This window comes from Bombus vosnesenskii, unplaced genomic scaffold (assembly GCF_011952255.1).
Source record: "Bombus vosnesenskii isolate JDL3184/JDL3185 unplaced genomic scaffold, Bvos_JDL3184-5_v1.1 scf7180000013361, whole genome shotgun sequence".
NCBI lineage: Eukaryota > Metazoa > Arthropoda > Insecta > Hymenoptera > Apidae > Bombus > Bombus vosnesenskii.
The window spans coordinates 36888-97835 of NW_022882994.1; the positions used below are offsets into that span (position 1 = coordinate 36888).

Consider the following 60948-nt stretch of genomic DNA (forward strand, 5'->3'; position numbering starts at 1 on the left):
CGTGCGTATTATACGAAACTTTCGAGGTTTCATTGATACTGCAATGACTATGTAATGATTTTTATCCACGTTTATAGCTCTGTGGACTTAGCTAAAGAAATGGGCGCTAAATAGAGATTTGTTTCATCTTCTAAATATTATAACGAATATCTTGCCTTATATAATTTACGTATTTTTGTACGTTATACGTGTTGCGACGCACAACTTACTAACAACCAGTCGGATGGCAACTGATCGGTTGTTTATCGCGAGCCTTGAACGTTATTAGCGTCCAAGGTGGAGGAATACGATAAAGGTAAAGAGCGAGGTTTAATTCACCTTATTTATTACATTCAATACTCGCATTACACTGATTTAAGTTGCTATGTTACACGTTCTACTCTGAATCCACTGTCCGTAAGTGTACTGATTGTCCTGTTAAATATACTGTTCACTGAGTGAGTACTGGTAAGTGTTGACTCTTAGAATACTGATGCAAGAGTCTGTCCTGTCCGTAGGTTACGGAATATGCTGTTCGCTGGTACGTGTTGACTCTTCGAATACTGCTGCAAGAGTGAGTCTTGGGGCTGTTGCTGTTGTAGCGGAAGGTTCGTCGTGGGGGTGTCCCAGGTCTGTTCCTACCTGGTCCTTGGGTAAAGCCGTATGTTTCTGAATGGGCTGGCTGCCTTAGTGACGGTTCGCGCGGGTGACCTTACACTTGGGGAAACCCGCATGTCCCGTCTTCCTGAGATATCGCATAAAAATATAGGTGTTTTATGGTAGGTCCTAAAGTATTTGGACTGTACAATAGGCCCACTATTTATGATGGGTCCGCATTACGGTATCCTTGACGGTCGTCCTGCTCGAGGCTCGCGTCCGGTGGTCATACCGTAGCGGTAATTACCAGGCGACCCCTCCAAATCTCGAACAATACGCATTGTGTGCATTTTTGCACCTTTAAATTGCCCATAAATACATAAAAATGTGCAGTCCGGTATGATTATATTGGAAAAGTTCGAAAGATATTTAGCGAAATAATGAGAATATAAAATATACAACATGACGATGTACACAGTGCAAATTGTGAAGGACATGAGCTGTAATGAATGCAAAGGGGAAAACAGAAATTGTTATCATGCATATATGTACGTGTACACCGCATTAATTAATAATTAATTAAGTTCGTTATTACGATTCGCTCGTGTCATTCGATTTTAATAGAGAAGTGAAAAATATTGAAAATTTTGAGCGATCAGCATTCGATGATTGGGAACTATGTATGGCATTCGTGAAATGGACTGGATCGATGGTTCCAGAGAACAGATCGACCCTATTATTTCTTGGCCAGTTCAAAAAGAATCGTGCGTGATTAAGACCTCGTGGAATGAGGAAGAAAATTGATTTCGAGAGATAATCTTTTGGATGGCGATGGATTTAGCAATGGAAAGGGGTCCAGGTCTGAGGAAAAGGAAGCGAAAGAAGAGGAATAGCTCGTTCGTGAGATTGTCAGAGGTGTTATCTGTGGCGTTAAGTAGCCATCTCTCTGGTAGGGTTGGATACTAAGAATGGCGAGAACTCGAAGATAAGAAGGGTTCGTTTTCTTGACAGCGATATCAGGGTAATTAGCGAAGATCGTGGTATTCTTGGATAAAAAGAATGATCAGTTTGATGCAATAAGACTTGCGAGATTTGTAAGATTTGTGAGAGTTGTTAGTAGATGGCAGATAAAATATTGGAGAATAATGGCTGCGACTTTTGCGATGAAGATCGATCGTATGGGGACGTTCACAGATGAAAAAATCTGCAGATTTCTATATTTTAGAATTTTCAATGTTCTAGGAATTTCGAGATAGTGCGAGAATTATTTTGATTCAAGATTGTTCAATCGAAAATTAGTTATCTACATAATAAGCTTATCATAAGCTTATAATGAGCTTATAATACAATGACGCGACACTAAATTTTGTGATACTGAAGTAATTTGCAATATTCGAACCAGCTCCTTCTAAATGGTCTCGGAATTATTATTATTTAAGATCACTAGATGGAAAATTCGGATGATTTATTTGCGTAATTCTATAAAAGAGCTCGTGTTCCATTAGATGGCGCAAAGCCGGTGACATTAGACGACTCGTACTACGTATTACGTATTAGCGATGTTACGAGTTACCCTACAGCCTCTGAGATGTTTCCTCCATGCACATTCTCATTCTGAGACACGTGCACATCATGTCAGCTCAACGCATTAGGAATTATGTACATGCTTTGTCGCCCATACTCTACGTATACATGCATATGCACGCTTGTCACCTTGTAATCCCTCTCTCACATTCTTCACGTCAAAGTTTGTTGCAACACAGTTCAGCCGTATTTAACACTTCAAGAATCAGTTTAAGTTAAATGACAATTAAGAAGTTTGCAAACATGAACCTTTGTGTGGTTTCCTTTTCCTTTATACAAAGGGGAAGGAGATGGCACAACATATGTATACTGTCCTCAACTTTATACCGTTGTATTATGTCACCGTCCAAAGTAGCACTATTCTTGAGAATATAAAGATATAAATATTCGCGAATATGTTCTTCTTCTTTAAACATTATCTTTTTAATATAATATCTATGTGTCTAAAATATTATAGTACAGGTATCCCTCGCATAACACGGTATTCTTACACACGGATTCCATCAAATACGATACATTTGTTAGTTTAGTTCAATAAATCTTGTGAGATATTAATACATATGTGTCAAAAGAAACAAAAATACAATAACTATATGTACATATTATTTTCATTAGATATTTTAAAATTCTCTCTTATTCTCTACTATTATACTATATACTACTCGATAACGAAATAATAATATAGTAACAATTTAATTACACACTCACATTTGCTCTCTGCAAATGAAATTTCGAACAAATGGGCCATGCATTCTTTATTCATACTATAACCTCAAATATTCTGCATTCGCACGTTCAAAAGTCTCGCCTCGTCTAATCTCTCCCACACAACACAACCAATCAATTCACTTACTTAACACGAACTTAATTAATCAAGGCACGGAATTAAGAATTCTATAAAGCCACCATAACTCGATTTTAACGTCAACCGAATGACTAAAATGAAAAACGCGACTCGACGTTCGAAGATCGTTCGTCGATGGCTGGAGCACGCGAGCACGATTCGTTCGCATTAATTTTTCGCTCGAGGCGGCGCTCGTGCGCCGATTACGCGATTATTAATTGCGATTATTTATCGTTTGTCGGGATCGATGCACACGTATAACACAAAATATCTTTCCACAAATCTGACCCGTGTCATGCGACGAAAAAAGGTGTTTGCCGTCTTCGAAGAAACGAGAATATATATAGAAGGGACGATTAAGAACATATGATTTAGAAGAAAAGACTCGAAGACCGTTCGAAAGGTGAAATGCAAGTTACATCATATATATTAATATATAACAATATAAGGACTGCTCGACTCGGTAAGTTTAATGCGACTCTATTTATTTGCAATCGTTTAGTGACGTTAAAGTTTGAGGTTTTTAGAGCGTCCTCTTCGAAGATACATACATTTTCTATTAATGTTGCGTTATTGTATGTAGATCTACTCATGAAATGAGTAAAAGTAGAGTATGTATTCAAATCACTGAAAAAAGTATAATTTTATTAACACAGTTATTTAAACTAGCAATCTCAAACATGACATTGGATTATCCATTTAATAACAACTATCTATATATCTAATTCTCTTAATAGTATTAAGTTATTAACTTAACCTCTAAACACTATGTATGTATGTACATATATTATTATATCCTAAGGATGAAAATAAGCAGAAGCAGAATGTACATTTAAATAATTGCAAAATAGAATTTTATTAATATATATAACCACATGAAGCAACCAGTTAAAATACGCTACTGAATAATTCATTTGATTATAACTTTGGTAATATTGTTCATAAATCATGTATTACGTTGAATATTATCCTAATATCTGAAATGTACTTGATCCCTATCTGCAAACAATAATATTGGAAGTATGAATATCAACGTGTAATATCATGAATATCAAGCTTTACCACTCTAATCATGATAATTCTCTTACTTCAGTATCGTTACCTATATTAATGGAAACAATAATGTACCGTTAATTGTACACTGTATCGATGTGAACATAGCTGCTGGTGGAGAAATAGCTAAGTCGTAAATTATGTATATCGAATAATAGGTACCGATTAATATCGTCCATGTATTTCCTACAAAATTTCTTGATTGCATTCATAACTCATAAGAAAAATTATATTCCCTCTAATATAAGCCATTCTTAATGATTTAATGTAAATTACCAATTGATGGTTGATAATTACCAATTGAAAGGAAAAGAATTATATCGTCTCGTAAATTCCTCTAAAAGATTTATAAAGAAATCGTATATTAAATTGTAATTAAAAATAGTCTGTTAGAAAATGTACGATATTGTGATAATGTACGAATAAAAAGAGCTTACACAAAATTTTCTGCTTAACTGACTTTACGATCTCGCTATATCTCCAGCATTTATAAACACCAATTCGTGCATGGGCTAATCCACGTGAAATAACACCATAAAGAAGACAAGTTTTTTATAACGAATCTACCCGTAATACTTTGCCACGTGCGTGTCATCGCTAGCATCGTATTCGTAGGTACATTTTCAACGCGTATGTCGTCCGCGCGAAATTACACGCTCGCACGCGAGTAGATGCGTGTACCGCCTACCTTTCAACCAGGACAGAACATTACAAAACAATCCCGCGGTTCTCAATTTCATTCTGTCGTTTTTTCGTCGCCGCTTTATCTTTTTTTGCACATTCGCGAGAGAAACCGTACAAAATCGGTTCGCGTGTCGCAGGTTGCCGACCCCGCAACACTCTCGTGTTCCGACGTATTAACCCCGAAACTCGCATAGAATGACACTCGCCAGCTCAATTACCCAGCTGTTTTCTCGCGACAACAGCTTCGATCGCGCAACCATAAGTCGACATCGAAATTTAGAAAAAACTAGAACCTCGAATTTTTATTCAGATAGTATGATGTTATTTTCCATAAAACCATTAAACACATCATAATTCCGAAAATTACAAATTTGCTAGCCTTCCATAAATTTGGGTTTCGAGTCTTTATTTATTATATTATTTTAAACCGAAGTATATTTGATAGATACATATTAAATTGTACCAATACCAACGATTTTATACCGAAACTTGTAAGCTGCAAGTGTAACACTCCTCAAATCAATAGTCTGCACCTGCAGAATATAATTTCCAATAATTTTCATACGATAAACGTAACTAACTGTTTAAGAAAGGATAAGGAGATAACAAGAGCTAAGAAACTTCATTACTGTCCGATCGATCAGCATGTTCGGCTTGAATACGTAAATTATGATAGCCCAAAGTTGACGTCGCGAGTTGAGCTCGAAAGAAAGGTGCTCATACGCAGTCGAACGTCCCAGTGGAGCTCAGAGTATGTCAGGAATATATATGATGTCGTCCGTGATGATGACGTCAGAAAAATATCCCTCAGTTGCACTTTGTCAGGTTGATAAAACTTTTAGAAGGTCTATACTTAGGATGAACATTTCTTTAAAAATTAAGGTAACATTTCTTAAAAAAGATTGGCTAGATTATAAATGATCGAAGATCAGTGATTGAAAATTTTTCATTCTATATCGTGCAATAGGTATACACCTTATCAAAGTAAGAAATACTTTAAGTATTAATTAAGTATTAATTAAATACCTTAGTACCTAAATGGACCTTCTAATTTCTAATACTAATCTTATGAAACGAACAGGGGGAAATCAACGAAGGACAAGGATGTAGTAACAAAAACGTTTTAAAGCATTTTTTCCCTGTCGCTTGTTGGAGATTCTTTATTCGGCGAATTTCAATTTATAAGACGGGGTAATGCTTTCTAATGCAGCTGGAGGAATGTTGCATTATGCATACGGCTGGCATTAACTTCGTTATCCAATTCAAAGCGTTTCTTTCTTCTGCAGGCGGTTACTGGAGTAACGTATTAGGGTTTAGGAAAATTGTATCTGGGAGAAAGAGGGATCTCGCGTAGAGGAATGGACAAAAAATATGAGGATAGTAGTCCAAGTTTAAGGAAAGGAGACGATCTACGACTACGAGCGTACTCTCTCCGCTACTTTCGCCGAATAATTAGTATGTATTTATTAGAGCATATGTGGCATTGTGTTAGCATAAATTTACAAGTTTCGCTCCATTTATTCCTCTAATGTACAGCTTCTCATCACCTGAGCCAACCCCTTATTTCGCGGCTGGATATTCGGTATGCTGAGCTCTCAGTTTAATGAATTGAATATTCTTCAAAGTGTTAAGCGAGCATCTGTTTCGAAGTTTGAAGAGACGACGGAAACTTTTCGGCGAGGACAGATAGAGATAGAATTGCTGATATGCGTATTTCCACGAGGGTAGAATCGATAATAATGGAATTTTAGGAGATTTAGGAAGAGTAGCACCTGAGCTTTTGAAGATTGATTATATTAATGATCGAGTTCTCGAATAATGTTTTGTCTCTTTGTTAATTGCATCTACAGTCACTCATATGGTTTTTTAATTTAATAGGCTTATAATCAGTTAGATGCTCGATCATTCCAATGATTCCATACTTGTAATAATTAAGAATATTTAACAAGAATTTAACAAGAAAAATTAAGAGAAAAGTAGTAATTTTCAATATATTATTTGAGGAGGAAGTCTTCTTTCAAACCTTTTTTAAAAAGGCGAATAAGAATAAACTATCTGGAATAAAATTCTGCTCCCATACGCATCTTTTAAGAAGAAACCTAATTCATGACTAAGAACCATGAGAGTCAAATTTTCGTTCCTAACAATAGGTGCGCGAGAAAAATGTAATAGCGACGGTTTAACATTTCGCGAAAGGGAAGCTAAACCTCATCAGGCCGTTAAGCACTTTCCCAAAATGGAAACGATCAAAATAACCAGGTAATGGTGTCCCTTAACCTCTAACCGGTTTAACCTGCATGTAAAATGCATTGAATGGCTGAACTGCAACGGTCGGTATGTGTCGGTGAATGGGCTGGTGTTTCGTACGAATATTCGTAGGAGGACGTAGGCGCTCGTAATAGCTGCTAAATTACGACCCTATCCTCGAAAAATGGACAGGATCGTTTAAACGGAACTTCTGTTATCGTGAATTCGCAGAATCGCGATTATATCGCCTAAGTTTTCCACGATGCGCTATGATAAACGAAATAGAGGATAAAATGAAAACGCTCGGAGACACTAATCATCTGAAAACACTGGGACGAATGCAGTAGGATGGAACAATATATCCATTAATCAGCCTACATCCCCGTAACTTGAGAATGAGATTAACCGATTGTCCCAAGCGGCATTAAAGGAACTTAAATATTTAAATTAATTCATCGAACCGATAGTTCTTCATTTTTTTTTTTTTTTTTTTTATTCACATGAGTCTAGTGAAGCACCCACGCGTTTTCGAAACATCGCGGCTCGAAATTATGCTGGAAATTATATTAACGCGAGATTGACGCAATTAAAATGCAAAACGCATTTCGTGAGCTCTAAATGAGATACAAATAAAAACGATTGCAGGCGAAAAGGTGGCGGTGACAGATAGTACCGTTTCATGGGAGGGGAACGGTGCTAAAGAAAGCTGCAAAAAAGAAATTGCATTCATGATTCGGTCGCTGTTGGCGAATATATATTTCCACGAAGCTTTTCGTCGGGCTCTGGACCGCTTAAGAAATTAAAAAAGAAAAAGGGAAAAAGAAGTAAAAAGGATGGGGAAAGGAGGAAAAGGCATACGTCATGAATATTCATTCGTTAATGCGGCATGCGTAATGATGAGAAAGTTGTTCACCATTGCTGTGCTTTCCGCGAGGAGATATGCGCCTGGTGTATACGTGCCCACTTCACGCGCGTTCGGCTGAAGTGCCACTATAAACTGATATACGAGCGTCATAGTCATGCTTGCTTGCGGACCGGATATTAAAAAATGCCTTTAACGCGAAATTCATCCTTTCGATATGGCGACAACGCGAATTTCCTTCGTGTGGTGTTTGTTTGACTAGCTGCGTCCAGAGCTAAGGGTTGGTTACGTCAAGAGTAAGTTGATACATTGAGAAAGTGGATTAAAATCGTGCAGACGAAGTGAAAGATTCGATGGTGAGGATCAAAGAACTCAGAAATTCATATATATCATGTACCAAAGACTCAAATCAGTGAAAGCTTACGCGTTAACGACGAGGAAAATTTGAAAATTTTTACACAACCAACGATAAATTGATAAGATCCAACAATACAGTCATTAATGATAGAAAAATTCAGGAAATTAGAAACTTCATTGTGAGATGAATATAAATCACGCAGATTCGTGTGAACATTTTCATCGTAAAATCGATGAACGAGCTTCAGATTCCAAGTAGGCGATATTTGTGGAATAAAAACGATGGAAAAACGAAATCGTTTCAAAACGACAGATACCATCAATCGTAACCCGTTTCATGGTGGTCTTGCGGATGTTGCTGAAATATTCTTGATTTCTTTTATCCGCTTATCGATGTGAATCGAGGCACAAATCCCAATATTTACCATACCAGCGTTCCACATTGAAAGTTAACCGCCTTCTCGCGCTCGCCAGCATCTTCCTGCCAACTTTCGTTATCCAAATTTCCGCATAAGAATCGACTTATCCCCCAGTCGATATCGGAAAAATCCTTGAAAAATCCGACTTCCCGAGATAAACAGATACTCGATGCGCACAACACGATCCTCACCGCAAGCATCGTTCTCCGGTCGAAACGACTCGCGTTACGGATAGTTATGGTTGATCGAGTCGCATCATACACGAAACGAGACACGGAAAGTGATCGGTTTCCGATCGATTACCCCGTAAACGAAACGGTTGATCAACGACGTTAATTATGGGAATAGGATCAACGATCGATCGCGTTCAATCGCTCGTATTTCGTGAGCTTGCTTGTCGCTACGTTGGGTTTGGTACACGGCGGCGATGCGAGTTCGCCGTTGTGACGCTTTGCAATTTGATAGTTTTGGTATAAATGCATGAACATTTGCTCCAGCACAGAGTCTATTAGACATGTTTAATGATGTGATACATACGAGAGTATTACTATTGAAAATATATAGAAGCAATGGAAAGTTATAACGACTAAGAATCGTTCGAATGCATCGAGTACCTGAGTCTTGCTCGGATTACTCAAGATACCTTGATTAAGATACTTTAGGACTTAAATTACAAATTTAAATTTCAATAAAAATTTAAGTTTCAATACAAATTGAGAATCTCAAGCGTTTTCTTTGACTGGATAAAAACAGGAGTTACTTGCTAGATAACGTAATATTATTTCTAATTACGTGCTTGTCGATATCGATCCCCTAAACCAAATTGATTTCAGATACGCATTTCCCGTTAAGCTAAAGTACCGTGAAAAGCCAATTAATTAAATTCGACTAATTAAAATGAATTTGATTTTAAATAGGATTTGAATTTTGGGATTCCAACATTAAAATTTAATATATATTTAATATGTTTCTAATTCAATATAAAACTGTTACATGCTGATTGAGTTTTCGAAAACTAGCTTTCTATAAAACGATGACATTTTCTGGCTCTGTAAATATCTATAAAAGCAACTGCAAACGCAAATACTTACATCAAACTCAGAGAACTTGAGTAATCTGAACAAGATTCAACGCGAGTTCGCGCGAATCGGTCGACGCGAATTGAACGACCATTCACGTGACGTTGTTCTTTGTACTTTTTGTTTCAATCTATCTTTCTTTTGCTTTTTCTAACCTGTTCCGCCGCAACGATTACTTGATTTTGTAGCTGACCCGATGGAACGAAAATGGGCAACGAGCTTCCGCTTCGAGACCACGCCTTTGATTCCTTCTTGCGCATTTCTTCTCGCACGACATTCGCGTTCGTATGATCAATCTCCAGCGAGCTCTCGGATCCGGAATCCATGGCCAAAATAATTCCAACAACAGAGAGAGCTACTCGAACGTCTCGAAACCGGAAGTAGAATGATACAGATTTTTGATAAAAGACATTCTGTTGTTTCTATGGAATTTTTAGATATGTGAATGGTATGACCGTTTTTGAAATTATTGAACACTAGAATAGGACTGATAAGATAAAACATTGTTATAAAATTGGTATATGAGAATAAATAAACGTACAGGAATATTAGATGAAATTGTATTTTAAGATCGAATGTAAGTGGTTCTTTTCTGATATTTTTTCCACATTAACCCATTCGTTGACATTTTATTTAAAAATACTGAGAATACGAAAATTTGTTGTCAGTTTTATACGTACACTTTGAATGCATTTTCTTTCGTTCTGCAAAAAAAAAAAGAAACATTTTAAACGTATCGCTTTCTTTTACATTTCCACTCGGCGTAATAATAGCTAGTACGAAAGTGATGGTTTTGCGTTCAAAATTCGTGCTGAAATTTCTAAAAAAAATAATTTTGTTCCGGGACACTTTTGCTGCGTAACTTCGTTTCAGAATACTTTTTTCCTGCGAATCTAGAATTAAAAGAAACGTTCGAATGGTCCCATTTAAATGCACCGCTTGTGCCTGCGGGTACCAAAATACCAAAACCGTAAAAACACAATTTTTGGGCTAAGCGAGAAGTGGCGATAGTGTGCAGTCGAATTTTTGACCTGATAAAAGTGACAGAGCATGTAAATTCGTTCGCGCATTCGAATAAAACAAACCAGTGGAACTGTCGTTTCCGTTTCGCTAAAACATTCCTCACTTTCCTGTAATTTATGACTCAAATTTCGGAGTAATGTTTCCACGCATTTCGAAATAGTTTCGCCACAATTTTCGCGTGTATTTTATCGTTTGTGTTTTCTTGCCACAATTCGACTAATGTTATTAGCGAAGTTCATCGAATTATAAAGTGTAAGTTGTTAGCAATTATTAAATCCTTTTATGACAATGAAAGAAATGAGAACAACATTACAAGTGATATTTTGCAAAATTACTAGTTATTTGACTATCTTGTTTGACGTACAGTCGTAAAAAAATAGTCTATATAATTAAAAAGCGAGATACTTGAATGATGCAGTGGTATTATTCTTTGTCATCGGTATCATTGACATTATGTATATGAGTTTTTAAATCAACTACAAACCAAATTTCGTACTGCATTTCGAAAGTTAATCTCGTTTAAGATCGTAATCGAAAATTAGGACAGTTACTTGTTTTATTCGGGTATAAATTACAAACCCAACTCATTCTTTATTCGAGAAATGACAAGTTGGAATCGTTATGTGAAAGCACAGTTGAACGATTCGTAGATAACGTTATTCAGCAGCAAGGAGAACAAAATGGAAGCCACGCGGTTTCGCGTTTCATCCAATTATCGACTCTCGTCGACATTGCATGTTTTCTTCAGTTTACGTTACCAGAGATTGCGCCTGATCGTTACTAAATACCTTTACAAAGACTTCCGTCTGCTATGCGCTCTTTGCAGTTACCTTTACCGTGAAATTTGCAACTTGAAAAGTTTTGCGAACTTTTTATTCGATAAAGCAAAAAGAGGAACTATTCGAGAAATTACGATTTACGAACTCATCTGACGAAGTTTAGTTATTTACGTTGTAAATTGCTCACAGCTCTCGCAGCTTCGACTTTACTTTCAGTTTATTAAGTTTCTCGGGTTCTCTTCCGCATAAAGACTTAAGTTTTCTGGACGATACTCAACAGCCGTTCTTCCTCGCATGTATTAAAAATTTTGAATCAAGTTTCTAACATTGTTGATGGAAGCCGGAAGTCTTCCGTTGGAGCGAAGTAAAAAATTCCTGTTTCTAAAAAAGTTAAAATGAAGTTACGCGAGTTGATGTTACGCGGTCCACGTTTCAGAAAAAGTTTCACAATATATTTTTTGCGTTGCTGACAAGTTTAGAAGAAAAATAAGCATAGATTGTGTGAAACTTCGCGCGAAAAACCGGAAATCGATCGGCTGTGACGATTTTGGCGACGTCTACCGGCACATTTTCGAGCTAAGTTTTTCTTACGCTGCTAATATCAACATTCGATACGGTTTCTTTTATAAGAGAAACAGACACGTATTTTCTTCGTAAAAGACAAACTGCACGAATGCAACATGGGACGATAACTATGCCTTGTAGTTTTGAGAAATAAAGTGTACACCTTCTGTGACCTCAACATATTTTATTTTACTTCACATACGATTATAATCTTTTCAATGGAAATAATTTCGCTTAGAACATCTCTCGAATCTCATGGAATTTTAATCAACGTATTGCAGCAATTAATTTAGTACGAAACAAAAAGTTCGAAAATCATTTTTACAATAATAAACAATCAATAATACCACATAAATGAAGATTAGAACATTAAAGTTAATGATCTGAAAGACACGATTTTGGATCACTATAAAAGAAATGAAATTAAATCCTTTTCCATTTGTGCTCGTATGCTTAAATGGAGGGGAGTGTGAAATGAAAAGCCAGAAATCACAGAATCTCAGAGAAATAACAGATAAGGTGGATGTTCTCTGAGAGTCTACAGTTGCCTGGGCTTCTCACGTCCCCTGCTTAAGTACAATAGATATAATATATTTCATGTAATAACGTAAACAAGATGTTTTTGTACAAATATCCCTTATATAAATATGGTGCTTGTCTGACGGCTAGGCACAAATTTCGTGACTTGCGTGTCTCAATCATTTTTTCTTTCGCCTTTTTTTTTGATATTTTTCTATTTTTTCTTTTTTTTTTTTTTTTGACTAGACACAGCCCCACCGTAAGTATATTTTAGGCTAGCAAAGTCGACTGATCAGTAAACGAAAATAATCACGTAATTACAGAGACGGACGATGGACATACGCACAAGACATTGATTAGGGACGATCATCCAACATTAATATCGTTTCAATTTGCATTCTTTTTTTTCATCTTTTTTATCTGTTATCTTTTCTGAAAAATATGGTCTTCGCGACGTTCGTCATAGGCAATCTAAAGTCCAATGCGGATGAATGTGCTTACAAGGATAAAAACTCGAGTGTCAAGGTACTTTCGATTAGTTCTTTCTTATGCGCTAAATGTTTCGCTGTTTCAATTTCTTAGAATCATCGTCCCGTCCAGAAAAGGTTTAATTGAGAGCAGAAAGGCTCCTTTATCGTTTTATCCCTACAACCTCGACAAAATTCTTTTCTATCTAAAATTGTTTCGTTGGCTATGAGAAAGTTTCCGCATCTATCGCCGTAGTTCATCGACCAAACATGGACCGTTCGTTTCAAATCGATCAATACCCTCAAACTTCACACGAGATGTGGTCCGAAATCTTGATTAGGAACACCAATAATTTCTCAAAAACGGACGTTCGCTTCACAGCATCCGATATTATCCTCCGAACAAGACGAAGGCTACGGATTTCTTAACCAATACGATACAAATACCCTGAATCCGGAAGCTAAAGTTTAAAGCGATGAATATCGAAAGGTACCAGCTCTTTTCGTCAAATATTTTCTCTCGAGATCGATAACTTTGTAATAAGAATATCCTCTTGTAATAATATAATATATTATAATATAATATAATATAGTAATATAAAGGATAATATATAATATTATCCTTAGAAATAAGAATAAGTAGAATATTACGATTAAGTACAATGACAATAGAACAAATCAAATCCTAGTAATAATTTTCTGAAAAGTCCTCTCTGTAGGACCTCCGAACACAATGTCTTACAAAAACATTTCCGCCTGTCATAGTAAAGAGATATCTTTATTACAAAATTAATTTGTTAAAAGGAGAAGATACTGATCGAAAAGCAGCTTTCTAGATTCGCATTTCGAGATCCATCTACACGATCGTCTGTCGTTGCCTTTCTTATCGAGTGTTATCTGTCGTATTCGTATCCAGGGTTGGTGAACACCGTCGCCTTCAACGTGATGGAGGGCGGTTGTGACAACGAACTGTTCCTAGCTACCCAATTGCTTATAATTTCATTCCTTCTGTGCCTCCATAGTTTATGGAGAATGAGAGAGACTTTGGTGTGGTACGCTGAACAAATTGATCCCCTGGCAAGTGCATCTTTGGGGCATTGACGACACTTGAGCAAATTTCTTCTGTTCTGTTGATTTCGATACCTAGCTTTCATATCTATCAAGGTGATAGCCCTGGATGGACACTTCTTTACAGAACTGGATGTCGTTTCTTCTAGTTTCTTGTCCTGGTTCTCCCCCTCAGAACAAGTTGAGTCCTCGTCATCGAACTCCTGGACCCCTGTCACCTTTCTGGGCTGTCTCTGCTTCCTCGGTCGCCTCTCGTGCGGTTTGCTCTGGATGTTTCTTAGCCAAGGAAACTCATACGGCTCCGTGGCTGACTGTCCCTTGCTCGCTTCGGGAACGGCTCGGTAGCTGTGCGCAAAATCACGATTAAGTAAAGTAGAAGTAGAGTCACGACTGGAACAACCGGTGCACGGTTCGTCGTGTACATGACGGTTGTCGTGTTGCTCGACGTTCGACGAGTATACGGCGTAAAACGAAACGAGGTCGCGTCTCAGTATCTCGGTTTCATGGTGATCGACGATCTGGTTGGCGTCGTGTTGACGATGACGACGACGATGGTCGTGGTCGCGGCCGTGCTCGTGCCAGCTCGACCGCCTCTCCTCCTCCAAGGTCGGGTACGCCATTGTCGCTGCAGTTGCAGGGGAGTTTACCATCTCGTGGCTGCAACCACCGCGGCACTGTTCCATAAGTTACGTTCGCGTCATTTTTCTACCAACGAACGAGCGCTCGTCGACCGTGCGACGAGAAGGCAAGAAACATTTTTCTTTTCTTTTTTGGTTTTTTTTGTTGTTGCTTTGTTTATTTATTTTTTAAAGAAGAAAAGTATAAGAGACAGTGACAACGAGAGAAGAACAGACAACGAAAGTGAAGCACGGGAACGTGCACGACACCGCGTGTCCTGGCGACACCGAAAGCAAACAAACGAAGCGTGCACACGGCGCGAAAGAAAAAAACTAAAAAATGACGCTGCAACGTAACAGAAAATGGAGAGGTAGGAGGGCGGGCGAAATGGTGAAGAGCAGTTTCAGTGGCAGATTGTAATCTTTTTGTTCAAAATCGATCTATAAATTTTACAAACGACTTTTGTTTAGCAGACAGTAGTTGTTGAGAGATGGTCTACCCTTTTGAAATTCGTAGGAATTTATGTTGCAGAACGATTCAATCTACCACTGAATAACGTCGACCTGGTACAATGGGCGAATATAGAACGTAATATAAAAAAAAAGCAAGCGCAGGAATGGCACTCGCAACTTACGAGCACACACGACGTCGCTAATGTTCGTTTAGGTATTTATTAGTAAAAGTACTTTAAAGCGTTAAACGACGAACTTTAATTTGCTACAAATTCGATTTCCACTGTCAGAATATGTATTGGGTAGATTAAACGAATTACTTGATATCTAGTTCTCAACTGAGCACTCTGGCACAATTGAATTAATATATTATTAGTGACATTATACGAGTCACAAATTATCTGACTATCCTATTTGATAAAAGATTATAAGACTGTAAAGGAGATCTACAATTTTTAGCTTGGAAATTTGGATTGATTATTGTGCGAGAAGTATCCTGATATCTTTGGTCATGGGTAACTACGGCGATCTATCTTTAATTTGGACCACGTAGTTCAACAAAAAACTCTGTACGAATGACTGGAAAACCGAATCGATAAAGTCCATAATGTAAAAATGTATATTTAATATCAAAATGTACGTATTTTATGTTTTATCAATTTAAAAAAGGTGGTGTATAATTAGGTTTCTGTATACTTCAATTATTCTCGTTATATAAAACATAGAATTCAATGCAAAATTCAATCTTCCCAAAATTAAATAACATAACCCAAACTAAAATAAATTACTATCTATAGACTAATAATACCGATCTTGCAAATAATAATATAGCTGATAATACCGAAATTACAAATTCCAACAGTGGACATCAAATCTACATTTCTCTCTAAAGATTCAAATATTAGCTAATAGAAACTGGCGTAAAATCTCGTTGTAAAGATTCATGCTATTCGACATACAGATTCCCGATTAAAAAACATCAAAAACTAGCATGTTTTGTCTGTCGTACGGGACAAACGAGCAAACGAATTCGAATTTACGAGCGGAGTTAGCTTCGCCGATCTCTGTGCGCCAACGAGCGAATTACGGACGGGCAAAAACAAAAACGAATAAAATAGCTTAGGAGCGTGGGAATCAGAAGGTTAGCGAGATGCTTACCCGAGTATCGTTGTCGGTGGTATCACAGTGGTAGCAGGTGCGATGGCTGGAGCTGGAGCTGGAAAAACTGGTGGACCAGGTGGTGGCCGTCCTCCTCCTGCGGGACTGTAAATTCGATAATTAACCATGTATAAAGCACATATTACAGCGAATTGCAATATTATTATTCAATGAATAAATCGTAATACGATCATAATTTCAAAATGTAAGCCAAGTGAAACAAACAATTATGCGATCCAACAACGTTGTGCAGACTTACGAGAGCCTTTGATCACTTTTAGAAACATTTTATGAATATATCATGTACGTTAAGCGAAACAATTTGAAATTTCATAAACATTATAACGACACCTAACGAGTATAATTATATATAGGTAACGTTTGCAACAAATCTGAAAATGTGCATCAGATTAATTTCTACTGGTGCGCGAAAGCTTTTCGTTTGCAGTTATCTTCCATAGAAAAATAAAATAACAACCAATCCTCCAAAACACTACTCATTTTTAACCACATCATTTTTTAGTCGATATAATCGAACAATTATGGGAAATATTTAAATACTTTCGTGAACCACTGTTCATCGATTGAATAGAAGGAGGTGCAGTAATAAACTGCTGGACGAAAATGATTAATGACGAGAGTTTGCACCAAAACGTGGTATAATATACGAAACCAGCGGCGAACAGATACGGATAAACAAAATTCACATCTTTCCTCTTCAGCGATCAGTCGAATCCCAATTAATTCGTAACTCATCGTGATCGATATATACGTAATACTTTTCTCTAATTTCTGTTAGCGCAACGGTTTTGTGTAAAGATGGCTAACGAACTAGAGAAACGGGGCAGGGAATCGAAGTTTAAATCCGGCTCGGCCGCTCGTTACACACTTGCTTTCCCACGGGACGCGACCGGAAAAGTAACGAGAGCGCGGATTAATCGCGTCCGATCGGCTTCCAATTAAATCGTTTTAATGAATTTCCCGGTTCTCGTGTGTCGTGGCAAAACCTCTAAACTAAACAGACCAGCGCACTGCGGTTCGATGAGTTTTACAGGGCGGAAGATGCACGAGAAACCGTCCGATCCGAATTCGTTTAACAGCGCGTGAAGAAAAATGTTGCGCGAATTTTCGAAGTTCGGATCGAATCGTGTGAATCACGTTTTCGTATGGTTCGACACGACTTTCTGGGCGATTGGAACCAAATGAGTTGGAAGATGAAGCAAAGAATGAGTTTGTAGAGCAGTATGTCGAATTTATATATTGTAGAGATTATGTGAAATTCTTTAAGTGTGCCTGTAATAAGAATGTTGTTCAGGACGATTATTGAAAATATAATTGATACGTGTGAATAATTTCCTGAAATATGTAAATACGCTCTACGTCTTATAATTATAAAACCATAGCAAATTTTCAACTCTACGAGGATACAGTGCAGCAAAATCTGTGATACTAGAAGTATGCAAAGTCGAATAGTCAAATTTGTAAATCGCTATCGTTACTATTTCATTTATATAATATCTTTTTCCAGTGAGTATAATCTATCCTTTTTGGGAAGAAAAAGATACATTGTTTCTCATAATCAAGTTTTTAGGTGATTTTGTAGTCATAAGATGCAACGTAGATCGTCCACATATAAAATCTTAGTCAATTGAAGAATTTCACTGATATGAATGGTTATCAAGTAAATCCAATTCATATTTCAAATCAATTAAATATCACAGATCAATTAACACGTTCGTCGCCACGTCGCACATATTCGTGCGACGGGTATACTTCCGTGGGGGCCCCGTCACCAACGTATGGTGACGCTCTTCTTGTTCGAGTTCGTCGCCCAGCGTGTTTCGGTTATGTTTCTTGCGGGACCCAAATCCGACTGTGGCTTCCTCAATATTCGAACTCGATGAAATTCTATTTATAATTTTTTTTCTAAAATTCACTACTTCGTCATCACTATTCTCCTCACTTTCAAATATATTTTCACACTGTTTACTGAACATTCTCGACTAAATCGAAGATCTGAGATATCTGCCATGAGATCCCTCGGAATACTCTAGCTGAAAAGTTTATCGCTTTCTCCATTTCAGAACTAAATATATTTGTCGGAGATGAAAGGACAACGGGATTTCCCGTCTGGAATGTTGGGAAAAACCCCAATACCCTAGTCCAGACTTTTACTATAGCTACACTTAAGTAATAAAAATAAGAAATAGTTTTAATGTTCCAATCTGGCTTTATGACGATGTGTTCGGGCTCGAAGTGCCATAGAGGATCACTGGACGTAGCCACGGTCGGATTTGGGCCCCGCAGGAAACATAGCTGAAACACACTGGGCGACGAACGTGTTAAATAGATGTACTTCTATAACATTCTAAAAATGTTTCCTTCTTAATTATCCATTTTATCAACATATCTCAGCACCTATCCAACAACTCAAAATCAACAACTTTTCTCGCAAATCATCCTTCATACTTTTCTAATCCATTATCTCTCATAAACAAATCTCGATTACTGCATCACACGGATAACGGTTAACACAATTAGGACATCAATTACTGCATAATACGTTAACGAAACAGATAGAAACACATTCTTACTGCAAAGGTTGTTGATGGCGATTAGTAGGCGGTGGTGTAGCTTGAGTAGTAGAGGTCGCGGGTGCGTTAGCGCTGCTGACTCGATGTACATGCAGCTGGTGCATCTGTAATTGGGCCGCATCTTCGCCAAGGAAAGAGCACCTTGAGCATTGCCGTCTGTTGTGCACCTTGAGCACGTGGGTGGCTAGGCGTTCGGCACGCGCCGCTTTATACTCGCAAAGGGTGCATGCAAACGGCTTCAAATGTGTGTTTAGATGCCGTTTCAAACACCAGTTGTCCACACCGCTCCAGGAACAGTAGCAGCAAGTGTACCTAAAATCGATGACTGTGTTAATCGGTTGTTAAGTCAGCCTATTGATTCGAACGAAACAATCTATTCACCTGAGCTCTACAGGAAATTACTCCAGCCATTAATAAGAACAACAAATTTCTTATATTACATAATCAATAAAAATGAACGATTTCTAGCCACAATTTTAAAAGAGTATTCTTTTATCATTGATAAGAATGCGTTATATTATTTAAAACGAATAATCTTTAGTGTCAATTCCAAGAGAAAATATATTGACAAGAAGAATTATCCTATTAAAAGACGAAAAACTTTAGGCTGCATTTAAGAAATAAAGTCCTTCAATTATTAGGAAAATCTTTAATTATTTATTTTTCTTGTCCAACTCCTATATGTACTATAAAATCATCAAATTTTCCAAAGAAATCTCACCTTCGTTCCTGAGCACCTTTAGAGCTTCCCTTAAGATGGCTCTTGCTGTTACATCCACCATTCTGTACTCTTCTTCCAGTGGCGCAGCTCGCTGCATCAGGTTGCATAATACCCGGAGCAGGCATCGATGTTCCTTGATAAATTCCCCCCGCGTTAGTAGCTGCATTATTGCCAGTATTCGGCTGCAACTGGTAATTTTTGTTATTATTAAATCCTGACGAGTAATTTGTGTGCTGTTGCTGCGGTTGGCCATTCGTATTCACATTTCCGGTATTCGCGGTTCCTGCTTCTTGTTGGAGAGGCTTTGGTGGACTGGATCCAGCTGGTCTGCGTATCCTTGATAACTCGTAACCGTGCTCGCGATGCATCCTTAAGAAATGCTTTTTCACATGATCAGCGCGGTTGAATGGTTTGTAACAGATATAGCAATGGAACGGTTTTTCCTCCCGGTGGATATTTTCGTGTCGTGTGTACAGATCGCGGCGATCCGTTCCATAAGGACAATATGGACAGCTATACCGCTTCACGCTCGGTGTCACTGTCACTGAAGACATCGTGGTGGTGTTCTGTGGAATTAATAAAATTTGAACACTACTTGTTAATTAATTGAGTTACTATCGAGTCGAGAGAAGATTTCATCTTATCGTCAAGACAATGGATTTTAGATATGTAATTTTTGCAGTCGCTAGAATTAAGCAGACACTTCTTTAAAAAATTAATATTATTTGCTGAAACTTTCGAAAACTTAATTACTGACACGCAACTGCAAACAGAATCACTGTAGTGGTACCGGCAGTTTTTCATGAATATCTCGGAAACTAAGTGAGTCCACCCCTCGCGTGTATAGAGAAAAGTTGTCAGAATATAGTCATTTATGCATAATATACAATACATTTTGGTACATGTCAACCTTTTATATCTCATCCCGGAATATAGAATATTATCGGAGTAAATATAATTTAGAATTCTATAGGATTGTATAGACTGTAAGATATTTAACACTAAACCTACCGACACTTCGTGTATACCTATCCTTACCGTGTGCGGTCAAAATGATCGGTGATTAAAGAAGTAATAGTTTTTATGATTTAACTTAGATAATGGTTAATTTATCACTAAATGTATATAAAATGATGAACTTTCATAAAATTTCGTTCAAATTTACTTTTGTTTAATTTCAATTATAGACTTAAATGGAATTATACTTTTATTTATATAGAGATATATCTTATTCAACTTCGCTGCATTTTTTACAAATTATCTTATTATCAAATGTACATTTGCTGCATAAATATTTCCCGCATCTTAAACAAATTTGACCTTAAGGTAGCCTTTTCTTTGTACTGATTGCATTTATTTTAAGAATAACTAAAATATTTTGTCGAACAGTCAAAATGACCGCTCATGGTAGGTAAGGCAGAGTACAAATTTTTCTCAGAAAATAAAAGAGTAAACTAAAAGTAAATACCGAAAAATATATTGTATTGTATGTTTTAGGAAAAGTAAAAAATTATGAAGCGATATGATAAAGTTTAAATATGGTTTAGTTTGTGTAGAAATTCGAGAGCGGTCAATTTGACCGCCACTGGTATGTTTAATGTTAATTGTGTTACAGAAAAATTTTACGTGATAGAAATAAACTATGCTCACTCATTTGACTTCAAGGATTTGAGAATAACCATGAACAGAGACATACCTGATGCAAATGTTGTGGTGCAGGAGCTGATGGTAATTCTTGTAACAGAAAGGTGGAGGTGACAGGTAAGAGTGCTGCAGGCACTGTTTGCGTTTCCTGAGTTCTCCTGGATGGTGGTGCCACACGTTCTACTCGTTCACGCAGCCTTTCCAGGTAGGAAATCACATCCTCCACTTTTAATTCTTCGGACTGTCGATAATCCTGTGAGGGCGAATGGTGTCTGTTTCTGCTATCGTCTCCAAGAATCCTTGACGAGTGAAGTTCCATGAAATGTTCAGCTACATCCCGTGGTCCACCACCCATCAAATCACCTGGAGAAATAACGTCATTCGTAAATTTATCCGTTAGTCCAGAATATCGGCCTAGCCAATGAATGACCTGATCTGGTAAAAGTAACTCCAGAAACTTTTTGTTTCTTTAATTTATGGTAATAAACTTCTGTAAAATATATCTATGCCTTTATTACTTCAATTTGCACAGAAGATACGATAGTATACATCCTTTGATAGTATCGCGAAACTTCGTCAAACACCGTCAAACACCGTCAAACACCGTCAAACACCGTCAAACACCGTCAAACACCGTCAAACACCGTCAAACACCGTCAAACACCAATTAACTGTTTTCAAATATCGTCAAACGTTGTAAAACGTCTTCAAACGTTGTAAGCGTCTTCAAGCGTCGTCAAACTGTTAAACGGCGTCGAAGGCGACGATCACTCACGAACTCAAACTCCGTAATGAACGGACGTTGAACCACCCGGAAAGCCATAAGCCCAAGAAAATGGGCAAAAGACGGTAAGACGGGTCAGTACTATTCACGAGAAACTTTCCATTTGCAAGGGACAGTCACGAAATCCGTAACTCAGGTATTACTAAGGAAACATAGTACGTCATATAGTGTTCGTATTGGAGAAGGAACCAAATATCCCCATAAACAGCGAATTGCATTCACGCATTGTTTATACAGGGTGGTTGATAACTGGTGGTACAAGCGGAAAGTACAAGCGGTGGTACAATAAACATTTTTCGTTTGAGGCTTTGTTTTCGAGAAAATCAACTTTGAATGTTCGCTCAGTACGCGTGCACTTTATCACGTCTCGTTATAACGGATCTCACTATAGATCATTGTCTCGATGGAAAAATTAAAAAAAAATTTTTATGCTATATTTTCGACTTCTTTTTTAGCGTAGAATCACCCCCTTTCCTCTTGTACCACTAGTTACCAACCACCCTGTATATTGAACTCTGTGTCGATTTGTGTATCTAGCCGTGCCGTCGTGCTCGGTGACCTATTATATCACCACATAGCGTTACATGTTTTTATATAGCTCATGTTGTCCTCGATAACCGACGTCATTCTAATAATTAGACAAATAAAGAAATGAATTGTATTGATGACTATAAATTATTACGAATTCTATAATGTTCATAATATTTATGAGTCCCTAACTCTATTAATAACTAATATGTATGGGGAGGAATATCTAAAATCTATAAATCAAATTTATCAAATAACCTATATCCCCTCTAGCATTTTTAAAAAAATTTTATTTTATGTTTTATATCTAAGATAAGACAGTTTAAACAGAAGTGGTGCAATTTTTTAAAATTTTACTAGATGTATTATACGAACCGCATTCGTAGCACCTCCATGTCGCTTTTCCAGCGTGATAAGCAGCAATACGACTTCCATCGGTGCCTTTCAAAGGCTCCTCTTCGCAGGTCCAGTTTCCATCATCACTATCGGTCCCGTTTCCGGTATCCTCTTCGGTCTTGTACGATACAGAAGTTTCGAACTCGTTCTGAACGCTTGAGGCTATGATAAACGAAGATAATAAGCTACATTCCCTTTTGCTATTTTATTTTACAGAATACCAAAGCATCTTTTGTTTTCTGCGGGAGCATCATTACGTTTTATGGATTTAAATATTAAAATATAAAATAACGATCTCGATGCACCGAAGCAAAAAAGCGTGCTACGTTTGAAGTATTTATGGTACCCCGCTGGGGGTAGCCACCTACATGATAATCAAACAGCCAAAACAATTCTACCAAATGTTCAAATTGGACAAATTGTGAATGTAAACAACTAAAAAAAAAAAAAAAAACGTTTGAAGTATACCGTAATCCTCCAGAAATATTTATCTTGCTTCAATTAATATTGCAATACTTGCAATTACTCCTTACTTTCATGAACTTTTACTGCGATAGTATATTCAAACCGTTAAACTTGAATTTTAAAGGCACGCTTTAATATTTATACTCAATTTGAAAATTATTACCTCTTCTTTAAAATATGATACACGCCTCATTAATAAAAATATCGATTCCTTTACCGTAGTGATACATGTTAATCTAAACCCTTAATATAAACCTTTAAGCTTGAGAGAGTTTTCAAAGAGCATACTGTATAGTATTTCTAGTTTATTTGAAGACTTCTTTTTCTGTTTAAAATGCAGTACACAGTTCAATAAAAGATACTTAAAATTTTCTACCGCAGTAACACATACACAAGTTATTAAATCTATCATTTTAAAGAACACATAAATATCTTTAAATTCACTTACTTCTATGATCAGGATCTTCACCGTACAATTTTCTGGTTATTTCCTTAAACATATCTTCGTAGCAGTCGAGCCTGCTAATTCCTGCACCGCTACCCTCCATCTTCCCAGTCCCCGCCGGTCACCCCCTATCCTTGGAACAATAAACCTTCGCCTACCTGCGAACCGAAAGATGCCCGTAAGCAGGGTTGTAACTAATAATTCCTCTTCCAAATGTATTTTCCTCCCGAATTTTAAAAGGTTGGGTTCCTCCCTTTTCATACTTGGACATTTACAGACCCACCTTCACCCATCGTTATTGCTTTCGTGCTTTCTCTCCTGCCTTTCCTTTTTCGGTACTCGTTTAAAGATATGTCTTTTTTTAGAATCGCTCGCACAGTGATGTATCGACGAAGGGAGCTAATTGACTCATTGAAGCTTAATGAAATCTTGCCAAAGCGTTGCCCCTAATCGTCCACAAGATTTAATCTTTCCGCTGGCCGGCTTGAATGGCACATTTATATAGAGAACGGGAGTTTGTCGGTACTAAGTGCGATTCAAAGAAAACGGAGGAGATTGGTGATAATTTGCCGAATATTCTAGCGCGAGAATAACGAATATAGTTTTTTGAGATACTGTTCTGGATTTTGAACATCTGTAGGAATTATATTATCAAAAAAGAAAGAAAAGAAAAAAAGGAGAAAAAGAACTGAAAACTAAAGTTTGAATAGAGTTAATTTTTCTTGATGCTAAGTGGAGTCATATTATTGACTGTCTCTGTTTTATGAGGGGGGCCGAGAATGGTAAATGAAATGTCGTTTTCGCCGAGCGTTCAATTCTTCGGAAATTCTTAACGTCGAAACAGTTTGTAGAAGGAAAGATATATAACGCTAGAATTTGACAGTCGGATATTATGTTTCTACGTACAAACATACCCGGTCACTGCCTCTGAACTCTTCGACAAATTGGAAACGTGAGAATAAAAAGCTGCATTTCCTATTAAGTACGAAAATTACTTTCTGTTTAACGAACCATTTATTTGATAGTAATTTAAATCACAAATTGAAGAAACCTTGAATAAAAATCTCAACGATGATAAACAAATATTAATACTATAATTTCATACTGTGTAACAGAATTTAGTTTTGTATAGTGTAATCATTCTATATCATCGCCGTTAATGACCACAATTGTGAAGGTTGCAAAAAACAATTGCTGTGCGAATCTAGAGGACGATTTTGTTTTTAGAAGACGTGATCGCTTCCGCGTCATCGACTTTTCCCCTATCTTCTTATCTTGTATATATTCAGCTGCAACGCTGCCGACTAAAACATCTTATTCCCTAAAGCCGCCTTCTATCTTCGTGTACCTGAAAAATCGATTCACCCCGGTCAGAAAACGTTAAGAACAACTCGGGGTTCTCGGTGAAGCCGACCTGACGGGCGCTTAAGCCACGTACATACCTACGAAAATGCTTCGTAATGCAATCTCATCGGTTAACGTAATTGATGATCGATGTCTCATTCTACTGCGCTTTGATTTCTTATAACAAGTTTTTAGTTATGTACCTTCTGCTCTGTGGACGAAGAAAGAGTCACTGACAAGGAATCATTAGACTAAACCGCGTTCGCGCTTGATAAAAGTTTCATGTTGATTTGTATTTAAGATATTTGAATTTAAGATACACTATATTGACCATAGAAAGATAATAAAAAATAAATAAAAAGATATTGTTCAAAATTATACTTTCTATTCTATTCTATTTTATTTTCTCTGTATCTCTTTCTTGCTCCAGGAAGCAAAGAGTTTCGAATATTTAACTTAAAGAAAGGTTGTATGATATAGTAGTGATATTCATAAGTTTCACAGAAATCTTCCAGACTTTTGAAATCTTAGAACAGTAACAAATATTAGGAAAAATTCCAGAAAAATTCTACGATACTTATTAATGTCTCTATTATATTATACAAATCTTCTCTTAACTGAAATATTTGAAACTTTCCCAAGAGAAATACAAATCCAAAAGAAATAAATTAAAAAGTGAAATGTTCCTTTAAATTCGCGTATTACTCTCAGAGTATTAAAACTAAACATATAATTTTGCAACACGTTGTACAAAAATTAATAAGATTCTATCGTCTATCTTAGACATTTTTAATCACTTTGCCAACGTGTACTAGGCTTAAGGCAATCGCAGCGTTCGATCGTCAAGCGCAAACGAGGCAATGGCAACGTAATAGCAATTCCAAGCTGAAAGAGATTCTGGCCGCGTACGAACGTAAATACAGGGCTAATGTGTGCTAGGAAATCGCGGCTGGTGTTCCATCACGATGACAGGAACCGGTGGTGACGCGAAACTCTGTATCGGAAGCGTTAACGACTTCTCTCCCTGGAGGTAGACGCCGCGATGGAATTAGAATCGAGGCTGTTATGGCCCGTTTAGAAGCACTGATCGTCGTTACGGATCTTCAATTAAGGGCACTTTGAAATCAAGCATGCAGAATAATTATTTTATTCGCACTATACAAGCGTTTTGAAAACTGATGACTAGGCTGCAGAATGTTTATGGATTTATGGGAAATTTGTAAATACAAATGCGTATAGAATGCGCATATTACACAGAAATATATGTTGTGAAATACTGAAAGTGCAATATGTAATAGACAAAATATTTTTCTGTCCAAGTTCGATCTTGTAAGTAATTTAAGTAAGGAAATACGAATTTCCATAAATATCGTAGTCTAGTGAAGAGACTGTGGGGAATGAATTTTACGATTCAACAATTTTCAAACGAATAGAATCTTCGTTTTTCACTTTCAAAGGATAATTTACCACGAAAAATGCGATCTTCCACGTGAAAGAATCTTTCACGTGTTTGCGCAACTTCCAGACGTTTTGAAACTAAACATTCTGACGTAATATTCCAGTAAACTTTTTAATCGCATATCTGTATTTAAAGAGCGGCGGATACTTAAGAGGCGCGTGAGAGAATATTGTTTGTCAAATTCCGAAAGATAATTTACGAGGAAAAATGGAATTCTTCACGTGATAGAATTTTTAATGTTCTCACCAATCGTTGAATGGTTCTACGAAGATAAATGAAAAATTCTGAGGAAAGGCCACGAAGTTAAATACTCTGGTAAATTGTTTAATGCCTGTTCTCTTCATTTTCCGAATGTTTTCAGAAAGTAAGAAACCCTCGAGAGTTGGAGCATGTTGGAAAAGCACTCGGCAGGTCGTGATGTCCTTTGAAAGCGAACCACAATGAATAAAAAAGGATCGAGGAGCAATTGCGAACGTGCTTCGAGGATCTCGAGAAACTGGATCGAAGTTAAGACCACTTTACAATTTGCTGAAGCGTGAGCAGTCTTAACTCTTCTTCTCGGTGTATCTCGAGGGGATGAAAGGAGAATGAAAAATCCGCCTTCGTGTTATCGGCTGCTAAATATTCATGAACCGGGAAATCTTTCGCCTTTGAACCGAGTTACAATTTAGAAGGCTGACTAAAAAGAGTTATCGATTTTCACTTAGAAGTGGAACAAGAGTGAAACCTGCCGTCTCGAACTCATTCACGCGACATCAAGGAACAACACTTCCTTTTCGCCCCATTAACGAGCGCGTTTCCCATTCGTGTCTTTCTTCTTTGAGAAACAGCTGATCAAAGGATAAGAATTCCTTCGAAATAAATGAAAAATATGGAAAGAAAAAAGACAAATTAAATTTTAAATCGGAGGCATTCGAAATAAATGCAAAATAAAAAGAGAGAGAAGAAAGATGGAAATTAAATTGAATTATAAAAATAAAAGATGAAAAAGGAAATGAAAATGAAATTTTTAAGAATCCTTTGCCCTGTTTAATGAAATTGCAAACCTTCTAAATTTACATTGAATCTGTAGATACGAACTATTATAAATCTAAGATTTGGAAAAATTGCATTAATAAATCGTAAAAGCTTAAAATTCTATTAACGAATTGTAAAAGTTCAAAACTGTATTCGTTTCTATGCGAGATCTAATATTGTACTAAATAGCGCGTAGAATCCTTAAAACGTACCAAGAAGAATCAAATGGACAACAATAATTTATTGGACATAAAAATTATTAGCTTGGCTATACTCGAAAACGTGAAACAAAAGAGCAGAATGTAATAAACACGGCCGATGCCAATTCCATTTACTACCCTTCAAACACAAGGGAAGGTCTGATCGTCGCAAGGGATCCTTGAAACTAATCGAGCATAAAGACGAGCAGTTCTTCATCGAGCCCTATTGTGAATAATGAAATCCACAACGTCACGAACAGCTCCTCCAATCTTATAGAACACATTGAAAACGCTTTTGAACGATATAATCACGCTGAGATTCCCATAGCACGTTAATTATTCTAAGTAGGAATCTTCGTAGAAGTCCTATGCCACTCTAACTGGCACGGAGAAGGAAAAACTCATCAGCCACATGGTTTACCGAAAGCAAAACTGTTCTAACAGAGGTATTCAGACATTCAACAGACCTCTTTTCTCCCCAATGCAAACAGCTAAACGGCTAGCACCTACTGTTCCCAAGTTTTCGATTTTCCAGTGTCTATTTAAGTGCATACATTAAACGTAGAATTAGTCGAAACTGAATTTGTAATTCAGGTTGAAACCATTTTACGTTTATTAAGAATTAAAAATTTCCTTAACTTTAAGCAAATTTCAACATCGAATCTCAACATCGATATTTCTCATAATACGTTAAATTTAACGATTCTAAAATTAACATTAAACACGTATGTAAAATTGAATTACACATCAAAGATTGAGACTTATATCTGGTCTTCGATTATTAAAAATCATTTTAATGCTTCAAAATATGATCTTACTTATCACAAAATAATGAACCTTCGAACAATAAATAAAGATTGTATTATCAGTTGGGATCGAAACTACCCTTTGAGTATAAAAAGTTATTCCATTGCTCTTTAAAACTATACTATAAAAATTATATTATACCGTAATCACAATTAACCCAACAATTCCTAAAGATAAACTCCGTCATTAACGGAAGAACGATCTCCAATTAATAGCCCCACCCCATAATCGTCCAGAGCGCGAATAAATTACCCATTGCCGAGATCCTAGCGCTTGGAAGCAACGCATTCCAGAAGCAACAAAATCAATCCGTGAGCAACGCGTAACGCGGCTCGTTAACCGGCCAATCGACTCTGGAGGGGGTGAGTGCCCTGTCAATCGAACTGGATCCTACCCTGTTAGAGCATAGATCGATCGATTTCGATCTCCGCGGCGACGTAACTCGCTTTTAGGGGATGCAGCGTCCGGAAAGAGGAAGAAGGAGCCTGGTCGCGTATTGATCGAGCCACGGTTGCTGCCGCGTGAAAACTAGGGGGAGAAACAGAGAGGAAGAGATGAGCAAAACAGAGAAAGACAGGGTGCCTCTGGAAACCCCAAGCGACGGTACCATACATACTCACACACAGATCATACAGTACACATACACACATACGTATACATACGTACGAAATATGTACACATGCATGCTACTCATATATTATGTACACGTGTATAAGAACGCATACTATTCAGTGTATCTCGGTATACGTATTATAAAAGGGTGGTGGCGAGAACGATCGCGCTGTGTGGAAGGGGTTAGACCGGCGACGAATAAATCAATATTCCCCTCCGGAACGATCGAGGACATGTCCCGAAGGCGACAGATGGCGAGGGTGCCTTGATTCGTGTTCTGCGCCGGTTGAGCACCACTGTCTCCGAAGAAAACCTAAGCTTGGTGGGGAGATGCGGGTGGGTAGAGCATAGGGAGCTGTCGTATATACAACGAGGAACGTTCGAGGGAACGAAGAGCGGAAGAAACGAAAGAAGAGAAAAAGGTTCAGAGGGAGAGAAACGGTATTGGGGAGTGCTGCGATGGAATAAGACAGAGATATGCAAGAGTGGGGAGATTGTCGAATGGTGGGAGTGAAAAGTAGTGGGGGTAGAGAAGGCGCGCGCAGTGTGCCATTCAAATTCATCCGGAAATTATTACCGACTAACCAAGGACGGCGAGCGGGTCTTGGCGTCGGCGCGCGCGCGTGCAACTCCTCCATGCGTACAGGCATACATACGGCGACACACAGGCATTTATAAATATATAGCGGTGTCTGCATAGCACTGTGGAAGATACAGTAGCCGCGCAGGGACACATAGCAACGAAGCGTAGGTGATTTCCCATTACGATCGAAGAAATTCTACTGGTTCGGTTCTGGTCGCTGTGAGAACATTTCTCGGTGGCCATTGCGTTTCTTCCGCCTCTGGTAGGCCGATCGAAGGCGCGCACACACGTCGAGCGAGCACGCGAGTAATCGTCGCGATCCGGCGAGCGATACACGCACACGCGACGCATATCGTCTCGCTGTTCTCTTCTCGAGTTCACTCGTACGCGTACCGCGCACCATGATACTAGCGTTAACCACTCGCACGCGAGCCGGCGTTTTCTTCTTTAGAGCGCGTTTTTTCTTAAAGTTGGATCGTGTTAGAATACACCACACACTCGGATAAAGTGTTCGAGCTACCTACACGAGGACAGGGTCGCTATCTTCTCGGCGGCCACGCGTGTAACGTCGTTCCGCGATGCCCACGATACATGCTTCCTCTCTGGACGCCTGTTCCGCGTCACACTCTTCAAGTCACTCTGTCACTCTCGCTCTCCGATCGATCGTGGCTGGTTCGTACGTTGGTCCGTCCACTCGTTTGATTCGATTCCTCGTAGCACGAGCACAGTACGCACGTTACATACTGATAGAATCGAGGGTCACGCCGTGTACAGTTCAACTCGAGGAAAGTTCTAACTGACACGATGAAAAATCATGAAGAATCGAAGTCCAGGAGTTGTCGATCTCGGTGAGAGTGAAACGAGCGGTAGAAAGAAGGACGGAACGAAAGGAGGAGAGAAAGACGCAGAATGGGGGGGCCTAGAGAGTGTAAGGGAAAAATTGAAGCGCGCGCGAACGAGTTCGCCCGTATGAGAGGAAGAAGAAGAAGAAGACGACGACGGATAACGAAGGTGATGGTGCAGATATGATACGTGTTATAGAGTACTCACTGGATGTTGTTGCGGTGTGACGAGAACCAGCCTTGCCCAGGATGGAAATTCGTTGTTCGAGGAAACGTTGTGCTGGTTCGGTTGCAGGTTGTTTCCTCGACGGCAGTCGGGTGGCGAGTGGGTGGGCAGGCGGGGTGGCAGGCGGACAGAAGTGGGTGGTGCGGGTGGGTTGGGAGCTAGCGGCGTGTGGGTGGTGGGAGTGGGGTGAGGGAACCCAATACCACCCTCCTCGCCCATTCAATCCTGCAGTATTAGGGGGAGCAGTCGAGCCTGTTCCCTCCCCTCCCTCCCTCCCTTCCTCCCACCCTCTTCGTCACTCTCTCTCTTTCTGTCTTTCTCACTCAGCACATATCCAGCACAGGCAGAGAAACGTCTAGGACGACGAGGATGATGTCGGAGTCGACGACGGATCGTTGTACGCGTGTTGGTGCATACTCTCGACGCTGTATGGAGGTGTTCACGCATGTGTGCGTGCCTCTGTGGTCGCAGTGCCTCACAGTGTCGGCCTGTCTCTTCCTTCTTCGCTACACTCACACGCACACACGCATACTAAGAACCGAAGCGAACCTCCCTACACGTGTTCACAACGAAGCAGTCAGCCGGTCGAGGGGCGGATTCGCTGGGGTGGGAGGAGAATTTACGGAGGCCCTTCCGAGGTCCTTGTCGAGAAAACCATTACTTGGAAGGGTCTGGAACATTGGGTCTCATGCAGGTCCGTATTTTCGAAACGACAGAGGGTCCGTTGAATTGAGAAAGTTGCAGGAGAAGGGTGACGGAAGTTGCTTGCCGGATGCTCGTATCCTTGGAACGAGGGTGCTCTGCTCGCTTTCGTATGGGTTGTGGAAGGCTCGTATCGTTTCCGGATGGATATCGTGAAAAAATTTTGGCAGAACCCATCTTTTAATTAGAAGAAAGATTCCGTAATTTGCAGCAGGATAGAAAGGTCGTGAGTGGATGATAGAGCAGATTTGTTCAGATTGGAAATGATTATTTTTAACAATGAGGAAAGAGAATGACTATAATAGAAGAGAAACTGTGGAATTCGTTCCGCTATAAATACTATTTTTTGAGATAGCTTTTATAAGAAATATAGGTAAATTAAAGGTTACAGGGTGGAAGATCGAAGCACCGGGCGTAAAGCGTGAATCGGAGCGGCTAAGTTTTTAGGAGCTTTCTATTAATAGAAAAATTCGATACCGATAGGATCAATTTCTCCATAGAGTCCTTAGAATTTACCTCGTTTCCGATTTTTCTCTGAATTTTGTAATATAAAATACATCACTCTATATATGTTTCCTGCTTCCTATTGAAAATTCTACATTACTCCAATAATAAGTGAAGTTATAATAGAAGTTGATATAAGAAGGCTACTGATTTGCAATAAACATATAAACGAATTTCAATCAATTTGAAATTCTGATTTTCACTTTGAAATACTGGTTATAGTTTTAAAAATGAACAGGATCGGAAGTCACGTATTGTTCTCTGGTTAAAATTAGTTTGTTGTATAATTCTGTGTAATGTCGAGAGAAGCGATGTCGGAAACCAGTAAATTACAGTAATCTGCGTTATCGACGAAAATCGAATAGCTATGCGATGGTACAGACGCAGTATAAGATAATCCGTAAACTTAACATATTATGAAACTTCACATGTTCTGAAATACCGATCGACCAAAAGTACATAGGTTTTGTTATACCACAGACGAAGTATGGAATAGATGTGAAATACAATGCTTTTTCGTGTCCCAAGTTCTGAAGATCACCTAACCAGGCATACCATTTTCGTGTCACATGCGACGTTATCGATTCAGTGGAGTGCTGGCACACACGAGATAGTACCACAGACGACATGTAGAATAGACGTAGCATACAATGCTTTTTCGTGTTACGTTTTGGGGGTCACCCAGCCCCTTTATCATTTTCGTGTCACATGCGACATTATCGATTCAGTACATAGTAATGTTTTGAATTAAAACTACATAAAGCCTTGTACATATGACATTGGAGTAGAATAATCGCAGGGAATTATAGAATTCTGTACTTCCACAATATTCTAGAAAATTCTTATACACTATAAAAATAATAAGATACTGTATACTGTACACACATTACGTACATTACATGCAATGATGCTTAAAATTAATGATGCAACTTAAAGCTAAGACTTAAAACTAAAGCTCAAAACTAAGGATTAAAACGAAGACTTAAAATTAATACTTTCAACTTAGACTAATACTTAGAATTTAATACTTTGTCCCTCGTCGTCTCTCACTAGTCATGCCAAAATAAGGCATAAATTTAACTTAATAAAAATCTTAGAACCAAAACCTACCTAAACAAGAATATATTAGATCGTAGCCATACTGGTAGCCTTTCGGATCAAGGACTATAACTTGGAGCGAAATTTAAAAACTGAAAGTACAAACATTTTGTTAAATCGATTGTTTTGTTTGATAATTTGATATTTAAGAGGATTAAATGAAGGAGCTTCTAACTTTTGTCTCCAAGTTAGACAACATATCTTTGTACAAAAGGCACGCATAATAAACTTAGCCCAGATATATTCATCTTAAAATTAATTAAAGCTGTAGCGTGCATCCCACGACATCCTGCGATATCACACGGCTTTCCACGACAGGTGCTTGTAATTTATTAAGATTATATGTTTTATGATTAACTAAAACTAGACGCATGCATTTCACGTTGGCTGTGTAGCTGAAAATTGGAACTAAGTTTTAAATATAAAACTCAGAAATAAATATACACCACTTACCATCTCCCACAGGAAGATTACACAGACGTTCACAAACTTAAAAGTAAGTGTACATCATGCGACATCTATCTCCTACAAAACGATTAGAGAAATCGCTACCAATCGTAGATTATAGTCTACGATTTTATAATTAACTAAAACTAAGACGCAAGCATCCCACGATGTCCCTGCGATATCCCATGGCGTCCTATGACGAGTTGTTAGCCTAGTCTAGATCAGTCAAGGACTCTGCAACAAATTTTGGATAATCGATAGTCTAGAGTGCATTGCATTAGTATAGTTCTTAGCTTGGCATCGTTTTCCGAAGATTAATTAACGAATATGAAAACAATGTGAAGATTAATCTCTGGAAAACGATGCCAATTACCAGGTCTCGCCTATGTATCAGCCAACATTACGCATAAATTTCGACATTCAAGCTGTTAAGAAGAATGTCGAGCTTCGACTCTATTGTCCATGATTCTGCGTAAAGCGAGATAGATATTTCGTAATTCAAATTGTGAAGCACCTACCTCCCACGTAGCGTTAACATGAATTTTAACAAAATTAAAACAAAGCATGTTACAGCGCGCTACATTTATCTCCGATAGAACGCTTACACATATCTTCGCAAATTTAAAATAAGGCACATGCCACGCTACATCGATTATCCCGCGCGACACTCACACGTATCTCTGCAGACATTGTACAATTATTTACTTCTGCTGGCACCATTCAGTATTAAAGTTGGTCTAAGTTGGAACGAAGGAAAGGAAACGAAGCAACTGACACTATTCGCAATTTCGTGTCTTGCAAAAAGGAAATACGAATCGTTGTGCCAAGCTCTAATACCCTGCTTTCGCAACACTAATACGTTTCAAAATATCGAAAAATTACCTGGCCTGAATTAACTGAACTTCCCTTAAAAACAGGAATGCGAATAGAACCGCGATCGGTCAAAGAATAAAATAAAAATCGATGAAATTTTGAGATTTCGAAAAAATTTCAGAGAAAGAAACGAAACGATCCCTCAAAAGAACCAACGAACCTACGCGACGTATTTCCGTGCACGTGAAAACCTTAAGTTCCTGTGGTTGGGAGATACCTAGAGTTGGGTGATACATCTCCAAGAGATATCTTTCAAATATTTTTCGATAAAAATATTACAAGTTGCTAGTTATTGAAGTGTGCGTGAGTGTGAACGGTAGAACTAGTGGAAGTTGAGCTCGTATCTGAGCTCAAATAAACATGTCTGAACATTGGACCCATCACCAAAGAAACTAAACTATGCGACTCACTAATCCTAGCACGCACGATTGAACGAAAAAATCTCGTTGCTTACGATTTCATTGCATTTGGTTTTTTTTTATTATTTAATTTGTACTCTACAATTTGTCCAGCTGGACATTTGGTAAATTTGGCTTTGTGAAGAAACAGTAAAACATATTTGATTCTAAAGAAGTAGTGAGTATTGAAATTTTTCAATTACGATCTGAAGGTATTGGCAGAGGTTATAATATAGCTTCAAAGTTTTGTTTGAATAAACGGAGCTCGCTCAAACGTATAGTTCAAACGGATTTATAATCACAATCGTCATGACGCAACGTTGCAAATTGTAGAGGGCGTGAAAAACACTGATTTTTTTCGAGGTCGGTATTTCAGAACGTGAGACACGAAGTCCCATTTAATGTCACATGTATCCTGTCTCTAGTCAATGTATATTTATTTAATGTCTACGCTACGTCTCGTTTATCGTGGAGGATGTTTTCTCGTCGACTCTTTTGATTTTCTCTTTACAAAATTGATTTCTTCGGTGCTAGATGTCCGTAGCTTCGATTCGAAGGGATCCGCCCAACTTTATCACATCACCAACTTTACCAAGTTCCGGTCAATTTCCGTCAACGAAAAAGATTTCAATGGACGAACTCGATGAGCGCACAGTCCAAACTATTTTGAATTAACATTCGGAATTATTACTGTCAGTCAGAGACAAATTTATCAATGAAATAATACGTAAACTCGTTGTTTCATTTTTATTTCTTTAATAAAATAAATATTCTCATCAAAACCATCCCTTCGTATATATCGGTTTATCGCTTTTCTCCTAATTTAAATATTCTTAATTTTGATGCAACTATTTGGCCAAAAGCTTTTAAATTTTTAATGATGAAACATTTTATGTGCAGTTATGTAACGAACATACGTACATAGGATCGTGTAAATAAGCGGAAGGAAGGTTCACTCTAAGGAAGGTAAAGGCGCTTCTTCTCGCTCGAGAGAAGATACGTTGTGACATATAAGTATATGTAAATGCATGGGAAGATTATGACACACGTGTAACTTCCTTCGCCAGTAAAGGAACGTGTGAAATTGGGGAATCGATAGGGTTACGAGCGGAGTTCGCCAATTATGATTAAGAGGAGCTAAAAATAAATCTTTTATTGGACTTAGTTTCCCTTTTTAATTACAGTCAGCGATATTCGTGGAAAATTGTATTTGTCGAAAAGTAAGGAAAATTTAAAGTAACTGTGGATCGAAGCACGTTTTGAAAGAATGCAAGCGCAAAAGCGATAACACCAAGTACGCTTGGTCGACGTCAAACCTCGACGTCATCCTCCGTGGCACGTGGTATGCGTCATCGCTTATTATTCTCACGTAGATCACTCGCCTATTGTTGCGCGCGAACTACGGCACCTGTTACAACCATCGTTGTTAATCTACAAATACTTTCCCAATAACAACCTCATTAATTACCCAATAAATTAGACCAGAAGGAATAAATAATTAAACTTTAATAAACGAGAACACAATTCTTTTATGATTGTATAAAAAAGTCATATTAATCCTGGTGCGGTCTTTTAAATTTGTTATTATAGATACGTAGATCGTGCTGTCTGTTCATTAGAAATAATTTTAAATTTTAGGAGACTCTGTTAGAAATAACTTCAGTTTTGAAAAAAAACGTTCTTTCATTGAAAATAATCTCAAATCTGGAAAATGGACCTTGGAAATTGGAGAACCAATAATAACTTGCTTGTACCTCCCTAAAAATTGATAAAAATTTTGTATCAAAGGTAAAAGAAAATTGCATAAAAAACTAGCCTAGAAACAATAGAAGGGTTAAAGTTGAATCTCGGAAGCCACCAAACCATCCATTCATGATCCTCACCTCATTATCTTTCCTTCCTTCAGTAAAATATAGGCATGAATAAAGGCTTGTATTATGGAAATTACATTCCCTCGTGAAAAGGATCCCTTACATTACGTATTATATTATATCACGTATCTTTTATTTCTTCAGTATAAATTTCATACATTAATCGTCTCTCGCCGTACTTTTCCCCATTCGCCAAAAGTCAACGTGGAACCGTCCAAACTCGTAAAATTCGCCGGGGCTCATTGACACTGTTCTCTCTTTTCAACCCTCCCCAACCCTCTTTCTAGCCGAGAAAGCTAAAAGGACTCACGTAACGCGATCGACGGAGAGAAAAGGAAAAAAGAAAGGCGTCCATCAGTAGGTCGTTCGCACGCAGGATCGCGAGCATGAACCCGACGTCCGGGCTGCGTCGGCGTCGGCGTCGGCGTTTTACGGTGTAGCGATGGCGCGGCGGCTAGGATGGTGTCGCGACGCCTCGCGTCAGCGTCGCTGAGACCATCGACGACGGAGGCAACAGTGGTGGCCAACGCATCGCGTCAGCGCGGTATCCGCCATATTGGCCGCGAGGAACCTGTTTAAACTACGCGAGGAAGAGAGAGATAGAGGGAGAGGGGGAGAGAAAGAGAGAGAGAGAGAGAGAGAAAGGCTGCTCTCTTACGAACATTCGTCCGAGATCCGGCCGTGGGGGTGAGAAACGAGGGTGTGTAGCACATAGAAGAGCGTGTGTGTGCTAACGCGATTCTAAGTGTGTGCGCGACAAGGGAAACGAAGAAGGTGGTCGGTGGTGGTGGAGGAAGAGGGCAATCGCGTCGTGGGACACGCCGAAATACGCCTCGAACGTTTTCCACCACGCCACACGGTGAAACGGGGTGAAAGACGGCCCGGCCCGTTGAAACATAGAGAGGGAGAAGGGAGAAGAAGAGAGAGGCTGCAAGGAAGTGTACACTCTGGTGATAGTGGCTAGGAAAGTGTCAGCGCAAAAAGTGTCCCGTGCTTCGAGCCGGATCGGTGGCTACGATCGTAGTACCACCCTTGGCCTACACCCCATCGCTCCGAACAACTCGATGACCCTGTTCCGTTTCTTTTTTATTTCCGACAAACTTGCGCCATCGATCGCCGATCGCTACTGATCGTTGAACGACGTGTAATATAGTCGATGCATAGTGCACACGTTGATAACTCCGGTCAGCCAGTGTAAAATTCTTTCCATGCGACCTTGTGTATAAACGAGAGCACGCGTTCACGGAGTTCAGTAACATCGTTCGACCAGCAGCTACCACTCGATTCGATCGACAGAACCAACCCATCACATTCGTATTTCGTATTCGCGATCACGTACGATCGTCGATCGTCGAGAGTGTATTCGATAGGAGGGAGAGAGGATCAAATTGGAGAAAAACGTTCTGGGTAGTTCCGGTGGAAACGACGCGGCTCGCGAGAAACTCGAGGCGGAACGTAAGCGGGTTAGCTGGTCGGTGTCCAGCGTGACAGCGCCGTGGGCTTGTCTCTCCCTCTGGTCTCGACTTCTGCCAATCAATAACCAGCGCACCGACTCGTTCACGCTCTGCTCTCTGCCTTCCTCTCCCTTCTCTCTCTCTCTCTCTCGCTCTCTCTTTCTCTCTCTCTCTCTCTCTCTCTCTCATCCTATCCGTTTCCCTCGTTACCGTTCACCGTTCAAACTTCCCTCTCTGTCTCCCCCAGCTCACTCGATACGCTTGAATGACAAACGCAAGCCCGATAGCGAGTGGAATCGAAAGGGTTTAAAAGAATTGCCCGGATGAATTGAGAGGCTCGTGTTTGCTCCGCGATGCCTTTCCGTTTCTCTCTTCCGCCCGATTCGCGCCGTTCTCCTCTGCCCCTGCGCGCTCCGATCGCGTCTCACGTTTCTTCTCCCCTCGCTTCCACTTGCTGCTAGCTTTCGCCGCCCTTTCAGCGGCTACAAACACGAGACTCTCCGTATCCATCCTTTACTATCCTTCTTGATAACGATACACGGTGAGCAGAAGCAACAACAGGCTGTGCGTGTTTTGGCGCAAAAGGACGAACACGAGGACGGCAACTTGCGACGACACGAGAGCGGAGGCAACGCGTCGCGACGAAACGGAACAGCCAGAGGCGGCGGTAGCGGCGCTCTAGCTGCTGGCGGCGCCAGCGCCCTGCACGCAGCACCTTCAAACAGAGCCACGAAACCTATTTATACTCCGTCAACGTAGCGGACGACGCGACGTAGCGAGAACAGCGCCGTGTTCTGGCCGCCCACGCGAGCAACAGCCCGAACGAACCGCGCCGTGAGCTGCACGACCACGAACCTCGAGAGAAGACGACCAAGACGAGCAACAGCCAGCAGACACCAACCTACTCTCTCGTCCCCGATCTACGTGTTGCTGCTCGTTACTAAATATTCGCCATAATAGTTCGCTGCCGTCGTCATCGTATCGAATCGTCGTGCCGAACCGTGGCTGGAGGACGTATCGTAGTTAACCGGTGGAGCAATTTGGTGGAATTCGTGAAACGCTCGTCATCTATCCATCCATCCATCCATCCCGTCGTACACACTCCTGCTTTCCAACGATTCGAAATTAGAATCGTTCTACTGGTTGGCCGATAGAGATAGAGAGAAAATAGAGGTTCGTTGGTCGTCGTGGTGGTGTCGATGGACAGCGACGAAATCCTCATGGGACAGGATCAACGACAGTGGAGTCTGGCTAGCGGCGCGGCCACCGGAGCCCACCCATAGGGGACGCCATTGAGAGTCTATCTTTCCCTTGGCGTGTGATCGACCGTCGCGCATCCGCCTTCCCTTCTCGCGTCGTGTGCCGATCTGCGCGCTCTACACCACCGCGGCGGTTGCTCTCCTGTCGCCGGAGCTGCTCCGCTCGCTGGATGGGGTTGGGTGTCGTCGTGGTGTCGCCTTGCTGTTGGGTGCCGTTGAACGCGTCTCGCTGGTGATCGTGTTGCCGGCGAACGAGTGGAAGAAGAAGAAGAAGAAGAAGAGGAGAAAGAGGAAGCTCTGTTTAGGGAGCTTTTCAAGGCTGGACGAGCCAGCGGGCGGGAAATGGCCGGTGGTGTACTGTTATAATGCTTGAGGACGATCCGCTGGCTGGACCAAGGCGCGCCGATTCGTTGACCGATTGTTGTTGTTCAAACACCGACGTTGCTACCGACTTCGTTGAGATCAACGTTGATAGCATAGTCGTGGAGAACATCGTCGAGGGAGTCGGTCGCGAACAGACTACGAAGAAGAGCACAGTGACGAAGGGGCGGCTCGCGTAGCCCAAGAGCATCGTTGTGCGTGTGGTGCGTGGTGCGCGCGTATGTGTCCGTCCGTGAGTGAGTGGCACGAGTGAAAAAGGTTGAGGCGATTGTAACATACGCGACGAGGGCTGCGAAGAGCGCGTGCTGGGAGCATGCAGGGTTCGGGCGAGGCCCGAAGAGGCCTGAGTCCCGCGGGTGGACCGGGATAAGGTTTAGCGATACGATTCACGAGTACCGCACCGGAAGTGACGAAGAGGATAACGAAGTTCGGATTAAACGGCTGCTTGGTCGCGTTCGCTCGACCAAGTGAACGTCCTTAAGCTGAGATCGCAGGGACGCGGGAAGCGAGCTGGACTCGCTTTCGGGCGCATGGAACATGATAGAGGTGAGGCGATGTGATATCGATTGAGAGATGCCCTGTCGATGGTTGAGATGCGAGCGAGAGCTTGCGTCCTGTGTGGCTCCTTTCTCTCTTTCTCTCTCTCTCTCCCTCTCTCCCTATCCCTCTCTCTCTCTCTCTTCCCCTATATATATATACATATTTCTCCCTCTCTCTCTCTTTCTCTCTCTTTTTCTCTCTCGCTCACTATGCGTCTGCTTTCCGTTTATATTTCGTGGATATTTTATTGTTCGTTTGGTAATAGAATTTTTGATTTTCAAATAGCGATTCTCATGAGCGTTGGAAAATGGGAGAAGAGATTGAAGAATCGTTTCATAGTAGGAACAGTTAACAGCTGGAAAACGTCGAGCAGTGGCGAGGATTTAGGTTAGCTAGATTGTGTCGAGCCTGTTGATCCAACCGGGCTTTATATTCGGCCCGGATGAATAGTTGTTGCCGACACACGCGCCAAATCCAGGTTTCGCGATCCTCGCGACACGAAAAATTCGTGTGCTACTCGTTATCGGTTTATTGGACGAGGTTAGAAGAAAATTTATTTTCGAGGTTAGTTATTGCGAGTTGGAAATAATTGAAATCTAGGTCACTGGTTTGAACATCCAGGTAAAGTGCCCCTAAGAAGCTGTTATTGGAAGTAGACTGCGGTTGTTTACGCAAATTCATATTTTTATGAACACTTCTATGAACGACAGATATAATCTGTCAGATTTATAATATATAATATATAATATATAACAGATATACATATAATCTAGATATTATAGTGCGAGATCTAAAATACTATACGCATATACTATACGCATTGCCCGTATACGTATATTCCGTATATTTTTACAAATTTTACTCCTCATTAATGCATAAACATCCGCAGTCTAATAATAAATTTATGAAATACGATGAGTTTGTGGCATAATATTGATAAACAATAAATCTCAGTCGACATTTTTTAACGTAAACTTCTTCCACGATTTTCATCTATTTGGAATCTATAAATACTGACTACATATCTTTTAACACTCTACATAAAAGTCTAAATATTCACAATATCATAACTTTCGAACACAGTACCCTCGATCAACTTGTACATTCGTTTCTCGAATATCGGAAGATACGTGGAACGATGATTCGAAGGAACGAAGTCGGTTGAAATTGGTAAAATAAACTCAATGTACAATACAAACGGGTTTGACATACTTTGGTCAGGTTATGCACGTGCTTTGGAATGGAGCAATTCGTCGATGGGGTCGATCCTCTTGCACATTAGCGTCGATAACGTTTTAACGTTTCGAGTCACTGCCACTCGATGATGATACGTGCATCAACAAGTGTCTGAGCTTGTTGCACTGGTGCACGAATGCTGTACGATGTTTCGGAAAAAGCCTTTTCTCGAACAAGGTTATAATATCGTCCGGAGAATACGGTATTCAAAAATAGAAATGCAGCCTTTGGGAAAATCTTTCTTTCCTTTTTTACGCGAATGTTTCACAAATGAAAATGTTTTCGTATCTTTCGGAATATGTAAACGTTGTGCGAATGCACTTTTAGGCAACGTTCCAATAGTCGCCGGAGATCCCTCGATCATTTTGTATCCACGTTTTCCTTATCGTTTTATTGGCAAACTTTTTTCTCTTCATCTTTTCACGTTTAATTAACTTTTTCGTTATTTACGTTGCATAATCTCGATTTATTTGCATACGTTCGTTTTAAACTCGAAGAATACAACGCTAAAGATAAAAAATTACCCCTTTATTTTTAGTAACATTGAAGAATGAATAATTTTATCGCTTTATTAAATCGTATCATTACTTGCAAGCAATCGTGAAAGATACAGCTTGAATTTTGACATTCTCGAAAAAGGGATCCTCCCCAATCTTCCTTTTTTCTTCTCGTTTCTTTTTTAATGTACCACATTGTATACTGAAATAGTTCCAAAAATAGCTTTCAATATATAAACATTTTCCTCTTTACATCTCTAATCTAAGTTCTTACAAACAATATCTTCTGAAACCACTCTAAACCACCACCCTCTTTTATCGCATCGACCAATACAGCTTAACTTAAATAACATTTACAACCTATAAATAAATTTCCAATTAATTATTAAACCAAACAAAATTGTTCAACGAAATTAATATATCCTAACATCATCTAACACGTCCACTTCCCCTAAAGTATCCAATTTGAATTAAATCAATTAAATCGACTGATCCTTGCAACCATCATAACTTAATCTGAGATTAAACGAACCTTGGTTAAAATTAAATAGATAATTTTCCAATTTATAAGTACACTGCAATTTTTTCCAAGAAAATTCATCTTCTAACACTCGCTGAGTTGTGAATTCTTCCTCGGAGCGCCGTCTGACGCGCTTTTCTCGTGGTAGCTTCGATTTTCACCCCTCCACTTCCGCCTGTCCGCTCCGTCATCGGCAAAAATCGCGTTCGCGACCGCGATTCGCAATGGCAATGAACCGGCACGCGTTTTCGTCTCCAAACGCTTCGATCTTCCATCTTCGTGCACGCACACGCGCCGCACGAAGGCCTGCTGTTTATCAATCGGTGCCCACAGCCCGTATAAGCGACTCTCGAACGCGTTATCGTGGCGAAGCTGCTCGCCAAGCGGATCATCGATATACACCGCCGCGTAAAAATAAAGCGAATAGGGAAAGAAAGAGGAAGAGAGAGCGATTGTGATCAGTGAAGAGGCGATCCACGAGATTTCGCTTTAGTAGAGGGGTTAATTCCTTCGATTCAAGATAATCGGATACCTCGAGAACTTGTTGCGATCTCGATAGTCTCTTTGGTTTTGGAAATTTTTCAAATTTCAGGTACTTCGATACTCTACAAAGCTTTCAGAATCTTAATTGTTGAAATTTGATAAAATTCTTTTTAGAACATTACAAAGATTTTGTAAGTTTAGGATACTTCGATACCTTGAGATCTTGAAGACCTTGTAGAATTCAAGTATCTTAGAATTTTTGTTAAAACATAGTCAAAGTTTTAAAAATTTTTGGCTACTTCGATCACACCTTGAGAACCTTTTGGAATCTTTGCGATGAAAACATTTTACGATCTTTTTCATGTTTGAGATTTTTTATAAGTTCTTGGGGTCTTTTTGGAATCTTTCTATGTAGTACTCTTTTAAACATTCTTTTCGGAATTTTTAGAGAAATTCTTCAAAATTTTCAAGAATTTTCGTGGCGTCCAGCGTTTCACGAATTTCACACGCTTCCTGTGAGATTTTGAATTCATCGTTTCCGTGCCCACTTCGAAGATACGAACGGATCGATAGGTGCAGCTGAGCGTGCGACAATCGTATCCAAACAAATTGGTTGGCTTTTGAAAGCTTATGTGTCAATTACCGTACGGTCAGGTTGTTTCAATTAGAGCTTAACGACTTTATCGTGTTTCCGCGTGCGAGCCGACTGTGATGTTTTTCGAGTGTTCAAATACATATGGGGCGAGAGATAGAGAGAGAAAGAAAGAGGAAGTTTTGGTACATGCCATACACTAGCCCATATTTAACCCTTTTCCTTTTTTTTTTTTTTTTTTTAATAAAAGCTACTCCGATACGTGGGAGCGGCTTCTTTCTGGCCACGTCGATTCAATGCTTTGATATTCTAAAATAGTGAATGGAATCACGTGCGTGCTTTCTACCTTGATTAAATTCGACTCCGAAACTTTCAACCTATTCAAACCTATTGCCAAACGAACAAGAGTTTCCTTGCCTTTTCAGAGAATACACAGTCTTCTTTATTAAATAAATTTCTTCGCTTGCTAAATAAATTTCTTTACTTAAGGAAAATTCTTAATACTAACTCAGAATAATAGTTGATGCAGAATGGCAACTGCATTTTCTTTATTTTTGAAATATAATTATATTCTTATCGCTGGCCCCTCTAACTCAAGAACCATCGACCTAAGCGTATCGAAGTATTCTATATATAAATAATTTGATTTAAAATACGATAAGTAATATTAATTACAACCTATATATATATATATATAGAATATATATATATATATATATATATATATATATATATATATATATATCTAGTTTTCTAATTTTGTCAAATTTTGCTAAATATTGAAAGAAATGTAAAATCCCACATTTTGATAGACTTGGTAGTTCTACCTACAGTTAAGGCTTTGATGTAATAAGGAAACGTTCATTAACCACTTTCCTTATTACCGACTGTAGACTGTAATTAGCACACATTTCTATAAGACGGTATATTCGTAGTAACGACATTCCTCTCTTCGTCGATTCCGCGTTTCTTAATCGGATTCCCCTAATTAAAACTCTCTGGAGGATAAATTCTTCATCGTTGATACTAACGTAGCAATCGGAATCTACAATGTGATTTCGAATCGTCGCTTTCGAGCGCACACAGAGTTCCGTGGTCAATCTTCGCTCATTATTACCAATAGTCACACTGATTTAGAATCGACTCTACCTAATATCACCTAATATCCATAAGGTTGGTCTACTCGTGTCTCTTCACTCTCCTGACAAACTTCAAATTATTCCATTTCTCTACATTCTCCATTTAGATACTTCCAATTCAATTTACCATCCCTATCACTTTTTTCCCTTATCGATTCTTTCACGCAGTGTCCAAAATTTTAGAAGAAGATCACAAATATCCTCGTCTTCTATCCTTTTCTTACCATCTTTTTCTTAATAAATTTCCAACGTTCTAAATACCATTTCCGTGATCTCTAAAGAGAATTCCAAAGAACATTTTTTTCTTCAAATGCACTTATTCTACTCATAAGTTTTCCCTGTAAATCCAATTTACCGTTCCTTTCATTAATTCTGTCACGTTTCAAAGGGGTATTTCGAAACTTTTAAAGAGAAACCTAAAGAGCGTACCACATTGCTTTTTTAATTTCCAAAATTTCAAAGAAGATTCCAAGGGATGTTCCCTTTTGTAATTTTCTCTGTCCCGTTTCTAAGCCCTCTCTTTCAATTCAATTTACTCCCTCAACTCGCCATTACTCAGCTTTCATTAATTTCGATCAGAATTTTTCTTATCACGTCTCTAAGTTCCCTTTCCAAGCCAATTCGCGTTTCCTACCGCTTTTCCTCAATTAAGTCTTGCACATTTCAAACTCTTCCCAAGAATATTGCAAAGAATATAGTATTCTTTACCACTTCTTCCCACCCTACCCCTAAGTTTTCTTTTCAATCCAATTCCTCTTTCGCCGTTTACCGTTCCTGCTTTTCTTCCATCAAGCTATTCATATTCCAAACTTGTCTTTCCTAACTTCCTCGAAGACTATATACCATTCCAATCTTCTTGATTCCACTCACACGAGTACTTGATCCAATTCATCGTTTATTCAATTCATCTCAGCCTGTAATTATAGTTTATACGCTGCCTCTCAATTAATCCCACTAAACATTCTCGTAAATATTTCCAAAGAAAATTCTAAAAACTATACCATCGAATTTCTTCCATGCAAAATGGAATACACCGTGATGCTAATCCACCGTAAGATTGTGTTCTCGGCGAATCGGTGACAAAGAAGGTTAAGGTCGCGAAAAGGCCGAAGAGCGTCGATCGGTTGCTCCAGTGACTCGGCGTGCGCGCCTGTGTATTTTTAGCGAGATGGAGCGATGATGGGTTCCGGAGCTGGGGATAGGGCTGGCTGACCAGCGCAGATATCGTTTGCAGATGTCGAGCGGAATCGGTGCAACTGCAATGGGGATCGACGTTAGTCACGGGGCAGGGGGTGGCGAGGGTGTCGCCGGTGGGTGCCGGCTCCGCGCGCAGAGCCAAAGCCAGGCGAGCGGATCATCGGGCAACTCGCAGCAGTCCTCGCAGCAGCAGCAACAGCAGCAACAACAGCAGCAACCTTCGTCGCAGCAGCCGCAGCAGCAACAGCAACGCCAGTCATCCGGAATCATGGGCCGCTTGAAGAAGGACAACTGTTGCCTGTGCTGGTGCTGGTGTTGTAGTTGCTCGTGGTATTAATGTGCCTGTCTACATCCCGCTTTTTCTTTTCACCAATGGTTTGACAAAGTTTGTGGAAGGTCACGTAGTTTTTCTTTACAAGCCCTTATCATTTTGTCAAAATTATTATCACGGGAATGGTTGGTTAGGTACGTTTCGTTTTTGATTTTGGGCTGGTACTGGCTGATTATTTTCGTTGTTGGTTATTATTCAGCTGCCCCTTTTATCGTAGTAATTTTTTTTTTGTTAGTTGTCATTTAGAGTTATATAGAGCTATTAAGCTTCAATTGCCACTGTTACATAGGCGATGTTGGTAATTTGAAACGAGTTATCTGATTTTATAGTAGGTTAGTTCACTTACGTTGCGTAGTTTATGTGATGAAAACTATTAGCGTCGTTTGTCTCAGAAAATACGGACTACAAATGAAAACTGGCTAATCTGAGATTAAGTAACTTAATTTAAATATAATTATAAAGTTACTTTATGATCATCTAGATTCTTATGATACTAGATGAGCGTTAAATTTAAAGAGACAAAGATTGTTCGTACGAGAAAATAGCGATTCCCGTGATTGGTAACACTGATGTCAGTTGCATTGGTCAACTGCTAATATTAGTTATATATTACACGAAGACTAGATGTTTTAACTTGTAATAATTAATTCAATGACTGTGCTTATACAGAAAGCCATTACCTTTTATTCGTACCAGCTATTCGATTTAGTTAAATACAATTCTCAACTTCAATTATTAATTCCACAACTTTCGTCCTCACGATGCTTCATGCTTAGTACATGTCACTCTTCCTGCAATGCATCCACGCTTATGTCCCGAGCATCTCATTAAAGACAATAAGCTGACCTCGACTCGTCATAAGCGTATGAAAAAGAAAGAAAGAAAAAAAAACGTACTTTTACTAGAAATCTCGAGTTGAAACGCGCTCGACTTGAAAGCAACGAGTCGATCGAACGTTTTCATCCGTCCATCGCGGAAAAGAAGAGACGGTGGCAACCGACGATCGATCCTCGAAACCGTCCCGCGATAACTCGCGTATCCTGCCGCGTGACAAGCCATTATCGCCGCGTTTCGTAATATAATCGTAAGCGAAACGACGTCAGTCCATTGTCTTTAAAACGGAGCTACGACCTATTTATCGAAGAACAGCCATACCTATATACACTCTTTCTGTGTTTCATGCTGCACGCAGGCATAATTGGTAAGCAGGCCATCTGCGTTCGTTCAAATTACTTCTTCTTTTCGATCCGTAGCATCTTACTATATTTTAACGCAAACGAATGGCGCAATTCCTCTCGATTCTCACGAAAGAAATTGAAAATCCCACTTAACAAGATCAACCTCCATTCACATTGCTGAAAATATCGGAAGAGATTTTGGTATCTCGCCTAACTTTTAATCGACAAAGAGAAACTAAAAATACCATCAGCTTAATACGTTACTTAAAATTCCTACCTTGAAACGTAGAATCTAACAAAAATTAAGTCCATCAAGTTAAAATACCCTCGTGCTGAAACTTTTCATTCCACCAATATTCGTCACATCGTCTATCGATTATCTAACTTACAGCTGACAAACAGACACTGAAGATATCATAGACCCAAATAAGTTTCTGCGAATTCATCTCCTCAAACGAAGTCGATGACAAAATTTAAACCACGCTCGACACTAAAGCATCTCATTCCGCAAATACATATTCGTACCAGCATCCCTTAACGTAAGCGACAAAACGGAACCACAAATATCGCCGACTCGATAAATTCAAAATTCATATTCCAAGAGGAAAGAGATAATAAAACAGAAACCCGTCAGCTTAAAGCAAAACTTCTTATTTCACCGATATAGCAGCATCGATCGACTGGCAAACTTTTTTAGCAACCTCGAGAAAATCCACCCTAATGCCCATTGAACATCCACCAATCTCACGCTCTTCCACGCGAAACAAACAACTCGTAACCATAGATCTGCCTCTTTATACACGAAGAAACGGAACAGAGTCTCTGTGAATATCCCCTCTCGAATAAAAAGGCATTCGTACGATAAGCAAACGGACTCGCCGCGGCGTTGGTCGAATTTTTTGGAACGGCAGACTGTTTCAGTCGGGCGATAACCGCCCCTGGGTCGATAGATTACGCGGTGGCTGGCACGGAACCCTCGCCGGATGCGTAACACGTGTCCATTCTCGACGGAAATCTGGTGGACTGGGGGAAATGTTTTTCCGACTGGATGTCTCGCGCGTCTTTCTCCATCGCTATCTGCTTGTTTATCCACGAAACTCACGGGCTCTTCCAACACGTTATCGTCGTCGACTGAAACGAAACGAGCGAGCTTCCGGAATAATGGAGCTCGTTCCATCGCGCGGAGAAAACCGTACAAAGTCTCCTTTATTTTCGTTCGTTCCGTTTCGTCTCGGTTTGTAGTTTTTTATCTGGCAAGCGTCGCGGAATCTTTACTTTTCTTTTCCACTTCCTTTGTGAATTTTCCCCTCCTTTGGCCTGGTTTTTACGGTTCCGTGGCCATCGTCGGTCGAATTGCAGTGGTTAACCGTGGATCGTTTGTTTTACGAGTTTCGAGTTTGTGAATCGGTGAAATGGGCATTTTGAGGTAATTCCTGGTGGTTTTTACGGTATCTGGTATCTTTCTCTTTACTGTTACTGAAATTACTAGTAAATGAATGTAACGAAGAAAGACACGCCTGCATGGTTCGTTCATTGTGTAAAAATTCGCGGAGGAAATTTCAGTTTTTGAAAGAAGGACCGTTGCAGTTCATGGTTTATCACTCACGCGAGTTGGATTGGGAAAAGAACTGAAAGTCGATTTTCTCCTCCTAGAAACTTTACTCGAGTAAAATAGTCCATCGACAAAGGAACGTATTACATTAGCATACAATCGCATTTAGCACCCTCGCGAAGAAGAATCTTTCAAATGGCAATAAAAAGTCGATTCTACCCTGCAAATAGCCTCGCTTGAATAAAATAATCAATCACCAAAAAGATCTATTATCGTAGAATCCACACCACATTCGCACTAAAAGAAACAACCCTCAAATCACTCCACAAACTCTTCTCCCCCAAATAACTTTACTCAGATGAAATAACCGGCCAACAAAAGGCTGTATTTGCCTTGCCGTACAATCATACTCAGCACCCTCACCGAGAAGGAAAAAAACAACCTTCGAATCACGGTATAAAATCGATTCTTCCAAACCTACCCCTATGATCACACTGATATTTGGATATTTAACCAATCTCATGTTTCTATAAACACAGAAGTAAGAGAGATAAGATCCAAGCAGAAATCAGTTCACCTACGAAATATTATATAATAAGCACTCTACCTCAGTTATTTCCTGTATCAACGTACGTCTCTTGCACTTTGAAATTTCTCATAAATGCGTAAGAATTTACCTACGATCATCCAACCCCCGAAACTTCCGAAAACTATTTCGAACGATTATCGAAATACAAACTAAAAGGAATCGTAAATCAAAATTAACAGTTTGTCGGCGTTGAGGGGAAATTCGGCAGGCGCAGGAGGCGCGATCGATCAGGGGAAGAAGAAAGGGAACTCGGGTGTGGAACACAGCGAATTGTGCGACACGGGGAACGGACTCGACGGCTTGGATGGTCTCGATGGAAACGTGGAGTGCAGCCTGGAGGAGATCAGGTCGTGGGGCTCGTCCTTCGATAAACTGATGAGGAGCGACGCGGGCCGTAAATTCTTCAGGGAGTTCCTCCTCAGCGAGTACAGCGAGGAGAACATCGCGTTCTGGCTCGCTTGCGAGCAACTGAAACACGAAAGCAATTCCGAGAAGATCGAAGAGAACGCACGCTACATCTACGATCGTTACATATCCACAGTCTCGGAGAAAGAGGTTCGTGATGCTTGTATGGCTCTATTATTTAGTTTCAGGCTAGATTAACTAACTAAATTAGTAGTAAATTTTCTACGGATTTTTAGCAATTTCATTTATCAAATGATTTTTCGATTAGAATTTAGGTAGCGGATGGAACTTTGCAAATGTGAATTATAAAATTGGATCTTTGTGGAATCAAATTTTATAGCGTGATATTAGCGAAGCGAGAGCGGTGAATATTTTTTCGATAAGAAGTTTGTAAAGCTGAGCCAAGTTAACGAGTTAAGTTGGGATGAAGAATTTGATTAATTTAAGGCTTAGCTATATTAAACTATTTGATTTATTATGACGATATCCAGGCTTTGTTACCAAAGGTCTTTCATTTTTGTACCTGGACGTGAGAAGAGTATGATGGGGTTTCAAGATGAGAAATTTAATTTAATTTAAATTTCGAATAATTTTAATTTAAATTTTTATTGGAATTATTGATAATGTAAAACTTGACACAATTCAAGCATGAAAAGTTTAGTAGATTGGAAGAAAGAATAAATACTGGTGTCTTTTCTTTAAAGGCCTACTTAAACTTCCTTTGTACTATAATAAAGTGTGTTTTTGGTGAAAGAATCGAGTAGGCATCTGCCGCCCTCGAATACGCTCGGTAAATACCGTAATCTGTAGAATATTGTACAAATGACCGATCGTCTGCATCGTTATCGCTTTCGTTATCGAGAGTCAAACATCGTCATTGCTTCACCTGAGAAAGCTTAGTTCAAACATCTGTAGGGACAGAAATTTCTTTAACAGATATATCTCTTGAAAGATTTCAAAATTTCTTCAACAGAAGGAAATTACAATATTGTTTTAGCAACAATTATCTTATCGTTTTGATCATTGACAGATTCAAATAGTCTTTCAAACTACAATAATTAGACTTAAAGAAATTCTAAAAATCTAAGCTAACAGGTATTTATGCAAATCTAAAAATCAACACCAAAAATTAATAAAATATTGTTACAATTATGTTTACATACTCCTAGCTTGCATTTTTCTTGCATCTTTAATGTTCAGTGCAGACGAACAACGCGACATCATATTATGACGATTTCACAGCATAAACGCGGCATTATATGATCTCACAAATCACACATCGACCTTTCTAGCCAGAGATTCAAAATAGCAGTAATTTTACACATTTTTTAATCACTGAGTAAAAATTAATTTTTATTTCAAGTGAAATCAATTATCAACAAATCATTTTTAAAAAATTAAATGATTAAAAAATATTAATTCCTAATTGTTTTGATTGCGAATAACCATTATGAATGATTAAAATTGTTTTCGGCTAGCAGTAACCATCGTCGATGTCGAAAATTTAATTTTAATTATCACTAACCAATACAGATGATCGGAATTTTTTTTCGTTACTAGAAACCATTATCGATGGCTCAAATTTTATTTTGGTTACCGGTAACCATTATCGATGGCACGAATTTTTTTTTCGTTACAGCTAACCAATATCGATGACAAAAGCTTTTTCTCGTTACGTTCGATTATAGTCAATTGTTCCTAAATTACTGACAATTAATATTCATTGACAATATAAAAATACCCAATTATAAAATTTATGTATTTTATTAAATAAAAGGAAAATATAAAAATATATGAAACAATATTAATACAAGTGTTAATACAAATACTCTACTGCAATATCTTCCACCCATTTTTTGTTTCATATATTTTCATATCGTCTTTTTTCATTGTTAATGAAAATATACAAGTTTTATAATTAATATCCTCTACGTTGTCGACGAATATATACCAATTATCAGTAATAACAATCGACAGTAGCCGAATACGTGAACCAGAAAGAATTGTTGCCGTCGATAATGGTTATCGGTAACCAAAATAAAATTCAGTCCATCGATAACGGCTACTGGTAACTAAAAAAAATTCCGGTCATTTATATTGGTTACTGGTAAACAAAATTAAATTTCCGTCATCGATAATGGCTATTAGTAACCAAAATAAAATTCCTATTATCGATAAAGGTTACTGGTGATCAAGAAAAATTCCGGTTATTTATATTGGTTGCTGGTACGCAAAATTAAATTTCCGTCGTCGAGAATGGTTATTAGCCACTAAAATAAAATTCTCGTAATTGATAATTATTATCAAAAAAATTTATATAATAGTAATTATTATTCGTAACCAAAATTTTCTAATTAAACACACTTTTTAGCTGTTATACCATGATTTAAAAAATTTGCCGTATAACAATTGCGACGTCTAGCTGTAGCGAACAACGCTTCTAACACACGCCTGCAATTTTCAGGTGAGTCTGGACTCGCGAGTGCGCGAAATAGTGAACCGTAACATGGTGCAGCCAACGCCGAACACCTTCGACGAGGCCCAGCTGCAGATCTACACCCTGATGCACCGAGACTCGTATCCCCGTTTCGTGAACAGCGAGATCTATCGACGGGCGGCGAGACTGAGCAGCGGAACGACGGGATCGAGCAATCAGGAACACGGCAACACAGCCAAGTCGAAGGGGAAGAGGTCCACCACGTAATCGCTCGTTCAACGACCAAAAAAAAAAAAAAAAAAAGGACGATGGGGTGGCAGCGGACCAACAGCCTCCGACTCTCAGTAGGTAGCCCCGAGGCGACATTGGGGACGCCGCGACGCTGTCAACGCTGGCCGATGACGACGGAAGCCGGAGGACATCGGCGTGAAAACAACAAGAAATAGTATCAGCTCTAAGGTGTCGCGCCTCGACGAATCTCTCTGCCCTCATCATAAAGCAAACAAAGAAAAGAAAGAAAATGAAAAAAAATAAAATAAAGTAAAATAAAATAAAATAAAATAGAATGAAATAAAAATCGGGATCTCAAGCGTGTGGAGATTTCGAAGATTTTCTCCTCTCGTCGGAGAATACAGGAGAAAGAGGAAATAAAAAGTTTTCCGAGGCGAAACTCGCGACTCGCTCTTCCACGCGATGCCACATCGGGGCCAACGTGCACGAACTTGACGATGGACTGAACTAAATAAATAAAAGTAACTAGATGAAGAGGAACGACGAGAAATTGAAAAGAAAGGAGCAAGGACTAGGATGAAAAGAGTAGAGAAAGGAAAGAGCAGCATGAAAGGATCGCGTATACGTTGCGTTGATCCATTGACTCTTTCTTCCAGGACACTATGGACACACGCTCGTTCACGCGTGACACACGAGTATAGATCGAAGAATCGAAAACACAGAGACATATACACACGCGGGTCGGTCGGGGATGACGTTCATCTTTCAAGGAAGTTCCTAATTTCCATCGTCTTTAGCGACTGATCATCGCCGATGATCTCTCTCTTTCTCCCCCCTCCTCCATACACAAACATAACCATAACCACCCCAACCCCTCGCTCGATAACGAATTAGTCGTGTTTTTCTCTGTCTCTCCCCGCTCTCGAGCTCTCTTCTTTCTTTTTTCTCTCTTCTTTTGTACCATTGTTTTTCTTCGTCCCCTCGTTTCAACCCCTCTCTCTTTCTCGCTCTATTCAGTCGAACCTCTTTCATCGTACGAGTTAGGGAAGATCTAGAGATTCGAGGAATTTCCTGCGATAGAATCGTTTGGAACTTGGGTCGCTCAGGATGATAGAGTCATTCAAAATATCAGGATCCTGCACGATAATGATATTAGCGAATTTTGATAAGTCACAATTTCTAGGTTGTAGACAAATTTTATGGTATCACGTCGAAATGATTTGTAATTTGTAAAACTCTAAATGTTTTCATTGCCAAGCTTACATTTGTCAAACTGTATTCGTCAAACCTGTGAAATTGCGATTCGTAGAATTTCTCTAATAATATGTACTCGGTTGTGCATGAGCATCCGATATTGTTCAATCCTACTTTTCTGTGATTAAAATTGCACAAGGCAGACAATGACCCGAGTTCTCGCAGCACAGGGGGCCCTGCATGTTCCAAGAGACGCGCGAAGAAATGAAAATCGCCGAAGCAATTCCATCGCTGGAAACGATCGTCGTTGATAGAATCGATTGTTGGATACTTAGAATCCCCCAAAATATCAACGAAAGAGTAGCGAAACGACGAATATTCCGTGACGAGGCTCCCATTAAAAGAAGACACTCTTTTCTCAATGTCTTGTTGACGATGAAACGGATCTCTGTTAATAGAGGCAGAGATTATTTTCATAGAAAAAGGAGTGACATTTCGTCTGGTCTTAGGGTGCCCTCAGACGATCAATAATGTCAATATTTCAAGATTCTCAACATCATTGCGGCTTGTCAATAAATATTGATGATATCACCAATGATGACGTATCGTCAATATTTATTGCGACAAACCGTATTTTCTCGTATGTTCAATATTTATTGACGATATCTATCGATCGTCCGAAAATCTCTTTATACGTACAATGATATTGAGAGCCTTGAATATTGATAATAAATATATACATATATATACATATTGCACGTTTGATGGCATCATTACTTGTAATCTGACAGACGAACTCGAAAATCGGTGACGTACGGTTCGTCTCGTCACAAATCGCGATTTCTGCAACGGGACCATGAACAGACCGAAGTAATTTATTAGCAAATAAATGGTAAATGGGCCTCGTTCGTGGAATACTCGTTCGATGAAAAGTATGTCGTTCGACTGTAGAATACCAGGTCAAAGAATATCAAAGAGCGTTAGCATAATTCAATTACGGAGGCGTTGTGAAGTATTTTATTACCATCGCACTAGCATCGTAGAAATTTGTTTGTCAAATTCATGTACTCGATCTTGAATTGCTAATTCAACGAACCCTCGACACTATTCTCTGAACGTTCTTCCTCGTTTAATCGCCGTTTCTTTAAACATGCCTCGTTGCATCGGCGATTCGAGATCGACCCAGAGGCTACGCGCCTCGACAATCCGATTGCTAATTGAGATTTAGTTAATTCAGCCCTTTGCATTCCGACATCCCTTCGACTTTCTCCGTCTTGCATCGATATCTTCCAGCAACAAACGAAAACTCTGTAAAGAACTTCGTTTGAAAAGAGTTAGAGAATACACAGATACCATTTTTATTATCTAATACGCATCGGAACACAGCCAAAGATCAACCAAATCAACCGATCGAATCGCATCGTGCGCAAGTAGAAAATTTCTTCTTTAGAAGGATGCAAAAGACGAAGAAGAGAGAAGAAGAAAGAAATCCTCGACGATCTTCCCTCATCGACGCCTGCCACATTGCAAACCTGGAAGCCGTTTCACTTCTATTTTCGCGTGGATCGTTCATCAAGATGGCCTCCATCCTAATGAACGAAGCAGCTCGTCGTCCCCGAACAGCGTACACCAAGTTACTGCCAGCGAGACGTACCTGGATCGAACACGCCTCACGTGGATGACCAAGAAAGAAAAAAAACGAAGAGTAAAAATGATGCACGATCTAGTCAGAATCGCTCGAAGACGATAGCGTGGATGAAAGAAAAAGGCCTAAGCGAGAAAGTTTTCAACTTGGACCGCGAGTTCGAACTGACATTTGGAATATCGTTCGTCATACTATCGATGCGGCGGCGAGAACAGAGTATCACGTCGCGTGACGTTTCTTCGTCTCCTATTGTTGCACAAAGTTATCGTCCTTGTTAATATAATTTCGTTACTTTATCGATGAGGGAATGTAACGGATACCTTTCGTTTTTCATTTTCTTTTTTTTTTTTTACAAAGATGGCGAACGATCGAAGAAGTTGGAACGCGACGCGATATCTTCGATTCTCGCGCGAGACGTTCAAGCTCGCTCGGATACTGTTCGACGTTGTGTAAACGACCGAAAAATTTTTTTTACACCCGCGATTCATTATCGAAGGTACTTAATCGATGTTTAAGGGTTGTTACTTTACGCGGTCGAACGTTCGACAAGTTGATCTCACCATGATGGATCTCACAACAGCGCGCTCGAAAGGAGGAAAAGATAAGAGTAAAATAAAGAAAACGAGGAATGAGTGTGGAACTGCGAAAGCGGAAACGAACCGAATTTAAGCGTGTCTCGGACGAGACACGCGCTCCAACACATGCACATGAACAGACACGTGACCAGGGTTCCATATCGCTCTTGTGAACCTCACAATTTTACCCATCCAACGACCACGAGTAAAAGTAAAACCGATGGACACCTGAACTGGAGTCACGTTCCTCTGTGTTCGCGCTGTTTCATCCCTGACCTTGCAAACCAAAAGAAACAACAACAAAACGTAAGCATTAAAAAAAAGCGAAAAAAGTAAAAAAACGATTAAAAATCTGAGTCTACAGTTCTTTATATCGACACTTTCATTTGATACTACCATTTTCTTCTTGTTCCACAAATTTTCTATAATCTTTACTTCCCCGTGATAATGACGTAGGGTTGACATACGCCCCTGGTCACGTGGCTGCGCCAAGAATAAAAAAAGGAAAAAAAAAAGAAAAAGAGAAAAATCGCTCGCTCGAAGCTCGTCGATCAGCGACGCTTAGGGGAAAGACGCGCGAAATCGTCGCGAGCCGATTGCACAGGAAAACAAGCAGAGAAAAAAAAAGCAAAGAGTGAAAAATACTAAAAAAGTTCGCACAGTCAGTCACAGCGGTTGGCTACTGCCCTGTAGATAATATTCTAGATAGTAAACACGATGGCGGAGGAAGGAGGATAAAACTAATTATACATGCGAATATATGAATATACATAATATATATATATGAATATAAAAGGAATCTAAAACAAGAATATATATATATATTATAAATATATATGAAATCTCACCTACACATAAACAAACATACACGCGCGCGCGCGCACACACACACACACTCATGTGCTACATATGTTCGGCATTATAAATATGGTGGCAGGGTGCGAATCGCGCGCACGAGGGGGAGAGAAAGGGCGGGAGAGAGTGGGAGGGAGTGAGCGTAAAGGTGAGAAAGAGAGACAAATATCGGACGATTTTTTCATTCTTCCGTATTCCATTTCCATGCGAGAAGACATCATTCGCGATCGAGCATTTCACAGGCAGAAGCTGACGCTTTACAACCCCCGTCTCGTTGTTTTCCACCCTCCAACTGATCGATCAAATAACGACGAAACGGTTCACCCTTTCTCCTCCCATTAACCACTGTCGTTTCACGTGTGATCTCATTTAAACACATCTCTAAAACGAGAACAAACGTAAGCTTCGTTCATTCTCGAAGAAGAGAACGATTATGGTGGACAGAAACTGATTTTTATATACGACCACATCCAATCATTTCCTCCTCGCCCCTGTTCAGTCGTGAAACAATATTGACGTATACACGAGGTATATGACGATGAAATATGAAGGAAAAGGCGACTTCTACCGGAAGCAACGAGACACGAAGCGATTCTTCGCGAAAGCATTTTCCCCTGGAAACGGGGATGGAAAAGAATGACGCGGGGGTTGATGTGCGTGAAGACGGGGCAAGAAACGAGAAACGTCGGTGGAAAAAGAAGTGAATGAAGAAGAAGCCGGTGAAATTGGTCGAGCGTCATCTTCTCTAATAAACGCACAATTTTTCTGAACCTTCGATCCCCTGCTTCTTTCTTCCGGTAGCCCTTTTATAACATAATAAAAAAGAAAAAAGAAGAGGAAAAAGAAGAAGAAAATCGTCGTTCGATTTCGATTACGCGATTCCTTTTGTATATCACTTTGAACGACAATATTTGTACAGCACCGGAGGACGCCCATCGCGGAACCTTTTCGTTACCGCACACGATCGTTCATTTTGTGTCGATTCCTTTAAGAATCGTGGAACACCTCTAAGTTTTTTACCCCGAACGTTTTCGCGACTGGACATACGACGGAGTTCTCCTCCCTGCTTTTTTTAGCTCGTCACAACCGGCGGAACTACGGACAATAGGCAATAAGAGAGGGATGGAAATGTGAGGGTTAATAAACTGGTGAAACATTGAACGTTGCCTGGTCTTCGAGTGTTCAATTATATACATATATTTACGAATTCGTCTGATTATGAATTTTAAGGGGCTGATCTCAATTAGCGAGGATCGATGAGCCTGAGCAAATTCTCGAATCTCGAAGGTAATTCGTCGAGAATTTTTATATTCTAACTTCTTTTTTAGTTAGCTCATCTTTCGTAAATTTCTTTTTGATCGATTTGAAATTGGTAATTTAAGTTTCAATTTAAAGTTAATGTAAGTTTCAATTTGAAGTGAAGAACGATCGAAGTCTGTTACGAATTGTTGCGGAATTTGTTCGTGTCCATTGGTGCTCGCAATTTGAGTTCAGTTTTATGGAAATAATGCTCAAACGCGCTTATTCGTTGTAAATTAAATTTTCCAAGTATTCGATACGAAATTTGCAATTCTTTCGGATTACCATGAATTCTTATCGTTTGTTTATATGGTCGGAAGAATGATGCGTATCCTTACCAGAGACGCCATCTACACGATCCACGAATCAACAGCTACATCATTTCTACCTACTTCGTTTGAACATTTTCACTACACACAAATAATCAACCAATAAGATAAAAGACTCGAACGAGGAGATGTAACATTTGTAAATTTTTTACATAAGAAAAAAGAAAGGATAATCAGGTAAGTACCATATTTTGTCTTTCTCTTCCCCTTCCAATATCCTGTATTTCTAATATCAACATTAGAATTACCAGCTTTTAATATGTAAGTTTCTATTCCTGAATCTTAGCGCATCTTTTTATTTTTAGTAAAATTTCGATATCTGAAGTAAATTATGAATTTTCAATTGCACGCGAGTTTCAATAAAACTATTAACGTTTATTCTGTTATCTTTATTACTATTTATCTATTCATTTAAACTAACTATATTACGTTATAATACATAAATACATTATCTAACTTGGATCAACTTATACCTTACCATATACAGGGTGGCTGGTAACTGGTGGTACAAGCAGAAAGGGGGTGATTCTACGCGAAGAAAGAAGTCGAAAATATAAAATAAAAATTTTTTTTTTAATTTTTCCATCGAGACATCTACAGTGAGATCCGTTATAACGAGACGTGATAAAGTGCACGCGTACCGAGCGAAAATTCAAAGTCGATTTTCTCGAAAACAAAGCCTCAAACGAAAAATTTTTATTCTATATTTTCGACTTCCTTTTTCGCGTAGAATCGCCCCCTTTTCGCTTGTACCACCAGTTACCAACCACTCTGTATATCTGGATTTACCTATTGAATACTTGATTTTTTCCAATTTAAAAACCGACATAACAACTATCCTAAGACTCCTAAATAACGATATATCTAGATGTACCACACATAAATGATTATAATCAAATCAATACGACTTGATGATGTTTCCATTTCCAACAAAAGACAAAATTAATTTAATCGAAAACATTTGCACGATTGCAAAGATTAAAATATTATTAGGGCTACTTTGCAAAAATGATAAAGCTTGGTTCCTCCTAGTGTTGATATTCCAAAGAAAAATGGGAATCTCTTTCGATGTGTTTCTTTCGTTCTACAGAGATCGATCATTACGGGGATTCGATTGTGATTCCAACGAGTTTGTGCGAATGGAAGCGTAACTCGCGCCATGCCCTTAATGGTATCAGCCTCATCGTGGCCATTTAGGGAAGAGGGTCGTTGAATGTCTTGCTCGTTTATCGATCCTCTTCGGGACGATGCCATTGTTGGACTTCTTCTTCTGCCTTCGATTATCCAGAAACGCGTGTTTTCGCGAAAAAATGTCCACGCGGATCCCGCGTCGCCTTTCTTCTCGGCCGTTTCGCTGTTGGACTTCCCTCGTAATGCGTTTCACCTGAGGGACCGTCGCGACTGTAAAACTGAGAGGCGTGTAAAGAATTTTTCCGTCTGTCAGCGGGAAGGCTGAATTAATTTGCAAAAACCGTTTAGTTACGCAAATAGATGCGTTAATCCCTTCTTGTCTGCAATCCACGATAGAATCCACGATGACTTCTTTCGTTGGATTTGAATTAATCACCAACTTTAGCGTCATCAGATTTAAATATCAGCAATAAATCTCATAGGAAGAGAAAATTGATAGATCGATGGGAATAAATTTGAATACTTAATCGGTACTGGATAGATAGGAAAGATTCTTCGAGGGTGAATTTTCGCGCAGTCTTTGGATTTCCTGGTAGATGGCGCCATCAGGGTCATCTGAAGAGTCAACTGATACTGCGTGAATTGGACGAAAATGAGAGAACTTATATAACGTTTTGATAAAACGCCAAGTTCCATTTTTTATACAAAAGTAAGAAATCCTGAGTTTTTAGGTACAGATTAAGTTTTCTTTATCCTTTCGTTGAATGATATTAATGGATTCCTTACTAACTAAGAGAAGGGAGAAATCCTCGCCTTTAGTGGAGCTACTTTTTAAGAAAGATGAGCGATCTCTATTTACTTATATTACATTTCATTCTCTAATAAAATACCTAGCTAACCGATAATACAGATCCCTGCAATTGCATGCTCGACCAATAGAAATTGAAAAAGTGTCCATCTTATTGGTACACCGTTTCAATCACGAT

General features: G+C 39.3%; 2 protein-coding genes across 12 annotated transcripts; one reads left to right on the forward strand and one right to left on the reverse strand.

The window, feature by feature from the left end:
* Positions 1–13845: 13845 nt before the first annotated feature.
* On the reverse strand, positions 13846–31495 carry LOC117237174 (protein charlatan). 6 transcript variants are annotated; one of them, XM_033500898.1, is made up of 8 exons: positions 30477–30930; positions 23934–24088; positions 23000–23182; positions 21365–21675; positions 19669–20234; positions 18948–19259; positions 16354–16458; positions 13846–14782 (listed from the first exon to the last, which is right to left on the reverse strand). In XM_033500898.1, the coding sequence occupies exons 2-8, from the start codon at positions 24031–24033 to the stop codon at positions 13951–13953; spliced, it is 2409 nt and encodes an 802-aa protein (XP_033356789.1). In that variant the 5' UTR covers positions 24034–24088; positions 30477–30930; the 3' UTR covers positions 13846–13950. The 6 variants fall into 6 exon arrangements, with proteins under 6 accessions (XP_033356789.1, XP_033356787.1, XP_033356788.1 ...); XM_033500896.1 differs by having other exon boundaries at positions 29955–30930; XM_033500897.1 differs by having other exon boundaries at positions 29947–30930.
* Positions 31496–37337: 5842 nt separating this feature from the next.
* On the forward strand, positions 37338–58369 carry LOC117237159 (regulator of G-protein signaling 20). 6 transcript variants are annotated; one of them, XM_033500868.1, is made up of 5 exons: positions 37338–40553; positions 46249–46523; positions 47735–47743; positions 50041–50416; positions 52731–58369. In XM_033500868.1, exons 1-5 carry the CDS (start codon positions 40545–40547, stop codon positions 52968–52970), a joined length of 909 nt encoding a protein of 302 aa, XP_033356759.1. In that variant the 5' UTR covers positions 37338–40544; the 3' UTR covers positions 52971–58369. The 6 variants fall into 6 exon arrangements, with proteins under 6 accessions (XP_033356759.1, XP_033356758.1, XP_033356757.1 ...); XM_033500866.1 differs by having other exon boundaries at positions 37340–40553; positions 46236–46541; XM_033500865.1 differs by having other exon boundaries at positions 37341–40553; positions 46249–46538.
* The last annotated feature ends 2579 nt before the right edge of the window (positions 58370–60948 follow it).

Coding starts and splice junctions, on each gene's coding strand:
- LOC117237174 (XM_033500898.1), bottom strand. CDS start 24,033: ATGGAGGGTAGCGGTGCAGGAATTAGCAGGCTCGACTGCTACGAAGAT. Junction 23,183..23,933: donor TGAAGATCCTGATCATAGAA/GTAAGTGAATTT, acceptor CGTTTATCATAG/CCTCAAGCGTTCAGAACGAG. Junction 14,783..16,353: donor CCACCGACAACGATACTCGG/GTAAGCATCTCG, acceptor CGGTGGTTGCAG/CCACGAGATGGTAAACTCCC.
- LOC117237159 (XM_033500864.1), top strand. Junction 50,417..52,730: donor CCACAGTCTCGGAGAAAGAG/GTTCGTGATGCT, acceptor TGCAATTTTCAG/GTGAGTCTGGACTCGCGAGT.